The 71,474-nt window shown below is 42.6% G+C and overlaps 1 protein-coding gene across 1 annotated transcript; it reads right to left on the bottom strand.

Moving 5' to 3' along the window:
• Positions 1 to 10,846: 10,846 nt before the first annotated feature.
• Positions 10,847 to 62,751, bottom strand: RNF144B (ring finger protein 144B). The gene is made up of 8 exons (XM_009273724.2): positions 62,455 to 62,751; positions 45,677 to 45,865; positions 32,364 to 32,468; positions 23,953 to 24,013; positions 17,635 to 17,839; positions 16,316 to 16,460; positions 14,503 to 14,592; positions 10,847 to 14,306 (listed from the first exon to the last, which is right to left on the bottom strand). Exons 2-8 carry the CDS (start codon positions 45,839 to 45,841, stop codon positions 14,166 to 14,168), a joined length of 912 nt encoding a protein of 303 aa, XP_009271999.1. The 5' UTR covers positions 45,842 to 45,865; positions 62,455 to 62,751; the 3' UTR covers positions 10,847 to 14,165.
• Positions 62,752 to 71,474: the final 8,723 nt, after the last annotated feature.

Raw genomic sequence — 71,474 nt, 5'->3', positions numbered from 1 at the left:
GGGAAGGGGGGGCAGCGCTGGGATGGAAAACATGACTTGCAAAAAGAAAAGTAACTTCATCTTCCCCCAGCAAAGCAACATCTTTCATAGTCCTTCATAGATAGCACCTTACTGTCCCCGGGCTTCTCCAGGCCTTGGACGGTTGCCATATATTTTAGCCTCACATATGCTGAAGTGCAATCATTTCTGGGAAGAAACCAGTCACCTCAGGTGTTCTGAGATCACCACATGCATATAAATAAATAGCTAATGACAATTATATAAAATGATACTCTGTGATTGTATAATGATAGCTTGTGAATAATGGTGTTTATAACCATTATAACCACCAACACCACCTCCATTGCTGAGGCCATAAGTAGTCCTGGTTGCCACTGGTGCTAATCCTTCCCCTGTGACCTAATAACAGTTACAGACGCAGACTGACACAAAACCCTGGGTCTGAGAGGGACTTGCCTTCCCAGAGGGGTAGAAGGGGAGGGGGTGGGTCACAGAATACTTCTCTGCTACCATGCAAATCAGTCCAGGGGGGGATTGGGGGGCTGGGAAGAGGTGAGCCATGGACATACCTCCCTACTGGGGGATGTACCCTGGTGCCTGTGCCGGGAGTGGGGACACACACCTCCCTATGGGGCACCCTCACAGCCTGTGCTGGGGAAGCCACTGGGGACACTTACTGCTGTACCACCCCCCCAAGCCTGCACAGCCTCCAGGGTCTGCTGGAGTTACTCAGGGGTGAAGCAAAACAGTCCTTCCTTATTTATTGTTTATGTAGCAAAGCCACCGTTAGCCTTTCCCTGATTTTTAACTGGAAGGCTGGGTCTGGCCATGCATCAGTAGCATCCAAAATGCATCAGCGCAGGACCAGAAGGAGACACAAGGTGCTTGGGAAGGGAGGAGAGCACCACGTCCTACCCCCTCAGGTGGCATCAGCAACAGACAAGGGTGCTGGAGGGAGGCAGGCATGCAACCCCGGCAGGCTCCGTGCCACCACCATCCAGGGCTCTTCTCCTGCAGAGTGCTGTCCCACAAAGGTTTACACACAGGCACAAACTTGGCACAGACCAGACTGGCTGCAGTGGGACACACACAAACACATAACACTGAGCACAACCGCAGACCCAGGCCTGAGGCTGTCCAAACCCAAGCTGCAGCTGGGAAGAGTGACCAAAATGCTCGGAGGGATTATGAGCCAGCAGAAGCTTAGAATTAGGATTTTGCTTTTAATTAACTAACACATGCTCGAGTCTTGCTAAGTTACCCCTGTTGTTTACATACATGCTCTCTTCTTTGATTTATTTTTATTGATCCCATATGCTTCAGCTCTGGCAGCTGAACTGAGTCATCTTATCAAAATTAACATTAAAAAAAAATGTAGTCTTACACATTGCTCCATGAATTTTTTTCTTACACATGCATTTGCCTTTCCCTACTTTGAATGCGTTTTTCTTTCTTCCCCTCTCTGCAGATATGTTTGTGTTTTCTCTGTAATATTAATCTCTCTGAGGTTTCCAGGGGGCTTTGGAGGGGCTCAGAGAAAGGGCCTTGCCCCACCAGGAGCTGCTGGGAAGCAGTTCTCAACAGACCCCTGGGAGGCAGGAGAGATGCCGGGGCAGCAGCAGCCAGGCCTCCCCCTCAGCCCCCAGACCTCCCTCCTCTTCCAGCCCCCATTTCCCAAGGGGTGTGTCCATGTATCTTCCACACGCCCTGTTCAGGTCCCCAGCATTGGGGGACATTGGGAAAACCTGCCACAACCATGCTCATGCCCCTTGTGCTCAAGCATCTTCCCAAGCACCTCTGCAGCCTCAGACCCTTCCCTCCCCCTCTGCCTTCAGCAGGGTCACCTCTCCCAGCTATCCCCAGCCCAATGTGCCCAAGGGAACAAGATGTGTCCCAGGAACGATGCAGCTGGTGCCAACAGTGCCACATCAAAGGAAGGCAGGTGCCAGCAGCAAGGAGCTGGCTGTCCAGTAATTGCTCCTTGCAGATGCCATGGCACCTTGGAGGCTGGGCACAGCACCCCATCAGTGCAGGAGCATTGGCACGTGCATCCAACACGAGTGTCAGGGGCTGGGTCACCTGCTAAGCCTCCACCCTGGTGGGTAGGGAGCCAGTCCTCAGAGTTTCTCTCTAAACTGGTCTCATTTTAAGCACACTGCTAGTTTTACTGGCTCATCTAGATGGGATTAGGTCTTTGCTGAAAGAAACTGCTCTTACATGGAAGGGAGAAGTGAAAGGACCAAATTCGTAACAAAATTCTCCTGTTATCTCACCATAGGAGGCCCCTGTCCGAGCTCTGTACAAGTGATGAGTGGGTCCCAGCCGAGCTCCCATGCAGCAGCACAGCCCTGCTAAGGCGGCACGTTTACTACCTCTCACAGTGCTCAGGCAGAGCAGTCCTCTGGAGCAGCTGTACCAGCTGGGCCGGGTGCCAAATTCAAATAATCCTGCAGTGCTGCAAACGTGTATCTCTTCCCCCAGCTGGCGCTTTGCCAGTCCCCATTGTGCCAGAGCTCAGTGCTCCCCTGCCCTTGACCAGCCTCCCCACTATGTCGGAGGACACAGCCACGCACACACAGCTCAGGGACGGCTTGGGAGGCGGGTAGAGGGGCTCACTTCTCTATCTCCAGAGGATTAACATGCTGAACTGCAACATCAAACTTCATTTTTGTAGTGGCACAAGTGTTCCTGATCTGCAAACTGAGCAGGTTGTTCCTGGCAGGCACAAACAAAAGCACCCCAGCCACTCCTGCCAGGGGTGCACAACAGAAAACCTGCTCCCCAAAGCAGAGATTAGGTTTTAAAGCCGACATGGAAGCACAGAAAAAAACAGACAATGTGAAATGGTAGGAGGAAAGCCTAGATAAGAATAAGTGCCGGGGTCACTAGAGCTTGGATGCCAGTTAGACACCCTGTACTTTGAAGCATCTTGGACTGGTGTCCCTGGCACCTCAGCTGTCCCCACCAGGGCAGCTCAGCACTGCTGCTGAGTTTTTCTACAGCCACCCCAAGCCTCCACCCTGTCTACCAGAGTCCTCCTGCGGCCGAGCACCCCAGAGCACATACTGGGGAGACACAGGGTGATGTGAAGACAACACAGCTCAGAGGCAGGAGAGAGCGGTGTAAAACCCAGCCAACCCACCATTCCCACAAGCACTCTGCTGGTTTCTGGGCCACCACAGCTGTATTAGCCCCAGCTGCACTTCCTTGCCCAGCTGAGAGGGACTCAGGTCTGCCTGCGGCCCAGAGCATCCCTATTACCACTTTTAAACCATTGCCCCTGAGGAGCCACAAACTGCTGCCTCCCTGGTGGTACCAAAACTTGCGGTTGGAGGCCTCAAGGCCTCTCACATTTTAGTTGTTTGTATTCATAGCCTGAGCAAAGCTAGAAGTTTCCTTTCCATTCTGATTATGTTTTAAAAATGGCACTATCCCACTGTAGTGCCACTGGCACTATAACGCTACATACTTCAGCACACTTTGGTAGCAAAACACACTGCAAGGCTTCTCCAGCTGAAAGACCATCAGGAACAACATCCCTTCCAGGCAACAGCTAAACATGCAAAGTATTAGGTCAGCAAAACTGAACACAATATACCAGAAAAGAGATTAATTCCCCTCTCCCTGCAGTGCTGAGAGCAGAGTGAGAGAGTTTAGTCAAACCTCAGCCCCACCAAGGGAGCAGATATCAATACAAGTCTTCCCTTGATCTTTCCCATCTGCCTGGGGCTCCCAGGGAGAAAAAAACTCCAAATGGGAATAGATACAGTTAGACCCCCATCTCAAACCCAACCAAGCAATGGGATGCTCAGACACACTCACATGGGGAAATCCAACAGTTCCCAAGGCAGCATCCCCACTAGCTGTGGTGTCCACAATGAGTGGCTGCTGGAGGTAGCAGGAATCTCTTGCCTCTCACAACAGGCAGCAGCACAGACTACCACAGGCACATACACTCACCTAGGCTTAAATTCAATTAATCAGCCAAGACCCAGGAAAACTCAGTTACTCACTAAGTGGCCAGCCCTCCAGGCTTTCTCAAAGTCTAACATTTTGACACTGGCATGGATCTCAAGAAGGCAAGGCTGCCAAATTACCAACTGTGCCTGCTAATGGATTGTGCTAATCAAAGGACAGCATCAGGAAGGATTTTTCATTTCTTTACTACATGGTACTACTAAGGAAAAAGACCAGGGGGTCTCGTGCTCAGAGGCCTCACTCTAACCCTTCTGGGGACACTTTCTGCAGCCTCAGTTTGAGAAGTCAGAGAACCTGCAGTTTTCCCTTTTTGGATAAAACACGGGCACATCTTCTGGCAGGTGTGGACACTGGGCTGTTGCTCACAAGCTCTGCCACTGAGCAGCTATTCCAGCATCCTCACTGAATTTTAAAGTGCACCTATTGCTAGGTGCACCACTTGCCAGCCCTGCTAAGGCTCAGGTTAGGGAAAGGAACGACAAGGCTGGAGACGTCGCTCACTGCATACGTGTTAAGAAGCTGGGTTCTGGGCTGAGAAGGTCAGCCTGAGCGGTCCTGTGCAAGAAGTAACCCATGGTACCAAATGGAAAGTGTTTGCTCTGAAAAGTATGATTTTGTGTGTGGTTTGGGGTTTTTTTTGGTATGTTTTTTTAAATTCTGGGATATCCCTGGAAGGCTCTGTAGAAACACAAGGCTTTGTGCTATCATTTTCAGTGACTTCTGGTTTCCAAAAACTAAAGTGTTTTCAGACTGGAAGGGCTGTAGAGCTTGAAAGAGAAAGGAGCCACCCCGCAGGCACCAGGCTCAAAGGCCACTGGAAAATGTACTTGCAAGGGCAATCCTTCTCAGAGTCCATCGATGCCTAGAGAGGGGGAAACATCCCCAGGAGGAGTCACAGGCCCTGCGAAGAAGCGTGACAGAATGATTATAAGGTGGGCAGCATAACCCATAGGGTCATCCCGGAACAAAAATGTTGACCTGCTTGCTGGGAGACCAAAGGAGGTGTTTTATGAGGGTGATGTGGGTGGTGTTTGTCAAACTGGAAGGATGGATTAGGCCGAGGGTAGTGTTCAAGGCAGCACTCGCCCCCATGCAGAAGGGGGTGTGGGCATGGGTGGGCGGATGGCTGTTATACACACACAGGTTAAGAAGGTAAACGACATCTTTTGTAACCCCAAAAAACATGAGGAGTTTAAAATCCAGGGATTTGGTTGCAAATAACCCTGAACTAAAAGGCTATTGAAGAAAGCTACTCTTCATGACAAGTACAGGAGCTAGGGGAAAAATTGCATGTTGAAGCTGGGATCAAATGAAATTTGAAGCCATTGACATTTTTTTTTTCCAAAACTGGTCAGAAGATGGGTTAGCAGGAGTAGTGGCAAGTGCCAGTTCTCCACACACATTAAGAGAGTGAACTGAATGTGGTAACTAGTTCCCGTTTCTGCTGAACAACAAGCGTGCGTGGAAGATGATGTGACCGTACAGGAGTCGCAGGGCCTCTGGACTTTCCGCTCTGCTGAAAATTGCTCAGACTCGACTGATCTGGAATTTTAAAAATTGGCGAGAAATTCAGAAATGTCAAATTTTTCTTGGAAAAGATTTGTTGGGGTTTTTTTTCAAAGTTGCCAGGTGAGGAGCTGGCAGTTCATTCGTCTACCAGGTGGGGAGCCAGGCAGTTTGCCCACCACTGGCAGTTGGTAGGCTAGCAGGGCACCAGGCACGTTGGCTACCAGCAGCTGGTGTCCATCACGAGTTTGACAGAATTGACACATTCCCACCGCAAAGCTGCTTCCTCGGTAATCAGCAAGATCCTCTGAAGGAAAAGTGCTGTGCTGGAAACATTCGGTCTGCTGCAATATGTCACCTATGTTACCATGTGGGCAGATGTGTTGCCACTGCTTTGTTGCACATTCACCAAACAAGACCAGAGCCTCAGCCGCAAAAAAGTAAATAAATAAAATTACTGTGTTTAAGTGGAATAACATCAGCGCTGAATTTACTCTGAGCAAACTGGTGGGGAAAAAAAAATGTACAGGCGTGACCAAAATTTTGAGCTGTAGGTGACAACGATGACGTTCTTGCAAAGGCAACGTTGAGGTGAAAACAGCCTTCTAGCTGTTCTCCTCAACCCTCAAAATGTGTCCTCAGAGGCAAAACTCTCAAGACCTTTCAGATAATCTATTGAGGTGAAAAGCCCCGCAGATGACACACTGGGTTTTCAAGGATATGATTTTCCCAGGTGGAAAATCCTACCTTCGGAAGCCAAGTACTTGTAGCTAAGCTGGAAATATTTAATAGTAAAGATCACCTTAATATGTGATGTTCAAAAACACAGCTGTGATTGTCTCTTGTAAGCACTGCAGGATGTGGGTATGTGAGAAAACTAAGGAGCGTGTATATCTGAAATTGCACAACAGGGTGTAGTGTTGTATCATGTCCTTTGGAAAAGCGGAGCAGGAGGCCTAATTCTGCTGCAAGGAGAGGCAGGGTTGAGGGAGCAAGGGAAAAGAAAGGGGGCTCTGAAGCAGCAGACTTCTCTTTGTGCAGCCTCCCGCGCATCCCCCACCCACAGCCTGGGGTAGCTCTGGCTCCTCCGGGTTGCTCCTGGTACGCCCCAGGTCACGGTCTCCACCAGACTTTGCGAGGGGGTAGATTTATGGTAACCCTGCCCCCCACCTACAGAGAGCAAACACCAGCACTGCCGTCGCATCTGCACGCCACCGCAGCAGCGCGCAGGAGCTGACCCAAAGCCTGCCCCGCTCTCTTTAAAGGGATTTTAATGTCACTTATTTTTGAGAAAGTAGGTAAGAGTCAAGATTCTGATCCCATCTCTTCTATCCTCTTTTATCCTCAAAATTCCCATTAAGCACCCCAGATGTGTTCAAATTCTTCCCATAAATTTTCTACGTTCATCTTTTTAAAGGCAGTTAAGAATTACAACAAAATGAGACAATGTCTTTACACTAATTTTTTAATGTTGCACATACTGCATTTTATAACATTAGAAGGAAAAAAACCCCAAAGTAAATCTTAAAGACAGAAAATAAATATATTTTTTATGAATATATGCAGAGAGAGTGCAAAAAATTGCATCTGTAAAATGTTTAAATGCTGAATCATACAACAAAAAATTTACAAAAGCACTTACTTCTTTATACATGTCAGCTTTCCTCTTATAAACACAAAAATATTTTAACAAATCTTACAAAGATCAAACTCTTTTGCCCTTCACCAGGAGGAAAGTGGTGAAGAAAGTGTATTACCTGGAGGAAAAGAAAAAAACCCAGATAAACAAAACGTTAGCCTAAACAGGTACCGGGGAAACAACATCTAGACGCTGAGGAGTAATTTACCCCTGTAAATTACTGCAGCGCAGGAGACGAGCCCCCCGAAGAAGAAGGGCTGTCGCCGTGGAGAGGAACGCGATTCCTCCTGCCGAGACGAAACTGCTCCTTGCCGTGCCACTCGCCCCACACAGCAATGAAGTGCCCTCTCTCCTGCTCCTCTCAAGCCAAGGCTTTATTTCAAACGAATGCATCCAAAAGCAGCATCAGTCCAGCCTGGAGACCTTAAACTGAGAAGAGCTGGGAGCGCTGCAAATAGCCCGGCTAAACCCAGTGCCTCCATCTGCAACGCACAGAGCCGAGTACCTGCCTCAGACCGGGCAGGACAGGGGTCCACGACTGCTGCCGGTCCACATCAGCGCTCAGAAACGCACCCTGCTGTCAGACTCGGACGCTTTGAATCACACTTGTATTTCAAATACACACTTTTTTCAGAAAAAAGCAATGCTGGGGCGGTTAGAGTTCTCACAGGGTGACCCTTGGCACCTGCGATGCTAACGTCAGCGTGGTATATAACAGTTCTGCTTTTCTTCATTCACAAGACTTGCTCATTAGGCTTAGACCAGCCGAGCTCCAAATACCTCACCTGAACTGAGGTTTCTTTGAAACTGAAACAGGCCAGTAGCAGAGACTGGAAAACGAAAGGAACAGAGATTTGCTGTGGAATTTGGGGAGTTTTGGAGGTGGGCGGGTAGCTATGAGATAGGGCCCCTGATGAAACTCTGGGATACGCTTGCGCATGGTGAGATGGTCCGGCATCACGGCTGCGGTGCAGCACCGTCCCAGCACTACACGTGCCATACAGCTGGCGGCACTCACGAAGCTGCCTGGATGAGTCCCTTGTGCACCACATCCACTGCATGGGCCCCAGCAAGCCGTGAAGCTCAGGCACCTTCCTGAAATTTAAGGAACTCACTGCACATGTGCTGCAGCATCGCACATTCAACCTGTCTGGGATCTCCCAGCACATGGCCACCAGAAGCTGCTGCTTCTGTTTGGACATCCAGAAGGCACAAGCAAATGACTGAAGTCCTTAATTTTCAGCCAAGAAAAGAGAAAGCCTCTTGGGCAGAAGGGGAAACAATGAGGTCGTGTCCTCTAAAAAGCTGGTGGACCTTGTCAACCAGTATCATCTTGTATAGCCCAAACTGTGATCGTCAATAAAATTCATTTCTAGGAAACTACCTTTCCTAACAATAGAAATCTGCTTGATTCAAAGAACTAATTTGAGGGATCATAACAAAACCTGATATAACTAAAAAATAGCAGTAAACATTTACTGTGGACTGCACCAAATCATAGGAATTTACCTTGCCAGGAACACCATGACCTTCTCCACAGGAAGCAGAAGAGGAAAGGCTTCCAGTATGAATGCAACGAAAATAAATCTATCATATGATAAAAGGCAATGATACTTAACATTAATATTTTATAATTACTAATTATAAATTATATATGAATTGTATAAATTGTAATTATAAATTATAAGAACACATCAGTTCTGAGTAACTCGAGTGTTGTGACACAAAACAGACCTTTGGGCTTCCTGTTCAGCAAAACCGTTCAGCTCTCACTTCATTACTTTACTAACTAGAGGACAAATAAAAATTAGACTGAACTTTTCCAGAATCTTAGCAGGAAGTTCACCTTCCAGCAGACCACAGAAGAATCAACTCTCGCTGTTCCGAGAGAGGTAAATTTTCACATCTCTATCGCCAGCCACATAAATTAGGGTCTGATCCTACCCACTCATGTGTGAGAGATGTCTTACAACTGTTTTAAAACTAGCACACTCGGTTCAACTGTTTTAGTGTATTTTTTAAATTATCTTACCTATAAGTATACCCTAGAAAGCCTCCAGGGCATTTGAATCCCTAAAATATGAAGCCATACAAGAGAAGCTTTTTTGATTTCTATAATAAGAATATGTATATAGGATGTAGATTTTTTGTTCCCAGCACATTTCCAAAAAAGTCTGCTCAACAATAGAAGCATCTCTCCTGTGAAGCTCAAAAGCTGTAGGGCTCCTTTACCTACGAGCTCTAACAAAGCAGTCCTTATTTAGGTCTTTCAAGACAACTTCTTAAGTCTGAAGGAGTTTTTCTAAACAAGGCAAGTCTGGAATTTCTATCTTTGGTCATTTATCTCAGCATCAAATTTCTTATTAAAACCTGGGAGAAAATTGTTGGAAGGTTTTTATCCTCATACAAAGAAATCTACTAATTTCACTCTAAGAATCTTTGGCCTGAGATAGAGGATGAAAAATAGGATCATAAAAGGAATTTGTTTGAGAAAGATGAGAGTGACTGGGAGAAGGAGGCTACAGTGCAAAACAGATTTCAAATTTTTAAAGCGGCAGGCACTACAGCACAACCACCCACTGTGGTACCAGAGAACAGAGCAGCCAAAAGTTGATTTCATTGTCCCATTGTGGAAATGCAGTTGATTTCTGTCCACTTGTATTTCTTCAAGCAAATATCCAGTTTCTCTTAGTTCATTCAAGTAAAAATTATGTACATTTTAAACTTATCTTTGGACTTTATGCTATGTTACTGGACAGACAACAGTATGTAGCATGTAGCATCATTAAAGCACTGTAGAAACATAAATTACTGTTACCCCTCATGCCCTTCTTTGGGGTAAGTAACCCCACGCACCATTAATAAATCATCAGTTACTGAACGGCAGCATTGACCATCTCCCATAGTTCTAGAATAAATACTGCAGGGAAGTACTTACGCTATAGCATGACAAATTATTTTCTTTTTATTAACAGGTGGTTTTAGGAGCAGGTATCATCATCCTCATTTTAACACAAGGACATGAGATGCTGAGTGGGATCCTCAGCTGTATTTGACACAGCTCCAGTGACTGGCATGAAATTACAATGAGATACGTGGCCATGGAGGTGTGTGGCCAGTTGCAGTAAAAATCCAGATTTCTAGCACTGGTCTCTAATTTTAGGATCTAATCTTTAAACATCTAGAGCCCAATCTTCAGAAGTACTGAATGCCCCTGGTTCAGAGGGAATAGAGTAGTTGTCACTTTTGTTCTTCAAGGGAGATGTCTGTGGACGCTATCAATGTAACGTTACCAGCCTAAAATCCCCAAGGTCTCTCTCAGTGGTTAAAGGCCCCAGGGCAAACTGGCGATGGAGCCAGGGTGGGTGGTGTGCTGTAGACCCCAGCTCCTGCGCAGTACCCTGCCCTGCCGCAGCCCTGAGCTCTCCCCTGGGTGCTATCTGCATACCAGCCACCTGCCACAGGGGAAAGAAGAGAGATGGTAAGAGCAGTGAAGCCTGGTACTAACATGCACCACATCACACGGGTGGAGTTCAAGAGGGTGGATTTACAGATACATTGATTTAGCAGAGTCACAAGTCGTCGGAATCCTGTTTTTGTTTCTTTCTCCCTAATTTCTGGTAGTATTATTTGTCATGCTTGCAATAAATCTCTTATAAAGTGACTTTAATTTCTGTTATAAAGTTAAAAACAAAAACAAAAACAAACACTAAAAAAAAAACAAACAAACAAAAAACAAACACTGTAAAAAGGTTCTCACTAAAATGGTTCTCTGGGAACTCTGTGAACATGATCAGTTGGTGCAAAATAGCTGCCTTCTGGAAAACAAGGCAACAGGGCCCTACTGCTCCCAGCACTTCAGCACAGGTACAGCTCTTACTCGGCAGAATTAGTGCGTCCTCATGTGCTGGCCAGGTCAGGGTCTACCTAATGCACGTGCTCAAGTATCCCCATGCAATGAAAAGCCAGGATACATGGTGCACTGGACACTGCTTTTTAAACAAAATAATCTTTGGAAGACTTCTATTTTAAGCTCTAAAGTATTTCTAGAGCTTCTTTCTTGGTCAATTTGTTGCATCTACACGGCCAAAGGAAGGTGTTCCTGTAGCTCATGCTCTCCTTATCCAGCTTTTATGTAAAGACCCCCAGCTAAAGCCTGGGCCACTGCTACCAATCTGCATACAGGCTCCTTAGATGCCTGGACTGGCATTCTGGCTGTCAGGTTGTGCTAACACCTGCATGCTGAATTTCTACCACTGTTGGTACCCCCACCAGGCACCTAAACTAGCACCGGCAATAAAATGTGCACACGGAAAAGGCACACCTCCCTTCTGTTCTGTAGGTATTAGCCTCTGAAAGAAGTTACCCTGCACTCAGACTGAGGAGTTAAAAATAAACTGAATAGTGTTGTTTTCCCAGACTTTACAGCTATGCACGTGTGCAATGCTTTTATAAAACATTATCCTTCAAACCATTTAAGCAAATTCCCACTCCATGGAGAGATCTGCATTAACTTTAGACAACATTTAAAGAACCGAAAAAGGTCAAATCTGTATTACAATACAAATGGTGACCTTGTGTCCATTAGTTTATTCTGGGCAAGACAACTGCCTTCAGTTGTATTTCTTTAACAGAGGGAAGAACTTGGCAGTTTCATTAACACAGCAGTATTAATGAAAAAAACTGAGACACCTTCATTCCATTAGGCATTTTAGCAAAAACAGGCCAAGGGAAAGAGGGAGAGGACAAGGAAAGAAACCGGACTAGCAGAGGGTGCACTGGACATAGGTAAGGCCACAAAACATGAAAAAAACACAAATTTTAACATGCAAAGGATATTGGTACATTGCAATGCTGGTTATGGTTAAAAAGACTGTACAGCTCCTGTATCTTTGTCCTTGAGGCTTTGTTAAATAAGACTCTCAATTGCAAGTTCATAAATAAAATGGAAATGACAGTAGTGCCATAAAAACGTAGGTAGAAAAATAGTGAAAAGCCAAGGGCTGGACACTTTAAAATGTCACAAGTACCCCCAAGCACTACCATTACCGCTCTTAAAGAAAACACATAAAGAAAACATTCTCTATTTATTATAAATGGCAGTTGCCTGCATTGCACTCTGTATTTAGAATGTACTGACTACCTTTCTGCTTCCCTTCGAAGCTGTGGATGGAGAATAAATATAGCTTTTCACATTGGCGAGCACACTGCCTGCCCTCCAGTCACAACTGGTAGCAAAGGCAGACAGTATTTATAAAAGAAATCAATTAGAAAGTAAAACAGACAATATCATTTAAGGCTTTTGTCCCTGCTAGTCTGCTCAACAGACTACACTTTCTTAAAATAAGAACATCTACCAGTTCTGTTATAGTAACCAGAGCGTGAACAAAGAAAAAGGTCACATTTATGGCTGCCAAGAAGGCAAAGTTCCTGAGGCTCGGCCAAATGCAACAGCAAAGACGCTCTTCACAGCACTCTTCGGGTGCCTCACACTGTGTGCATGGCGGAGGGCAGACCGGCAGAGGGTGAGCTCGACACAACGCTCAGGCTGAGCATCTCATTTAAACCTTGCAGCCCTTACCGAAAGGGGTTTGGAATTACAACAGATTATATAGTGCAAACTCGTATCAATTCCCACAGATATAAAATGCACAGATGGGAGTCCAGAACAAAAGCCACCACCGGCCAGGGTTGTGAGGAGCACCAGCCATCAAGGAAATAAATTCCAGGAAGCAGGGTCTGATCTCAGCTACTCCTGAGTGAGCCTGGAGTAACTCCAGCTCTTCAGTGAGGTTTCAGCGAACTTATACAGGTGTAACTGATACCAGGGTCTGAATTAGTTTGGTGGTGAGGCACCAAATTAAAATGAAGGGTTCATTAAATGACAGCCTTTCAGATTTAGAGTAACTAAAAATTATCGGTAACAGAGTTTGTTAACCTTGGGCGGGACAGAAGAAATACCCGCCAATGGATGGAGCTTACATTTACACAGCATTTCTCAAGTATTCACTTCAGCAGGTCTGTAAGGTTTTAAAGGAGGGTTTGGCTTAGCCTGATCTGAGTAACTTTTTAACAGGGTTCTTGCTGCCACCCCATGTAAACTGTTGAAAAAATATACTGACTGCCTAGAAAATAAATTGTGCATATGTGCTCGGTATATCCACACCCATACGGCCACTCTATATATGCACAACCAAGATCCCAATACTGCACAGAAAATAGGGACTGTATCATGGCCTTTCTTAAAATATTAGCTTCATGGTGAGTTTGCTACACCCATGTTACTGACAACAGGCATGCCCAATGGCAGGGAAATATGCATACTCCTGATATTTCAAGGTAGATATGTCATGTTTGATCTGAAAAAATAATAGCTTTCTCAAGGTAGTCCTGTCTCTCAGAAGAGAGAATCTTAGTTAGAAATAGTTTTGTTGGTTTTACTTCTATAATTGAGATCAATAGTATAAATCAAATAGATTTCAATGCTGAAAGAAATGCCATGGCAGCCAGTTGACAGGAAACTGTCAAATATATTTTCTTAACAGTTTGTTACCTTTAACGGGAGACAAGCTAGCAGGCAGAAGAACTTCATCAGGCTTTTCCCTCTCCCCCTTTTACAGAATACCCAAAACTTTCTAAGAAATCTGAGTGTCACCGAGAACCAACAGAAAGCATGACAGTAACGACTGGGTCTGCGAAGGCAGAGTAATACTGCAGGATCAAGTCACGTGCAGCTGATGGAAGATGGTAAAGTTCTAGCAGTCTCAAAAGGTGGCTCATATTTAAGGATATGAACTACTGAACGGTGTCCTGTTTTCCTTTTAGAAAGCAAAAACCTATATCATATGTACTGCACAATCATCTAGACTTTTCCCATGCTGGGACTTGTTAGTGATAGAGTAGCCTGTAAAGAATAGGCACTTATCCCAAGAATTGGCAAGAAAAGGGAGTATTATTTGGTAGGTATGGCACCAAAATACAACCATTGTGCTTTCTCACATACATATGCTGTACAGATGGAGGCTCAAAGAGACACGAAGTTTTAGGTTGTTGGCGGGCTGTGTTTTTTCTTTTTGCTTCGGCAAGATTTGCAAATGCAGCAGATGATGCATGGAGATGCCACAAGCAGCAAGGGAGAGGTCACCAATGCTATGATACCTAGTCCAACAAGGATCCCCACAACCTGAAAGACATGGTGGGGAAAAATATGTATTTAGCCAATGCGGAAAATAAAATACACGTGTGCATGCATAAGCACAGCATAGGTCACAAAAAATAGATGAAAACATGAAAATAATCATCTTGGTCCTTCACTGAAGGGTAAAAGCTCTTTGCTTCATGCATGCATGAGAGCTTTGCTCAGCTGACTAGGAACGCACCTGCGTTCTGTTCCACATCACAGAAGCCCGCGAGTGGCCCAACTTGTTTCTGCAAGGGCCTCTGTCATAATGTCTTAAGAAGATATCGTTCTGAAAAACAAAAGGAGAAGCTGTAAGAGCAAGTTACAGTACTGCGGGGAGAGGTTCAAGACTGGACTGGAAATACAACTTTCCTGACACTGCTTTAAAATTACCAGCTGCCGGCACACAAGTTCACCTGTCTTCCAAATAATTATCTAGAGAAACTTCTTGCAGTTTCAAGAAGTGTGGTGTGTTTGGAACCTGAGCTATTGTATAGCGTCTTTCCTCCCCCACTTTTAAAAAGCATAAGCATATGCATTGCACCTATTGCACAAGTACCTAGTCTATAATTTGGTGAAGATAAAGGGGCCTGTAAACAACAGATATTTCTGAAAGCTAGCAATCTGAGGGATCATCTTCCTAAGGTACTTCTACTTTCTGTTCTCCTGCTGTCCCTGCACTTTAGAGTCATTTTGTTCCTAGGCTTAACAGGAAAATTTAAAAAGTAGGAAATCCCTGTTTACTTTCTCTTTTCCCACCAATACTTATTAAATTATCCATTTTTTTTCTTCAGAAGGTGACTAATGCCCTGCATTACCCTCCCCTAGCTGGCTGTGCTGTAACCTGATGCTGCTTCCTCTTTCATTTTTCAGCCCTACTCTTTGGCTCTGCAGGTGTTACCTTCATCTACACCTGGAGCTCCTGTAAACCTGCACACATTTAGAAAAACTACCTTTGAATCATACAACTACAGTTTCTTTTTTTTCTCCTTTGAACTGACAAAAATTTGGTAAGGGCATGTCTGCAGAATCTGTGAGAATCTGACAGTCTTCCAGTTCAGCCTGGTGTTAAGCAATCATTGTGTACTGTATATACTCTGAGGCAAGCCATAAGACTCATGTTGAAAAAGCACGCTCACACACACAGAAATGGGACATAATGTTAAGCGAAACCTGTTTAGCATGCTGAGAAAAGGAAGGATGAAGAATGAGGAAGTCTCATTGTTTGCTGGCTGTGGAGTACAAAAAAGAAGAAAAGAAAAGCCATGCAGCATCTAACATTTTATTTCAAGTGCTGGTAAAGTCCTTTTCACACTCCCACAGTTACTGATGACTGTGCCAAAAAGGGAAACTGTCATATACACAAGCACATTACTTCCTGTACTCTTAATCCTGCTAGGAGGTTTGAAGTCCATACAAGTTGAGACTAGTTGGTATCACTTGAGAAATAACTAGCAACCTGTGCTTCATAACCCATGTTCATAATCCAACATTCTTATCCTCAAGCCTACTAACCAACCATTCTCTTCAGCAAACACGGCACTAGAGATGGACTAGTAAAGGAGACCTAGTCCATATGAGCTATTAACACACCCGCCCATGGAACAACCTCCTTCACCCAGTACCATACCATTTTTTGGACAGGCTGTGACCCTTGCAGTTGGAGCAGGTAGAAGACACTTATTTCCTGGCTCTCAACCACACTATTTTTACTGAACTGGAAGAGGGAATCAGAGAAAGGTAGTGCTGGAATGGACCTCCAGAAAGCAACCAGTCTGTCCCATTTACCTCAGAGAACTAGCATGGTACCCACAGACATGGCTATAACCCTTTATAGAAAAAGAATAAATAAAAGTACTGGATGAATGAGAAGAAAGAAGTGAAGTTAGAAGCTGAATTGAGCCAAGACGTACACTAGGATATCAATGAGTTGGTGGAGAGCTTGTACAGGGCCTCAGACTAACCCAAATCCCATTACCCTTTATCTAGCTGTTTTTTTCTGCAGCACTTACATCCAAGTTCTGTAGACAGTACCAGCAAAATGTGTGCTTGCAGTTCTTGCACATCATCTGAGCACAGCCCTCGTTCCGTTCAATATAGATCCGACAAACTGGGCACTGCTTAATTGGTGCCTCTGTCTCCGTTCCAATAAGTGAACTAGAAAAGAAGGGAAATATTAAAGTGAAATGTGAATGTAATTACTGTTGATATTCAGCTCCACTGCCTAATGTGTACTGTGCTTATCTTCCAGAGCATCTAATGTAGTTGTCTTAATGCACTCAACGTCTGAACCTTATATTCAGTACAATACACTGAAGCATACTCACTACTAGGTGTAAGATTATTTATATCATGTAAAAGTGAAACTCCATTCCCTTGGTCTTTTATGCTACATAAAACCAACACTCACTACGCCCACAGACGTATCACCTACAGCATTAAAAATTAGCACTTTCTAAAATAGCTTGCATAATTCATTTAACATGACTGGATTATGCAACTTACAGCACTTGTCCCTGCCTGAGCAAAACAGCCTTAAACTCCACTAAAGCCAAAGATCAAACCTGGAGAAGAAAAATTATGGCGAGACCTCTTTGGTGACTCCTATTCGATGAAATCTCTAGCAAGCAGGATGCTTAGATTTTAAGTAAGTCTTTCATTTCTTGCAAAAAAAATTATAAAAAACTTTGAACACACATGACTGAACATAATCTGATTCTGAAAACAAAGATGGATGGCCACAGACATTATATAATTTAAACACAGAAGTGTCTTCTTTTTGTAGATTGCCTTATGTAACCTTATCTGTAGGTCGTTCACACATATGCAAAATGAGCATAAATCAGATTTCTCGCACCAAATGGGACATTTTACACCCGCTTTGCGTAAGAGTTAAGATTTGTGTATGCAGAGATTCTATAAATATCAAGCAGGGGTGATTTCTTCATCACAGTATAAGAAAAGTTTGGATCCTGGAATATTAGTGTATTGGATTTTTTGTATGGGCACAAGTCATAATTTTAGTATGCAAACAAAGCCTTCAGGCAGATTCAAAGCCCTGGAGGGCTTCGCCTTTCATAAATGTCAGTGGCAACCCAAACTTTGTAAGCACACAAATAATATGAAGTATTAAAAAGTAAAATGTATAATTTAAAATAATGATTAGACTGGAATTATATTTAGGAAACACCAGGAGAGATGGACAGTCTCAGACATGCACCTACGGAGCTAGAAGGAGGCCGTTCCATGAAACTGATGTGAGGCACAGAGCTGGCACCCCATGCCAAAAAGAATCAAAAAACCCTATGGCCTCCATGGGTTCCCCTCTTACCCCTGCTCAGTTGGTACTGGAGTAGTTTGGTTTTCCTGGCACAGGCGCTGCGGGTGCCATGCCTCCTTGCAAGAGGAGCAGAACTTCAGGCGGCAAGCCGGGCACTCCACCGGCACCAGCGCTCCCGACTCGCTCAGTGCAATATGGCACACCGTTTGGCAGTCGGCTGCAGGGCACCATGTCCTCTGGGGGTCCAAGTGGACTTCTGAAATGTAACAGAGAAATAAAACTGTTTATACAGTCCCCTTCTCATTTCAGTGGCATGTGTCCAGGTATGCAAGACCCAGTTCTGCGTGTGGGTGGGGAAGTTGAAGCCCTCCACGCCCATGCCCATGGGCATCGAGCCTACTCCTCTTCTTTAGGCAGGTCTGCAGTTACGCTCTGCTAAGGCAGCTGCAGTAGCAGCATCACAAGACTGACAATACACAACATGGGACGTATTCTTTGCCTTTATAGGGAGGTACAAAAGATGAACGTAACTGCTGCTTGCTGAGAAGCACGTGTCTTTTGTGACATTAGGCCATTCCATGTCTTCCATGTGTCCAAGCCATGCAGTATCTTTCATGAAAATAGCAGGACTGTCACTAAATTAACATCAAGTCACTTTCCGTGCCTTATTTTCTCCCCTCTATCTACAAACTCCAATTAATATTCACTTTATTATATGATCACTATTTGTAAAGTATCAGATTACAACAATAGTCAAGGCAAGATTTGGGGTGCAGACATTGAGTCACAGACATCACCACATGGCAGTGAATGATAAATGTTGATTCTTCCTCTCACTCCCCAACCTTTATTCAATTAATTTGGGCTTGCACCAGAAACCCAGCTGAAACACGTTCACTGTTAGGGGTGCCCACTGTGTGTGCACTTTATACTGCTCAAGTCCATGAGGTGCAGCCAAATACTCCCACCCTGCAGAGACACTGTGCCTGCAGGAGCTACCTGCATCTCCTCCTTCCCTGGAAGCTCTCTGGTACCACCACTGAAAATAAACAGATGGAGGGGATGTCTCAGGAACAGGTGGAAATACCTGACTGTGAGGTGTCAAAAGCCATTACAAAGTTCTTCTGTACCTCCAGCAGATAAAATATTGTCCCACTTGAAACAAAGGGCTGCACAAGGGCCCAGACATATGTTCTCTGGCAAATTTTGCTGAAACAGTTGAAGGCACTTCCTCCTATGCATACCCTGCTGCCTGCACTGCTCCTCTGCAGGAGGTTGCTGGTAGCCCACACTGAAGGGGGCTGGTGGATGGATATCTAGCAGATGCTCCAGTCAGCATGAAAAACAGTGGTATCAGTTCAGTGTCCAGATATCTAGAAACTAGAAACTGTACAACTAGAAACGTGTTCAAAGAAGTAAAACTTTCCCCCAAGCTCTCAAGCATTTAGATACACATGCATGAACACCTGGGGAGAAGGACACCCCACAAACTTCATAACCTAACATGCACTAGAAACTCCGTTCTTTTCCAGTATGCCAAACCTCTCTGTTCACCTTGAAAACTTCCAGTTTCTTTAAAGCCATCCCTCCCTCCCATTTGTCCAGGACACTTATAGTGAGGAACCATGTAAGGATGATCATCCTCTCTGCTGGCTGCACGACACACAGGTACACAATGCTCTGACTACAGGTAATTTTTAAGTCTGTGTCAGAGTGCTCTGACAGCTGTGGAGAATTTCTACATCCAAGACAAAGACTGTCATCTATAATTTAGGCAGTGCCAGCAAAACACCTATACCTCTATCTCCAGCCACTTCATGAATCTAGTTGCCTTCTTTCCTCTTATTCTCTTACATGTGCTTCCTTTGGCCCCCAAAACAAACAAACATTTTGCTTTCTACTGAATGAAAGCTGGAACAAAATAGTTTGCAGCTTTATTCATGGGGAGAAGAGAGAGACATGGATGGGCAGTACAAGCCATTTTACATTTTTATATACTTTTTAAAAGTAGTGTCCTGACTGAGAAATTGTTTTTTTTGTAGCTTCCCTCAGTGTCTCTGAAAAGAAACTCTGAACTGGGTAAGACCATGGCCTAGTACTGGCTATTGCATTTAAGCCTTCACACGGTAGGTTCTGTATGCTTTCTGTTGATAAACAGCAATTAAAATGAGATAAAATGGAGTTCCTGCAGATAGCTGCTTAATATACTCAACTTTGGAAACCTAAATTCTCCTATCCTGTTTTTGGATGAAAGACAGGATGTCTGGTTTTGACATCATTGGGAGGAGGGGAGTTGGGTTGTAAATCTTACTGATTTTTACAGATTTGTTGCAGCAAGATGTAATGCATGAGATGAAACTCATTCCTCTCCCACTTCCTCCATTTTACAAAGAACCTACATATGGTGTTTTGCAATCCATGCTGTCTCATACTGTTTGGTTTACCATGGAGTACAAGTGAAACCAGAACAAACTAAAAAGGAGCAGCCAAAAAAAGGAAAGAGGCTATCATATTGCTCTGACTAGCTGCTTCATCTTTTGGTTAGGGCCATTTCTCTCCTGAGCCTTTCTCCTGCTACCCTACAGACAGTTCAGCCACACTCGCTCCACTCTCAGGAGGAAAGCCTTCCCAAACAGTGCCAGTACTGGGCAGGGATCTGGCCAGTTTTCACAAAATGCGTGAGCAAGCAGGTGAGGTGCGGGAGACAGACAGGGGAAATGCAGCACCCTGAAAAAAGGAGAATTTCTAGCTCAGGAGAGGTACTCACTGAAAGGATGAGACTATGCCTTTCGCAGAATATTAGGAACACCTCCTTTTAAAATGGATTACTTTTCGGTCAGGCATAAAATGGAGGTTCTCATCATCTACCACTCAGCCTATTGGGCAATTGTCACAGAAATTGAAATATAATTCATATGTCCTAACCACATCCTATTCCTCTCTTTCGTTACTTCTGATGACCACATCAGCCGCATCCTAAACAGATACAGAGCAATTCCTGTTTCTTCTATTAAAATATGCCGCATGGAAGCTCTGTGGCTAGGTCCTGACTGATTGTAGAGAAGTTACAGATATGTTAGAAAGCTTGCTTTTAAGTCTGAAAACATCTGCATTCTAAGAACACAAAAAACACAAGAGGATAGAATATTTTCAGTGCATTCCTTATTAAACTATGCAAGTGTCTACAGACACACAATTGTATGACAATTACTTCTCACTACTTTTTCACCCAGTATTATTTGTCCATTTTTTTAAAAAACAAGGAAATGGAAAGGAAATCTATTTTATTAAAATAGTTAGCACAGATGGGGGATGGGGAAAATAGCTTTTGGGTGTATAAGTCCTTCTTCAGGTCTTCAAAATTTTCCTCAAAATTCATCTCACGATGGAAAATGTCCGGAAGGGTAAGAAGCATTGACTTTACCAATCACTTGAAGACTGGTAAGCAAAGACTACAGAGCAAGAGGAAGTCTTTTGACTTACTCAAGAAGCTGGTTATTTATTTCTAGCATCTTTAGTAAAGCAAAGGGGGTGCTGAAGCAAAGAGCCCATATGTCAACAGAATAAAGCTGAGACAAGAAGGGTCTAAATATAGGAAGCTAAAGGGTTTGAGTAAAGGGCTTTGTTGATCAGAGCAAAAATCATGAAGGACACCTTAGTACCTGCCTATTTTAAGAATCAGAATTTGGCCTATTGCATTTGCAAGCACGGAAAAGAAGATGGTACAACAAGGTCTGGAAAACTCATTGCTCTCTATTTATTCCCCTTACCACACTGCCTCCTTCTCCTCAGCAACAAAAAACCCTAGCGAGCCCAAGTTAGCTCTTCCCCAGCACCTGGTCTGAAGAAAAAACCTGAAAACTAAGAAAAAAAGGCAACTCAAAATATTTAACATATAAAGGTTTTCTTCATTTTTAAATGAACCCTGAAAGGCTGATAGGAGCAATGCTGCTATTATGCTGTATTTCAGTTCTTCAAAATGTTCTCTGTCATTAAGTAAATCAATGGCCCTCAGAAGGTGTACTTGGCTCAGCTTCTGGCTGATACCAGCCCTGCCCACTGGGCTGCATCCTGACTGGAGCTCACGTGTTTTTAGGGAAAGGCCCATGGTTCAACACAAAGATCGATGAACTGCTTTTGCTGCTAGGTCAAGGAGCCACGGCCGAGTTTGGCTTAGGGCTGGTATGAGAATGGATCGTGAGGCGCACAGTGTTTGTGGCTGGCAAGAGCCCGTGGGAGAGGGCAGAGTTAGGCAGTAGCGGCCTGGGCTTTGCTTAGCGCTAGGTTTGAAAAGGGCTAGGTTGCACTATGGCTGACACAGACACACGGCACACATCCGATCTCAGCTGCCGGGAGATCCTGGGCAGATTCGAGGTCAGAATTCGGCCCCAGCAGGTGCCATCAGGAAAGTTTATTGCTAGTTTCAGAAAAAGACCATCAGGCCAGCGTTGGCGCTGGTTGGGCAGGCAGGCATTGCCAGGCTAGGATCAGGTCTGAGAACAGAGCTTCAGGCCAGCAGAAGCTAATAAGCCGGGTCCAGCTGATGAGTCCAAAAAGGTCAGCCTTGGGGGCAGTGCTAAACCCAGGATAGGCAAAAGGTCTTGGCCAGGGTTGGGATTAGTGCTGGTGTCCAGGTCAGAACTTGAGTTAGCAGAAAACGTTGTTTCCAGGCATCAGTAAGCTGGATTTATTGCTGGGGCAAATAGGCAAGGCAAAAAGGCTAGGGTTTAAGCCTGCCACTTGCATGCCAGTTTTACTCATCATAAAGGAGGAAGGACAGATCTTAGAAACATCATGAAGAGAGGTAGTGGAGGTGGAGGAGGATTTGTCAGACTTAGGCAAGAAAGAAAAGGGAAGGAGGATTTAAAAAATAGACAAGTTTCAGGCTTCCGTGTGTGGGAGGCAGTAAAAAAAAAAAAGTGTAACAGGGAGTTGGACAAAAGATCATGGAGTTCAGCTTTGGCTAGTTACAGAGGAGGAGATACCAGGAAATCATTAGTTTCACAGTCTTCAGTTAAAAAAAGGTTTTACATAAACCAGATAATGTATTGCAAGAATGTCTCTCTTTCTTAACCTTTTAATATGGTGATTTAACAAGCTCTGATTTCCACTGTCTAGGGCTGTAGACAAGCCACTGCTTGGCTTATGAACTGGTGGGACTTCCTAAGGAATTAAGGGTAAATGAGAAGGTAAATAGGAGAGAGAAATAAGAAATGAAAGCAGGGTTCAGGATTTTCTTTCTTTTTTGGCCTCAGTGCCTGCAAATCATAGCTACAATCTGCATCTGCCCATGAACTCTGGGGCATACTTGGGTATGCTCATTTTGCAGTTTTTGTACTTCATGGTCGTTCACTGTGACTCATGCCAGATGAGATTCTGTAAAAACCCATCTATTCTTCTATCTGACCATCTTTTCAAGTGCATTACTGTGCCTAACTTTTATGAACCTCTGCATTTTCATATACATTCCCAATCCATCTGCATCTAAGCATGCATGCAAAGCAAGAATACAAATACAGTCTTTCAAGGAAAGTCTGAAAACAGGCAGAGTCAGGGCAGATCAGTCCCAGATACACTACCCTGCAAGCTACCATGGAGTGAGTTCTTTGAAAAATGCTGCGACTTCCAGCTGAGACTTTTAAGTTGGTGTCAGTCTTTAAAACCAGCATGGGACCTCATCTTTCTGACTAGCAAGTTTCTTCTTCAGCCTTGGCAAGGAACCATCTCCTGAAGCAGAAGGCTGACCTCTGGCATAGGAAAGCTTGGCCCCAATAAGACCTTCAGTTTCAAACTTCTTTACTAATAGGACTTACTCAGTAATGAGGGGTCCAATTATACCTCAGGAAAAAATAAAATATACTAGATGAACACACGTGAGGCTTCTACATAAGAAAAGCTCTCTTGCAGGGATGTTTGCAAAAATCCCCATCAAACTGCAGGGTCTGTCCCCCTCAGAAGTTCTGATGATCCCTATGGATGTATGAAAGGACCATGTGTGCCCTGCATCAGCTTCTAGTACCTTGTCTAGTTCTACCAGTACAACCACCACCTCAAGGACCCAGAATGAGCATGCTAGGGGAAGAACGATGGAGCCTCAGGCAGGCAATCTGAGAGTTGCCCACAAGCCTGAGTAAAAGTGTGGTATTTCAGTAAGATGCCACTCTCTTGATCGGGCTCCACTGAAATAATTTCAAATTTGTCTGTGGAGCACAGTCAGACCTAGTGATGCTCTTAAACTATTTCAAAACAAAGACATCTTCTCTCTTTCTTCCTTAACTCGCCCAACAGGCTTTGTCTTTGCAGTATGTAATACTGCTGCCTCCACTAACACTTTAAAAAGGAAGGTAATAGAAACCAAAAGGTTCGCACCTCGTTCAAACTTCAGCCTCTTGTATAACTGAAACTGGTCAACAGGCACCAAACAGGCAATCTGAAATGAGAAACAAACACACAGAAAAAGCATTAGAAACATAGACTTGAAAAAAATTAATAAGCACCCTGTTCTACACGCCTGCTCTCCTGAGCTGGCTCTCAAATCAACCTTCTTTTCCTACTTGCTTTCACCACCACATTCCTCCGTACCTTGACTTCCTTCTCCAAAACGTAAAGTAGTTCTTGACCTCTCCTATTTCAGCCACACAGCCCAGAAGTTCAGCCCACACCTTTCTTACCATGCACAGGAAAGCCTTCTCTGTGGATTCTGTATTTACTTCAGGCTTCTCAGTTTTATTTCATGCTGGTTTAATGTAACGAAGGGTGACAGCTTGCCAGCCTTGAACACTGCAGCATGTTGTTCATGCACAAGAATACAGCTCAAATGAATGATTCCTCATTCATGTCTCCCAGTCTTAATGGCAGGGGTCACTTAGCTCTCAGGAACTTAAAAGCTATTCTGGTTTCCATTTTTTATTCACTTCACGGGTTTTGGGCTGAGACAGTTAATGCCATCGCTGTTGGAATTTGCCTTAGACACGCACCAGCCGACTAGGAACTGGACAGAAGTTAACAAAGTTAGTTGGCATAGACAAACAGGCTTTGCTGATACTTTTTACACATTACCATAATTAAACTAGCAGCCTAAAAGGCTAACTGCTCTAATCTCCAATTAACAGTCTACGTAAGAAAACCAAGTACCCTATGTAAAACTAATAAGCAAACCTGCATACAGGGTAAGGACGGGTTGAAAAGAAACTTCACAGACACTTCAGGAGCCACATGTTTGTTGAACTCAGAATCTGAGATCATTCTCTTTATTTGATCCATTCGTAACACGGTACCAGCACTGAAAATGTCTTTCTCTTTTACTGAAAATAAACCTAGACTAATACTAATACAAGACCTAATCATTTGAAGCACTGTGAGACAGTGTAGAAATGACAGCTTCCAAGTGAAGGGCTCTCAACCCTCACATCCAGTATCCCACCACAGTCCTTCAGATTACTGTAAAAGGCAAAATTTTGCCCTCAGTGAAGTGGACACTCGCCCTTGCTATCCTTCTGGGTTGTGTGACATGGCACTCATGAGAAGAAATACAAAGACAAAAAAATTCAATATACATTCAGTATCATGCTGTGAATACATTTGCTTTCATAGATGGAAAAACGAAAAAAAATATATCCATTTGTGTATTATAAAATACAAAATTGCTTTATTGAGATCTCAAATCAATTGGAATTAAAATTGCATTTTGAAGCAGATGTTTGGATTATTTATTTGACCTAAACCAATGTCATACAAAAAATAATCCAACTGATATAAAGATTTAAGTGTTCAAAGATGCTTAAAAGACTTATAGTTGAAGAAATCAAAGGATTTAATATCAAAATGGGAAACACCAACAAATCTTTACAAAGCATATTCTTAGCCTAGTAAGTCAGCACTGGGTCAAAGTACTGTCCTCATTCAGTTTCTGAATTCAGGGTGTAAACTATTTTTAATATGAAAGTATTTGCATGGTTAAGCAATAGTACATTAATATGACTGTAAGACACAGAGAGCTTCCTGGAAAACTCTTCACCTGTTCATCACAAGTCAGCTGAAATACTCTTGAAAACAAATAGTAACTTAATCAAACGGGGAAAAAAGCGTGATGTTCAGCAGCTTCAGCAAAGAATGAAGCCAACCAACAAAGCTATGTAAAACCCACAAGACACATCATTTCAGTATTGCCCACTCCTCCCCAGGGCAGCTGCGAATCTAAATAGAGTTTGGAAAACAAAAAGAGTCATCTGCTTTTCTCTAGCTGGGTGAGCATTGACAACTAGTTTAAATTTTCCCTTCATTACGACTAAATTAAAACAGCGAGTCTCAATGCTGTAAGAGCCACTTGAGTGAATTGTTTAGTTGTCTGGGGTCTTTCTGTGCTTGCTCTTGCTTTTAACAAACAGTTTTTCAAGAGCAGAATTTCCCATGTATTAAAAATCGGCCTTTTTGATTACAGTGGGAGCAGAGTTAGGAGTTTTACTGCAGATTTCAATAGGAAGCAGAGTCAGTGCTGAAAGCTTCCCTTTCTCCTCTTGAAAACCTAAACTTACCATGCCAGCCTTCCCCACCGGTTTCACCCAGCCTCACTCTTCTTCCTATGTAGCCTCTTCACAGCTCAGCTCCCCCCTCCCTGCACGCAGCTCCAGGCACCGACACATGCAGCCCATCACCTCTGCCACTGACTCCCGCAGGCTTTGAAAGACCAGCCTCTGATAGTACCCACATGGAGGTAAACCTGTGAGGTGCGACCAGCCTCTGATAGTACCCACATGGAGGGTGGTGAGCCAAAGCCCCTCACAGATTTAGTATCTTTAGGCATGAGGAAAGGAATGCACAATACGCTGCTGCCTGGATTCAGTGCCACATCAAAGCTGTACGTGCAAACTCAATTGAAAAAAAAACGAAACGTGACTATCGGGTCCCCCAAAAAATCAGCAAATCCTATATCCTCAGTGAACTTTTAATCTCATTTACGCTTAATCAAGAAGGACAGCCATAAGCACAGTTAAGGGGATTAGGTGTTTATCTCCTCCTACTTGGCATCAGAGTCTAAATGTTCATCTTCATACAACTTCTTCAGCCCCACACGGGAGTCCATCCCAAACACCTCCTCTCCTGCACAACCACACATACTCCTGGGCTGGACAGAGGATGGACATCTGGGGAGGAAGCAAACCAGCAACCTGGCAGATGGCAAAGGGCCAAAAGAGAAAGACCATGAGCACTTCAGAAAGCAGACGTTTCTTATTGTAGGCTATGAAATTATTCAGTGCAGCAAGAAATGCTACAGGACAAGTTTTGGGGCTTTTTTTTTTAAATACTGGGTTAAGCTTACAATAAAAACCTATGAAGAAAATGAGAGGCAAGGACTCTCCTCTCCTGAAAAGATGCTGATTTGAGACTTATCAGATTGTTGGGAGTTGAAATAACTTTTCTGGTTTTCTATACTTTGTAAGCAATGTCTGCAGTTAAAATACTCTTGTTATAGAGCACAAGAACACCTAAGAGCTCTCGCTAAGAACAGCAGCTTTCACCTGAAGTAAAACTATCCATGGATATTTCAAAAAGCAAAATTTTGAAGGCTTACTACCACAAAAGGCTCCAGCTGGACCCTTGCCAAGTGTCCAAAGAGATTGCCCAACATGGTATGGTAACCGGGGATGCTATTACTAGGCGAGACAAAAGAGCAAAGGAAGTTAAATGAAAGGATATGAAATAATTGGGTTCAGTTTACACAGGGGCAGACTGTTCCTTGTAACTCGGGCAGTGCAGTAACCAGGAGCCAAGGAAGAACAACTCCCCTGTTTTTAAACACCGGCTACCACAGGGGAAAGGGAAAATCACTACTCCACCTATTCTCAGGCTTTCAAGGGAGATGCAAGGAGGCGATCAAGAAAACTGAATAGATCTCACTTCCTTTCACACTCGTATGAATCAAACCTTGACAATGCCAAGGGAGGAATGTTCACCAGGACAAGTGCTTCTCCCTTTCTCGCTTTAGCAGACAGGCAGCAAGGGCAGATCCTGCACTGGCAGCAGCAACTGCTACTTGCAAAGGGTTGCATTGCCCACCTCTGCGAAAGTCCCACTCACAGAGGCACTGTCTAGTTTTCCAAGCAGTGCAAAATAGTTTTAACTTGGGCTGTGGTTTGCTTTTGAAAGGGGTATGGGAGTTCAAATCTCTTCATTGTTAGAAATTACATCCACACCTTTCTTCATCAGCTAACATGCTCACTAGAGTCATCATGAAATATTGAATTATTCATTTTCTCCATTAAGGAGCTCTTCTCTTATTTAGTGACAAATAAAAACAAAATTAAGACTCTCTCATTTGCTCCCCTTGGATTTCTTTAAAAACGAGTAAATAAGAAGAACAAACATTTTAATTTTGACCCTGTAAAAGATAGGTTGGCCTGCAACGTTTTCTCACCTTCCTCCTCATTTTACCATTTCAATCGCCCCCAGCAAAATGTAAACCAATTTTCAAATTAAAAATAAAACTGGTATTTTAAACTGACTCCCAATGGGATTTTTGTTCAGCTATGTACAGAATATAACGCAATTAAGAATTTTAAGATCTGGGTCACCGTCCCATTTCAGCATCACTTTACAAATCGCTGACAACCCTCTGTCGGGTTAGCACTGCTGTAGATCATGGATTTACACAGACGGAGGGACAATAAGCAGAATCTGCACTGCATGCAAAGGGGAAATTCTCCTTGTCTAACTTAAGAGGCAAAAGGAGAGCCCAAATCAGTATCTCCTTTACTGCCTGCTGCATGGTTTTAATCCAAATCAGATTATGTATAAATGGATCATTGGCATCAACATTACAAGCTTCAAAACAATACAGGAATCAGAAATAGCAAAGCACAATCCCCTAGACATTATCCAAGTGAGTACTGCATTAGAAATCCCTGTATGCAGTTGAGACTCACCCTGATTCATAGCTTACACTGGTGATTGGATTTGCACCAAGTAAAACCATTTCAAACCATAATAAATTATCCCTTATTTAGATTAGGGATATTAACTGGTCCAATTAAATCAACGGAACAAATTCCCAAGACAGACAGGAATATTCTAGACTGAAGTCTGCATGGTTAAAGAGAACTGCATTAACATAAGATGTTCCTTCTACCTTCTGCTTCCCGGAATGAATCCAAATCATCTTTGTTTATTGTACTATTAGAGCTCGAAAGGACAAACATCTTGTTTAATGAGACTGCTTTTAAACTTTCCCTTTTTTTGTGTGTAACCAGCTATTTGAAACAGAGTCTGTAGCCAAAACCATTGCCTTCCCACCACCAACACCCATTTATTTCTAGTTAAAACCAGCTATACTACAAGCAGTGGCTATCTTGATGTAACAGGTCAAGATATGACCTAGGACTGCCCTTGATTTCAAGCACTTCAGGGGAACAATTCCTTCTGTTTGAATGCACTATTTGTCAAAACAAAAAAACTGCTGGGGAACGTACCAGTTTCAACTAGATTTTGTTAAAGCAAAAATAAAAAACAACCAAACACAGGGGTTTCAGAAAACATATTTTCAAAGTACTGAAAAGTACAATTTTCTAGTTCAAATGACTTTTCATTTTAAGTTTTTTAAGAATAAGAACCTGGAACATTTTCTTCTGAGGTCCAATGAGACACAATGTTCTAGCTCACCAAAAGTAAAGCCTTAACTCCCAACATCTCCTATACTCTGAATAAGCAGTTTACTCCCCAAACACTGATGAAATATTCAACTGTTTGAGAGAGACACATTCCTATTATTCACACTTCCTCGTTTCTTCATAAGACATACAAAAAGAAATTCTATTCCCTGTTTAAAATGTTAACTAGAGTTTTTGACCCCCTCCACCCCCCGAAACCAACACAAGAAGCACGTGTCTCAGAATCAAGGCAAGAGCTGTGAAAAGGCTCTCATAATTTAGTACCAAACAAGATAAACTCTGAAGAATTTTACCGAGAAGATGAAACAGACTTAATTCACAATGAAGACAAATAGATCACAGGAAAGCACTGAAGAAATGTTACACACCTTGAATAAGAGGGAAGTAGAGGAACTTTCATAGCTATAATGTGTTATAAATTGCTTATAAGCTTTGTTATTAATTGTTCAGTTTCCTTATTGAAGTGAGCTCAATCCAAAATGCACTGAAGTCAATGAAAAGGCTTTCCTTCACTTCAAATTATGTCTAAGTTCACCTTATCTCCCTTGTGCAGGCTGGGGCAAAAGGCATTTAAAAAGCAAACAAAACAACCATGTTAGCTGACATAATTACACATAATTTAGCCCAAAGTATAGGAACCAATTTAACACCATGTCCACGACAAAGACAGTTTGAACTGCTATTTTTTTCTCCAAACTGTAACAGTACCTGGTAAACGTCAGTCACAGCAGAGTCTGGAATGGACATGACATGAAAAATACACTTTTTCAAAACCTTGATGCTAACACAAAGGAGATAAAAAGACCAGTTGGGTTTTTTTTCTCCCGGTACAGGCAACATGTCATTCCTCATGGCACTGTTCTGGTGAGGAACCTTTTCCTGCCAGAAGCCAGAGACCAAACATCCAGACCCTCCAGAGCCAAGAAGGCTCATACTTTTACACCAGGAGTTTCGGAGTGTGTAATGAATAAAATGTAATTCTAAATAGTACTTCCATACCAAACAATAGCCATATTTAAGCACATTCTCTACCATCTGAATAAGGTTCTGTTTTTTAAATAATAGCTTTTAAAGGCTACATTTTCACATGGAACAGCCTTTAGAGACAAGAAAAAAGAATACAGAGTGCTCATATATAATCTGTCATTTACATACTAATCTTTCAGATTATTAACGGAGACAATCTGTTCTTTCTATTGTTCCTGGGTTTTTGGGGTTTTTTTTTCCTTAAAGAAATAGATATTTGGTAAAATACGTAAGCAGTTCATTTTAACCAGGTTGGGAGGCTGTTTGCTTTTCAAGCAGAAGGTCTGTGTTTCAAGTGCATCACCAAAAGGGAGCGTCAGAACATTCATTTATCCACAGGACACTAATGCACATTTGGGCTGTTTAGTCATTCTGCCTTCAGCCCAAAAAGCACCCAAGGATTAAGCTAATGGTCCATTAATACATGCCCTGGAGTGTATTCCTGCTTTAGTAAGGGGAAACATATCTCTATAATTCCTATAGCATCATAACCCTAGCTTAACAGAGCAGAATTCTTCCTACCATTTGTTAATTTTCTTTTAAAAACGCATTTTCAATAAAGGCTAGTTGTCTCCAATCTGGTGCAATGGGTGGGAGGGGCACTGCTATGCCTTCTCCGTATCTATGCAGAAGAAAGGAGGAAGGGAAACACCTGGCTACTTTCCACAATAGCTGGATTCAGCCAAAGAAAAGCTCCACCATATGCCTGCACGCCATAACAAACATAGCTGCGACTCCCAGGCCTTGATTCAGCTAAGCACGGCGTTTCAAATGCATGCTGGAGAGGAGATCCTGAATTTTTCTGGAGAAAAAGGCATTTTTGATATTGGGAATTGCATTGCCACTGATTGCATTTGAAGAGGATTATATACTTCTACCACAGTTATGTCATCTGTATACATAGGGCTCAAGGGAACCCAGAAGATAAACTGCTTTTCTTTAATTCAGGGATGGAGATCTGATTTTCCTTGATTTTGTCCCTGCAAATAAATGCAGAGAGAATGCACAAAACCAGCCAAAATCCCTTAACCACCTTTTTTTCCTGGTTTGTTTTTTTTCCTGCTTGTGTTCCCAGGCCCAGCAGGGGCCCACCTGGCTCACAAGGCAAGCAAGCAAGGATGGCTGCAGGGCAACATCAGATTTGCCCACAGTTTTCCATGGCCTTCTAGATGCACAGAACACCTGGCATGTATGAGGGTTCCAGCCACGCTGCCAACAGCTCCTCCCCATGTCATGGGTTTGGCGCTAAGCCCAATTCAGAAACTTTACACCAGCCCTAAGTCAGGCAGGAGGCTGCTTAAGCATTGCTGGGAGACCATCAAGCAGCCTGGTAGCAGCCTGGTAGGGGCCATCTACAGCCCCCTTGAGCCCCGTTGTCCCAAGCGGTGCAAGAAGGTCTGAGGAGCACACTTCCCCTCCAGTTTCTCCACCTTCAACTTCCAAACTGAACCTTCCAGTTATTTGTGCACATGCCAGACGTGCAAGCAGCTCTGCCTAAACCTCATATAGCTTCTGAGCTTTCAACCTCTCCCATCTCTGCCTTGGGAATGAAGACACTTCTCATATCTCTTAAGACGTACTTCTACCCATGCTGTGCAGATACCTTTCTTTCCATATAACTATACAGAGTCTTGCATGCTTATATTGGGCAGCAAATTGTTTGTTTGAAGAATGCATGAAGAAATTCTGGCCTTGTGTACCATCAGTTTGAGTTCCTCCTCTTGCGTTAAGAGAGGCACAAGAATTTCAGTGTTTGCAGTCAAATCAAATCTGATTTAACTGAGAGTACTGATGGAGGCTTAGCAATTCTGGGATACAGGGTATTCTGGTTAAGTCAGCTGCATGGGTAATTCGGAGGTTGTTCGGATGCCAAGTAAGCCTTTCCTCAAGGCACAGAGGGAAGGAAAAAGGAGCAAAACTCTTGAAAAACATCTGTTTGTTTCTAGTTCCTCTTGTCAGTCAGGCTTCTTGCCAAAAGCTCATTAAAGGTAATCAAAGGGAGGAAAAAGTGTATGATCATATTTATTATGTAGATAAAGAAGTTTGGGGGGGTTTATGTTAAAAAAAAGAGAAAGAAAAAAGTGTTGATACCTCTGCTTCTTGTAGGGTCCCATGGTTCAAGCATACCATGTCTGGACACGTGATAGGAGAACCACAACCTTCTTGAATTGCCAGCTGCATGTACTGTTTTAGGCACTAGAAACAAATAAAGAAAAAAAAAAGTTAGAGCCCATATGTTGGTAACACACAGATGCTAGAGATGCTGCACAGCTACCACCTCCACTGCCTTAATTGGCTGTCCTGAAGCTCCTGCACACAGAAAACATCAATTATTATAAGCGTGAATGCTACAAGTCATTACATTGGAAAGAATGCAACAAAGAACAATTAATTATGCATGACTTCATCTGCCAAGCATTGCGTTTACCCAAGTCAGCAAGTCAAACCTTTCAGTGCTAACAAGCCCTACGCTCTGCTAAACTGGGATTGGAGGGGGGGTATCTTTCATCCTAATTAAACAGGCTTTGCTCTTTTGTCTTTCCTCCTGTGTTCTTAATTCAGACTCTCAGCCAGCAGTCTCCATTGTAGGAGACCTCATTTACAAGAAAGACACTACTGTTCTCAGCTGCATAAAAAGGGAAGGGGGTGTATAACCTGGTTAGGAGGTTATAATCTGCCCTAGAAGATGAGCAGCTATCAGTTCTTTCCCTCCTCTCCCTCTTCCCCCACAGAGATCAGGTAATTTCCATGGTTTACCATGATTTATCATCAGCCTCTAGTCTATTGAGCAGGAGTTGAAAGTCCATTTCCAGCATGGAGGCTGCCTTATGAATGTTTCCAAATTGTTTCATTACACAAAAATGGCAGGACTCTCCCCTCCAAGGAAAAAAAGCCCTCTGTTCTCCCCACATTTTAATTGGCATGCCAGTTTCAAATATATTCAGCTTCAAATATATTCAGCTTGTCTTTTTAACACGTATTATAGAGTCTTCAATAAAATCATGGCATAAAACTGGTGCAACGGACCAAAGAACAGTGCTCCAATTGTATCTCCAAACTGCACAGGTAAGTAAGTGAGCTTACTTCTAAATAAACAAAACAACCAAGTCTCCTCAAAATAATGACAAAGTATACAGTAAATTGCAAATCACTGAACAAAATAACAAAACATGGATTTCTGGCAGATTTTGGTATCAGCTTGAATAGTTTATTGTAAATGAAAACCAACATACTTTACAAGCAGCAGGACTAATGCAGCTTTATTCCCTACAGATTTGTATTTCATGCCCACGTGATAAACCTCTCCTCCTCCTCCTCCTCAGTACTGCTGGCTTCTTCCCTTATCGCCCCATCAGTTTTCAAGAAATATGTCAAAACGTAAGGTCTTTGAGACGTCTGTCTCTCCGCTAACTTTCGGAACAGGCACTGAGTTCAAAAGCTACTAGGTGGGTTATGGGGAAATCACAGCCTTCCAGAGCATCAGCTCTGGTAAGGACTCTTCACAAACTGTTTTTCCAGTATTTATAGGCATTTAACATTCACGTCTGCGTTAGTTTGGACTGTTCTGAGAAGGCCTTGCATATTGTGCTCTGATTAAAGACCTTTCCTCATTTGTATTTTTACTGGAAAACTGGTAAGTAGAATCAGCTTAACTTAGTGGCATTTTAAATGATTACTTTTGATTTGTAAATATTTGAAGCGTATTCATTTAGAAGAACATAGGGGTATAACCTAAATGGTAAGCTTTAAATATCTAGCTCATTAAGCACTAATGGATTCAGATCCAGCACGCACCCCTATAAGAAAGCAGCAGAGCAGGCTGTAAGGAATTGATGGTGCAAGTATTATGTGGGAGGTGAGGGAGATACTCACAGATGAAGAGCAAAAAAGAAATCACGTCAGTAACTGAAGGCAGAACTCCCTAGGGAATATCAGCCCAGATTTAACCAGGAGCTATTCTTTTATTATTCAAACAGCAGTCTCAGTGCCCTGTCCCATCTCCTCGCCCACCTCTCCCAAAGGTATCTAGGCACAGTGCTTATAAAAAGTCAGTTTATCCATCGGATCAAATCACCCCATTAGCACACACAGCTCCTCCACAGAGCAGTAAGCAGAAGCAGGTACATAACCACGGTGGCGCCTGGGAGCAGGTACCCTAGAGACACCAGAGCTGCTGGGGCCCTGCCCACATCTGCTGCCACCACGGTCTGGGCAGTGGCAGCAGGTGGCACAGGGAAAGCCAAAAACAGTTTCCCCGGAGCCCAGGGTGGCTCCCAGTGCTATTACTGATGCGGATAGAGACTGTGGGTGACCTGCTCCTGCAGCCCCACATTCATTAAGCACCTGACATCGCCCACATGCTTCAGATGTATCACAGGAGAAACGGGGTATCAAGTGCTCACTCCCTGCACAAATTTCGTTCCTGGTTTGTGCCTGTACCCAGCCTCCACTATAAACAACGCAAACAGGAAATTCTGCCCTCCGAGTCCCTTCCCCAAAGCCCACACGCGCTGCAGTGTGTTGGGTGCACTTCTTCGATATGTGGGTGATGCTCCAGCAGAGCCTCCTTAACATCTCACTCCCTCTCCTCATGGGAGACGTGATTACTTTCTGGATCAAGTGTCAGGGCAGCATCTGGGGAAAGGGGAATGTTTCCCTCCCGCCAAAGCATTTAGTTTGCCTTAACTCCTCAGCAAGCATGGAAGAACAACCTTTTACTTTTGCTAAGATCTTGGCTTCTGTCTCCTCTGTGGTGCTGCCTGATATTTAGTAATTTGCTTTGACAGCATGGTACAGTGGATTTGTCTTCTGGGGGCAGCTCAGGTCAGCCGGTTACAGATGGAGGACAAAGTCTGAGAAGTTACTGCAGGCCTAGCAGCAGCCCAGAGGCTTGTTCTTAATTTAGACTTCCAGGACAGAAGCTCAGAGCACTGACAATTACCCTTCTGTGCAAGAACAGGCATGAAGCTCTTAAGGAGCTTCAATCCACAGTATGGATTTTGCAATCAGTTTTGATATGCAGTATCTAAATCATTAGGGGTACCAAGCCAGGAGAACAGAGGTTTCGAAGGATTGCTAATGCATCTGGATTCTCCTTCTCTTCTAGCTCACTGCTTGGTTGTAGGTGAGGATAAGTGAGCAACCGGAGCCTTCTGTGATACTTTTAGAGGGTGCTGTGCTTTCAGGGGGTGACTTGGAGAGATTTTATAATAGGTCTGTGCAGTGCCATGGATCTTCAAATGTTTCACAGAAAACCTCCCTGTTAAATAGTTTTTATAGATATTAAATCTTTTGCCTTGATTTTCTGTGCTTGGAAAAGGTGGTGTGGGTGCAATTCAAGAAGATGATGGAAGTACTTAAAGGCGCTGGGAAACCTGAAGAAGCATTTAACACTTACCACTGAAGGATTAAGCTTTTTACCTAAGTCTGTACATGAATGAAGATGTGAACTTCTTGTTCCCTCTTTCACAAGTTAGCAGCAAAGAAGAGACAGTGGAAAAATCACTAAAATTTTAAAATATGCCTTCACTTTAACAGTAAGACTGTTTTTAGAGGGGTTTTACTATTATTTACAGCTCAGCTACTAATTTAGCTACTTACTTGAAAAGTGGCAAATAAAAGTATCTGAAAAGATGTACAAGCTGCAAATGTGATGAAAAGAGGATTCAATATCTATATAATGAATCATGACTGACCTTCTAAGCAGTATGTCCTCCCACACTATGGAGAATACATTATACAGACATAAAATGGTAAGACTTCTCGTGCATTTTGTCTACGAAAATTAGCGGTATCTCAGTTAGGAAAACTGCATACACTACATATGCTACTTAATTGCTCTACAAAGTTAAGGTAAGATCAAGATAGCCTTCTGTGGTATTAGAGTTCCTTGAAAGGATCTTAACCTTGACATCCAAGAAATCACCAGGTCTCAACACACTTGGGCTACACTTCCCCACCAATTTCCCACAGTGCAGTGACTTACAAGCACAGAGAGCAGCCAGTAGCTGGAGAGGCCGCACCACAGGACCTGTGGCTTACAATGACAGTCATACCATCGTCTTACTCTCCATGGCCAGAGCAAGTCATCAGCAGCGACCTTCCTACCAGCACAGCGAGGTTTCCACGAATGCATCACATAGCCAAGGCAGAACGGTTGAGGCAACAGACTAAAAATCTACTGAGGTCTTGCTGAACAGGTTTGAATCCTGCTGACTACAGACGAAATTGGAGGTTTGGCTCCATTACGTTCACCCCTCAAATAAATGGTAGACACCAACCCAAGGAATTTTAACTTCCATACCTGCAACTGTACCCTCATCAGTTACGTTCGGTTTACTCAGATTTTCCCCACTGAGCAACTATACCATGTATGTATCTGTGTTCTGGGGTACGTCACAAAATCCTGATGTAACAAGCAAGAGAGATCAATTCAAATGTGATAATGTAATTCCACCAGTAAAACTCAGTACACCTAACAGAAGGTTTTGGTGCTGATCTAACTTTGCCAAGCATGTTTTGCTCCTGCTGGACTACTGTCAACTTCAGTGGAAAGCGTTCTACAAGTAATTTTTTCTCTGCCTGAGATTCATAATGTATAATGAGACCTTTTTCAAATAATTTGCTGTCTAAGCATTTTGGGGCAAGAATTTTTTTCCTTTTACGCCATTTTTGTCTTTCAGGCCATCACCACCTTCTATTTAATAAAATAAGGTCAATATCCCTTTACCTACTTCACAAAACGCTACTCATGAGTATCCAGTAAGTTAAGGCCTGTAAAGTATCTGGATCACATTATCATAGTACATGCAACATATATACATTTATTTTTTATCTTGCAGGACTTGTAAGAAAGATTACGATTTAGGCAAATATTTACATATGCCCCAAGTACACATTCCTCTCCTGGAGCTAAGGCTTTGTTGAAAGTGTATGTTGTAACATGAGGGAAGAATCTTAAAGAAGCACTGAAAAGCCCAATCCAGCAATGCACAAACTAATAACATAAAAAAATTCCTTCTTCAGTAACAAACACTTCCTCTAATCTTCAAAAGTGTTTTCTATGGTCAGCTGCGAGCCCCAGGAATAGAAAATTCTATTCAGGCTATTAATGGATTCTTCATTTCAACACTTCTCCTACATGCTGCTCTAACTTCAACTTTTTTTTTCCCAAAGCATATTGTATGGAGGGGATTTTTAAGCTTGTACTGAACAAAAAAAAAAAAAAAAAAAGTCTGTTTGGCAATGTATTTAATCTGCAAAGGGACCATAATGGTTCTGCATTTTAACATAAGAATGAGTTCAAAGTATAATTTCAGTATTATGTTGCTAGGTAATGATGTGACAAAGGCACTATATCCCTCTCACTGTGAAATCTTATGTTTCTATTCAAAACCATTTTCAGATAATCTCTGTACCAGAGACAAAAGATTAATCTCCATCATTCCCAAATATTGCTTTTTCAAGTACCTTGACATGTTCCATTACCTTGCTCATCTCCCATCTGCATGCAGCTCTTCAGCTCACTAAATGCAGCCTCATTGGTTTGGATGCGAAAGCATAAAAGGAAACCACGTATGTGACATGACAAAATTGAACTGGTAGTTTTATTAAGAAAGATGGAGGGATGGCTAGGAAGAAGAAAGAAATGGAAAGGGCTGGCCTGTTTTCCTGTCAAATACTACAGATATTGCTGCTAACCACTGTGCAGCAGTTGATACAGAATAAGGGTATTTGTCTTTATCTGAATTGCGGAAAAGGAAAAAAACCAGATCTACAGTATTTCTTAACCACTACTGGGGCATGATCTACATTAAATACAAAAATACAAGAAGTGACTGAAGGCATCCTGCCAAAAGAAGAAGGTCTTCCCTACTAATGTATAACTTGAAGACAATTTCAGTTTCAGAAAAATTAACGAAACCTCAGGTTTCCATCTTAAAATCCACAAGACTGATGTAAAATGTTAGATCTCTCTTCCAGATTTGTCCTCAAAACTGTATTGGTTTGGGTTTGGGGTTTTTTTAGCCTCAGCCTTTTAACAAGCCCAAAATTTGGGGAGGGTGAAAAAAAAAAAAGACTGTAAATGGGAAGAAAACATAACTTTCCATTTGGCATTCCAGAGTGTCTTTTTATTGAGAACAGATCAACAGATAGGCATTTAGTTTTTGTCTCAGTTCTGGGCAGTGTTTATGTACTTTTTATTCAATAAGACATCGCTTTCATTTCTTTCTTATCATTTACAAGCGTTACCTGTTCTTCAGTGCATACACAAGACAAAGTAGTCTTGTAGTGACGTAGTTTTATATGGAATATGTAGTATTATTGACTTCGGTGAGAGAGTTCATGTCAGAACTCTAAGTTTAACCACCTGACCCACTCAGCATTTAATCAACTGTGTACTCAATTAAACATACCCCCCCCCCAAAACCAAAATACAAAACAGTACTCAAGTGTTTATGACAGATCTACATAACGTTTAGTAATATGTTCATCATTGTCATGACATCTGCACTTCCGCATGTTCAATCTCTAAAATGGGCCAGTTGCTTTCAATGTGTGGTAATCGAACTCCTGGAATCTCTCAAGTATTTCTCAACAGGTCTTAAAACTAGATGAATCAAGTCTATTGGCAATTAGCTTGGGCATCTGCACTGTGTGGTAATCGAACTCCTGGAATCTCTCAAGTATTTCTCAACAGGTCTTAAAACTAGATGAATCAAGTCTATTGGCAATTAGCTTGGAGGCATCTGCACTTCACTTGGAAAAAAATGTGAGGCCTTTCCAATTAAAGAAAGTTTTTAAAAAGTACACCACAGAAATAGCCATTTATGAGTTTGTTAGAGATAAACTTGTGATAGGCACAGTTTAAAGTGAAAAACAAAAGTCCAATGAAACATGCATTTGTATTGCCCAACCTATATTTTAACTGCTAAGGAGCAGATGCAGTGATAAATGAAGTTGCCTTCAAATGGATAGAAGATCAGGCCACATAAGAGCCTTATTGAGAAAGATGCTTGAAAGAAAGTGAAAAAATGCCCCTTTAGCCTCAAATGACATATGGTCATCTCGTAGCTCAGTAGAAGGGGAGGAATCACATGACTGACAAACACTTTATTTTGTCATGACCAAGTGAAAACGCCAAGCAAACATGACAATGGACCAGAATATAATGGCCTCCCACTGCTCCACAAGCCATTTTTTAGGGGATCTTCCAAGTATATCTGAGAAATATATTGTCAAGTATATCTGAGAAATATATTGTCATCAGCTTTGCCTCAAAAGATCTACCACCAATGGTGCTAGATACATCTGCTCAGATACACTCAGATAGACTCAGATACACAGTCTAAAACCAATTTACAAATGGCCCGCCACATCCTGGCAGCCTTTCATAAAAGTCAGCATAGGTTCCTGGTAATAGTTGCCAAGAAGTGGTACCACTAAACAGAAAAGGACCAGAGAACAGGACCAGAGAAACTCACCCTTCCCAAAACTGAACCAGCTGGAATACCATTTCTCTTGCAAACAAAACTGTGTCAGGGCAAACCCGGCCTTACCAACAGCTACAAAACAGACACAATCATGAGGCTTATGTCACAGGCTGGCTCAGTTACTGTGGCACTCTGAGGCATTGACAACTTACTTCACATCTGTTTCTTCATTTGTTAAGTGGAGATAACACCAACCTCACCGATGCAGTGCTGTCATTAAACGTGCTAGTTCCCTCTTCCTCACCTGTCTTCCCTTGGCCACCACCCCGTTGCTGCCACCTCTACTGACTTCAGAAACATGTAGCCCCTCTTCCTGAATAGTAGCATCCATCAAAAGGCAATGGGTACTTTTGTGCTTTTTTGGTACCCCTACTAACTCTGCCTTTGGTGTGACTCTGCACAGAAACGCATGCAAGAGGTTCTTAAACCATCTAAATTACTGTAAAAGTGCTGTGTGTTCAGTGCCAATATTAGCAGGTGTCGGAATTTTCTTTTTTATAACTTTAAAACAAAGCTATTCTGAAACATTTCAAATGTCGAGCTGGTAAAAAAGAATCCAAAACTTGACAGCTTGCTACCTGTGGGTAGAAGCGGAAAACAACCTAAGGGGAGCTTTACATAAAGTAAGTGGGGCATTGCAGCACAAGGTCTATTTAGGAAGAGGAGAAGGTAGTGTTCTGGTGCAGCCGTGAGCACATGCAGATGTCTCCTAGGATGGGGGGAAAAAGAGGAAGAAGAGGGGACCAAATCCCTTCTTGAAAATTAGCACATAGAAACAGAAGAGATACTAAAACCCAGTGTTGGCTAGATGAAGGCAAATCCAAATTTTCCTTTACTCGTAAGTTTTACTAAGTAGCCTTTCACTGGAGTATTCATGTACATTTGCTCCATTTAGCAGGCATCCCATGCCCTTTGTCATCTGCCTCCTCCTTGTCTTTGATCCACTCAGTCTCCTCTACTCTCAGGCTTTTCAACCCCTGCTTTTTGCTGATGATGCTGATCCTTCACATCAGTTTGTCTCCAGTTCTCCAATGCTCCCCGGCACAACTGATCTGAGGCTTCACAGTACTAAAGACAAAATGTCAGTATTTAGCCACCTGAAGGAGGCAGGGCAACGCACAGCTGCTCTTAAAAAAATTAAGGAAGGCAGAGGAGCCTTAGAGTGTCCTGCTGGTGAAATGCAACAGAGAAACTCCTATTTCTGGACGGGTTTCCCCTTCCCCTCTAGCAAAAGTAGCTGGCAGCAGCATGCAAGCCCCTCTCTTGGAGGCTGCAGCTTCCCAAGGCCCTGACTCGTCAGGCAGGCAGCTGCCCAGGGCGCCAGGCTGTCAACAGCAGCAAAAGAGCCTTTTTCGCCCTTGTCTAGCCCTGGCCTTGCTGTCACACATAGCTACAGCAGAAAATCTTGTTCTCCCAAATGCTTTCGGATCACCTTATACTTGTAGAATAGCCAAGACAGCACAGAAGCTACCTGTGCTTCTATTCAACATTGCACACTGACTTCTCCTTTTAAGGTTGCATGAAGTTTAATCTCATTTAGGCCTGCATTGTGTGCATCAAAATAACAAACAGGTGGATCATCATGATATTTGTTTTGCACGTTTTGTAACTCAGTTACCTCACACACTTCTCAGAAGTACAAGACCCAACAAAGAATTTGCTTGGAAAAAAAGAAGGGTGAATCATGCAAGTTCTGCATAAACATGTGCTGACAACACGGAAGCAAATACATGAAAGTATATTCTGTTTTCAGAGTTTGTTACATGTTGTCTCAGGCATCTCGAACCCTGTTCCAGTAAGTAACACACAAGGTGGATATAAGCTGCTGCTTGATGTAAATAGCAGCAATGCCATTTATTGCTCACCTGGCTCTCATCAGGACTCTGAAATGTTTACGAGGAGGCGGGAAAGAAGAAAGACAAAACCAGACAGAATTGGCGTGCAGGGAAGAAGCTGACACCGGCTTTTTTACTGACCCCCAAAACCATGTTTTCCATAACAGCACTGCACTGGTTCCCTTCTGTCATCACTGCCATTAGGGCAATCTTACCACACCTGGTAAAACCTCACCTCCATGACTGCTTACAGGCTACAGACTCACACCGATTCTTTCATAGGGCCCTTAGTATTTCCACTATTACTACTAGTCCTGCACTCCTCACTACTGCTTCCAAAGGGTAATTTATGCTGTGCCAGCTACCAGGGCATTTCTAGCAAGAGGAAGCGAGGAGCATGCAATCACACCACTCATCGTCTCTCCCAGCTGTTTTCCCAGTTTCAGCCAGGTTTTGAAAAGGCAGCAGTCTCCAAGATGTATACTTTCCAGCCAGTCTAATGAGTGCCAAAGCCTGGGCAACAGCCAGTGCTCCCTCCAAAGGCAAAGCAGAGAGGTTGGCCCGTCCATTTCTGGCACTACCCTGACGAGCACTCCTGAGTCCTGCCTGAGTGAGGCACTGCTGGAGCTATCTGGGGGAGGAAGGAGAAGAGCAAAGGATACAAACATGCAGGAAAATTGACTAGAAATAAGTGTAATATTCAAAATATAATTTTGTAAGTGTATCAAGCAGGATGTAATTAATATTAGTTTGCTTTGGACCCAGATATAAGTGCACTAAAATACTGTATTTTGTAACACTGTGATGGTGTAGCCAGACACAGTGTATAATTATTTTATGTACATATGTGAGCGATGTGGCCACTACAGGGGCAAAAACCTGTGTAGTTGCACATGGTTGCATCCAAGGAAGAAAAAGTTGCAAGACAAAGTAAGCACAAGGGACTGCAGATAGGAAGGACATCCCACCAAATATACAAGAAGGATGACTGGCAAGACAGAAAACAAAATAAGCAGTATCAGGAACAGATGAGACGCCCTTCCCTTTCGGGAATGGGGCAAGTAGCATAAAACCATGCAGCTTAAGCAATACATATATCGCTGAATATATGTAAGAGTGTACACCACAGCATGGCACTCTGCAAAGGTTTTATAGGTACAGGAAATGACATGAATAATGTAAAGTGCAGTCCTCTAAAACTTTTGCAGATAAAATATACCTCACATCCCCGCCCAACCCTCTTCAGAGATCAGTCTTTCATTCGAAACTAATACAGTCCAAACACAATGAAACCAAGCCATCAGGTACACTATAGCCATTTCCAAATTCTTGAGATGTGTAAACATGTGCTTTATCTCACATTTCAGTGGAGTCTTATGCCAAGTGCAACAAATGTTGAGAAATACAAGGCTGATGCCTCTTCAGACCTGACTGGGCTACCAAGTAAGATGGCAAGTGTGTTCTGCAAGCCATCTGCTTTTTCTTCTCTGAACAGAGAGAGTAAAAATGTTTATAGCTATTTGAAAAACTCCTGTCTTACTAGCAACATTCCACCAAAATGCAAACATACACTTTCTTAAACACAGTTTACTTACTTTGGCTAGAATATAGCTTTTATGAGGTATAATGTTTATTACAGGAGTTTCTAAGCTGAAAAAATAGCTGTACACAATTCTAACTAATTTAAATTCCTTGGTTTTACAGGCTACAAGTGAAAAGGAGATATAAGCTCGCCCCTGCAGATGCTAAATAGTAACAATTCCCAATTATTTCCACAGCCAAAAATGCTGTAGTGAAAAACAATCATAGTGCAGAATCATCAGTAGTTAGCAAAAAAAAAAAAAACAAACCTCACACATGTAATAGAACAAAAAATTAACAAAACTAACAGTTTCACCTTAGTAGAGCAGAACCTATGATGTCCATGTCAAGCCCTTTTCTATTTCAAATTTAATACTACTCTTGGATCTATATAATTAACCTTAGTGATATAAAATAAGAATAAGCTATACAAGCTGAAAGCATTGCTAGCTGAAAAACTGATACGGACGCAATCCCATAGCTCACAGTTGACATTCTTACCCCAATATGTGTCTGAAGGGCAGTGTGAAGGTATCTCCCTGGCACGGGTGGGAGGAAATTTAGGGCATTGCATACCAGTGCAGCTACTGCAGGCTGTGCCCTGAGCAATTCCCCATGCAAGCCCCGGCACCGAGGCACTCCGTGGCAAGGTGCTTCTGACACTGCTCTTTGGAGGCTGCCCAAAGGTACAACTCATACAGCCTCCCAGAAACTGCTCTGGATTCAAGACAGAAAGCCATATAGCGAGATTAAAAGTTTCCAGAGCCCCCTTTGTTATAGGATGCAAGATCTACGTGTCTCTGTTGCATCAGCCCAGACATGTCCATCGGGAGGATGTTCAGACACAAGCAACAACAGCCAGACAAAGGGTAGACATGGAGCATAAGCACAATCGAGACATATTACGCCCACTGAAATAAATAGAGCATGTCTAAAGGCTTCTCCCAGCTGCATTCAGCACTCACTCATGGCTGGCTCTTGGCTTAGACAAAGTCAGCGAAGTTTGCACAGATGCCAAACAACTGTGACTGTACTTTCCACTTTGCTGTCACGGCACTGGAGAGCCAAGCTCAGAGCGGATGCTCTTCACGCTACCGGCCAGGTGAGGGGTGGCAGCTGTGGCACCAACAGGGGACAGGTGGGGACAGCAACATCCCCAGCCATCACTGACCTCTGCCTTTAGCCAGTGCCCTGGAGGAGTGGAGAGCCCAGCTCTGCCTGGCACAGTCCTCAGCAGTCCTCCCTTCCCCACAGGCAAAAGGTTTACTCTGCCCAGCCAACACTGAGGTTAATGTGCCATTAATGATACTAAATCAGAGTCACTGAATTCTTGGAGAAGAGTGGGACCACTGTAAAGGTATCAACTTCTCCAAATTTTTTTAATTTAAAGCAGTATCTTCATACCTACCTCTTAGGTATGTTCTCTTAAAACTCGTTACAAACTACAATACAGAAATGTTTTGTGGAAGTCGGTATGGAAAACAAACTTCATGAAGTTCAGGCTGAAAACGCATATTAATCAATCTTACCCTACTTTCTTGAAACACACAGCTAGATTCTAATCCCATTTAAGCTATCCTGAATTCAGAGTAAGTGAAGATACTCTCACTCAAGCTGGCTTCACAAATATCAGATTTCTTCCATGAGTTCAAACAATCAAGAGCAAAACTTAAACGTACTTGCTTAATGTTTATCCACAATTCGTTGTTAAAAAATAAAACCAAGTACATTCATTCTGGAGTTAAAAAAACCAACATCCTTCCAGTGACTTCTGACCTGTTTCCAAACTCCATTAGTCAGGTACATCAAAGTCACTATCGCCAGAGAAACTGGGTCCATTTTCCCATGCTGACAGAGACCAGAAGAGTACTAGTATCTGTAGGGCTTTTATCAGCTCACTCAACCTCCGCCTTTATCACTTCCACCAGCTTTATTTGATCTCAATTTGCAGGACAGAAGGTCCTCACTGACAACTATAGGCAATGCATGACCTGGGCAACATCTCTGCAGCATAGACTGCAGATGCAAAGGTTCAATAGGCCAAGGTTCGTTTTTGTTTAGGTTTTCTGATTGCCGTTAAAAATTACATACAAGACTTAAAAGGTCTCTGAGTACTCAGAAAATGATAATGGGGAAACAAAATCTCACAGTTATCCTATGATGTTTCAAGATTTTGCTTCAGAAAAAATACATACTGAGATTGTATATAGACTGTGTATATTCTCTGACAGTCTTAAAATGCATCTTTTTTTTCCATTTACTACTGGGATTTATTATTATTTGTCTGTTAGAGTTATGAGTTATCAAAAGCAAAATGACAGAGAAGTCTTTTAAATAAGGCAAGACAGACTAACACCAAATGCTCTTTAGGAAAGCATCCTCTGTCAGCATGGATAACACACGCTTCTAGTACCGGACAAGCAACCCCATCTCACAGTTCTGTCTATCTCCCATTACCCTGCTCCTGTAACATAAAGGCACTGCTAGGTCTTACCGATGTACAAAAGATGCAGCTGCATTCCTGAAGAGTGGTCATCTTATCCAAGGAGTATTCACAGAGACATAGCTTGCAAGTGAGCAGGGGCTCCAGAGCTAACTCTCCAGCTTCTGACTCGTCAGCTGTCATGGTGTGAGGACAAGCCTTCCCAGCAGAGCCCATCCGCTCACTAATCGTCCACTCAGCCTGAAAAGAGAAATCAACAGCTGAAACATCCCACAAGCCATGTAGTCACTTCTCATTAACCTGAGAATTTACAGCTCAGATCCATAAGAGCACCTGCTCACCCAAATGTACTTCTTTGGCATCCTGGTGCCAGTCTTACACTTCAGGCCATTCAAAATTTACCAAGAAGGTGCCTGAGAGCCCACCTCCCCAAAAGGCCTGAACTTGGTTGGGTTCTCAGAGAATATTCACCTTGCTGCCACAAAGCACCTCAGTCAGGCCACTTATCATTAAATTAAAAAACAAACAAACAAACAAACAAACAAACAAACAAACAAACAAACAAACAAACAAACAAACAAACAAACAAACAAACAAACAAACAAACAAACAAACAAACAAACAAACAAACAAACAAACAAACAAACAAACAAACAAACAAACAAACAAACAAACAAACAAACAAACAAACAAACAAACAAACAAACAAACAAACAAACAAACAAACAAACAAACAAACAAACAAACAAACAAACAAACAAACAACCCCAAAACCAACACTCACACAGATGAGACATTACCTATGTTATATGTACCAGCATAGCGGTCAAAGCCCTCACCAAAGTCCTAGGAGCAGGGATCTGACTTGGGACAATAAATTCTGAATTAAAAAAATAAACTGTGTTCATATGTACATAATATATACATCACTCTGCCCTTTTGAATGGGCACTTTGACATGGAGACACTCAGAATAGCTGTGTTTCCACCACATTATGTCACAGCAGTGCTTAGGGAAGAAATTTCTATCCTTTGAGAAGCAGCAAATGAAAACATCATGCTCACATGTAATGTTTTATGACCTAAACATTTGAAAACACTGCACCATAACCATAAAAAATTCCAAGACCCTCATTCTTACACAGTAACACTGAAAGAAATTAAAGAGAATATCCTCATGCTTAAGCTGAAACAATGGAAAGCAAATTTGCAGATTTTATTCACCAGTGCAGCATTTAAGGTACAGGAAAATCTATTCCTATCTCCAAGAAACTTGGCACGACTTCCACAGACCTGCTTCTAAATACACTTAGCTGATGGCAAGATGACCTTCAAGCACATTTCTTAGAAGCAGAGACCTGGTGGCCGGCTGTGCACAGCTGCTTGCAGCAGTGCCAAGTGAAGAGTGCAGCTCTACTAAATCTAAAAAGCTGCATGAACATGAAAACAACAGAGGACCAAGACCCATCCGTGTGCCTGTCAGATCTGACATCTCACAAGGCAAACAGGAGACTCGAGCCCTTTGGTCCACTTCTGCTTGCCTCCCCCGCAGTCCTGAGCGTCCTCATGGCAGGGCTGTCAGGTCACATTTGGCAGCATGTCACTGCTGCTGTTTTGTGTCTCCCGGAGTGGCCAGGACAGCTGCAGCCAGTCAGTGTGTACGTGACGTGCTGGCTTGCAGTACCTGCTGAATTCCTCCCCAGAGGAAGAAATGATGGTGCTCATGGAGCACGAGGGATCAGCGCACGTGAAACCTCACCCCACAGCTCCCACCTCACAACCTGACGCACAGCTGAGCCCCATCCCCAGGCCTGCCCTGTGAGCCTCATACCCTGTGTTCCCATGGGTCTGCACAGGGAACCCTTTCTCTTCAAAAGCCGTGAAACCACAACAAATCTGGGTGGGAGCACACTTACCCCTTTTAATTTTGACACTTTGCAGGACAGAGAAGCCATCAGATGTGTCCTTTGGGATATCTTTCCTGTAAGCACCCAGTTTTAGAGGCACCAGAGTCATAGCCAAGATACTGGCAACCAAATTCCTGTCAGGAATCCAAAGCAAACTCTGTCTTTAATGGCTTGCTATCACTAGTTCAAAACATATGCCGTGCCCGCGTTATTCTTGGCACGTCCCCACCTGCTACCATGATGCCCCCCACAATTTGCTGCATATGGCTGCAGAGCTGGAGCTCCAGCACGGCCAGAAGCCTGGAAGGAAGCCTCCCTCTGAGTCAGGGACTGCAATACTCTTCTGTAATTACTGCAATGGGGTGGGGGGCGGGAACGGTGAGTCACTGGAAACGCTATGGCAGATCGAGAACTACCTGTTATTTAAAACTACGTGCTAGACGTTATCTCAGTATTTAGGAGAACTGTAACACATTTACTCAGGTATGCTTTTCAACAGCAGCTGCATCTGTACAGGTAAGCTACTCACCCCCACGCTGCACAGATCTGACATTTCTTCATTTACACGGTAAAAAGTAGCAATGTTAAGAGGAGGGATGTACAAAAGAACAGGTAGGAATATTTCAGGATGTGGGAATGGATATAAAATGGATACAGCTGCTTCCAAAGTCAGTGTTCGTTTTAGAACCAAAAGGGTTACGACCCTGCATGCTTTTATTAAGGCAGCAGTAGAAAGATTCGGGTGCATGACTGAGGTTTAGGGCTAGGGGCTAATTTTAGATGGCCTAAATCTGGCAGACCAGAGGATCCAGCCCCAACGCAGCCCAGGCTAGCTCACCTCACCGCAGCCTCATTAACCCCGTTGGGGTTCAGCAAACAAAGCGAACAGGATCGGAGCCACGGAGACAGCTGCGCAGCCTGCCTGCACAGCCCCTGGAGGAGGCACCGTGGCTCGCAACAGCAGCACTCCCTCCATGCTCCCTAAGGGGCCAGGCTTGTCCGTAAGTAGTCCTCCAGGTCAGGCTGGCACAGGCAAAGCTGTTAGTACCTGAAAACCTGCCCGTCAAACAGGGAGCAGATGCATGGCCTACTTGGCCCGCTCCTTTTCCCAGAGCAACCCAACCAGCTGGTGTCTGCTTCTGCCTACTAGAATTGTGACTTCTGCTACTGCTGCCAAGGGAAGCATGCAGGGGGAAGAGTTAATGGTTACGGAGGAGGGTAGCCCCATCCAACAGCAGCTGGGCTCTGAAGAGAAATCAGGCCTGCGGAGGAGGTTCATTCCCATGATCAGATCAGATGGTGGAAATGATGGGGAGAGAAAGACACGCGTCTTCCTCTGGTTCTCACCCTCTACTCCTTCTATTCTTTCCCAACACATCCAGGTGCATTGTCCTCTCCCAAGCTGTCAAACAATCTCCTCAACTTTACTACCCTGGCAGAACTGACTTTTCCATACGCTGCAGTGAAGCCGTGAAGCTCCACCTCAGTTGCTTCGAATTTTTATGGCTTTCACTTTGCTAGGCTTAGTCCCACAGACTGTCATTAGTTAATTATACATTCATTAGTTCTCTTTACAGTGGATTAAAATTCCTACTGTAACTGCAAGTGAGTGGCCAACAGTTTAGGTTGAAAACAAAACACCTTGGATGTATGTGTTGTGCAGAGGAAGAGGGAGTCACTGAAGAATGAGTTGAGGACAAAGAGGAAAAGACCATTCTATATTTGGTTTTATTAATAAAAGTGACCTGAAATAAAAGTAAATGGAAAGTCTCTGAAAAAAAATGGACCCTCATATAAATAAAATACATTTCTAAGCAGTAAGATCTTCCCTTTCGTGCTTACAAACACAAATGACCCATATAGGATAGAATCCCAAATAAAGCAAGAAATGCATCACTGAAACCAGAATACAGCACCTAACTCCTCACAAAAACCTCCACTGAACAGCAACACAGGCTCCATGAGATGCTGTGGAATAAGGATGAACAGATGTCAAGGACACTCTAACCCAGAGGAACATAATAGACTAAATTCTGCACCAGCATAAATTGGTGGCAAGAAAGGGTCAAACTGGCCCCAGCGGGCGTAAACTCTCATGAACTGTAAAGATCCAATTTTTTTTACATAATTCTATCAGCCACGTACATGCACACACAAACACACAGATCATACTCCTTTTACATTGCACAGAATTTCCAGGAAATGGGACGTATTTCCTCAAATTGTAGGCTGCCCACCTTATAAGGAAGAAGGACTGTTGGGAAGACTCATCCTTCCCTGGCTCTGACACTAACGGTGTTGATGCCATAGGTTAAGGCAGGACCAGAAAGTCTGAATGAATGTGAGCGAGCTGTATGGGGTCAGTCCTAGGAGGGCGTAAACTGCACAGTCACCAGGACCACAGTTTGCTGAGCACTCAGACCTGCCAACTTCTCCGTTTCATTCATCTGCTTGCGGACACTTCTGCTTTGTCTCTGGGAGGTGACAAAGCTTTGCGCTTTCACGTAGCACTGAAATGTCTCAACACTATCCATAAGCAAGAAAACATTAGAGCGTGCTCAAAGCGGAAAGAGAAAGGGCTCGGGGGGTGGGAAGGATAAGTACAAGCAGAAACACTAACACGAAAGCAGTGGAGATTTAGAGCAAAATATGAAAAACACAACAAAAGCACTGGAGGAAGGAGTACAGAACTTACCTGCCTTCAGGGCCTCCTGACACCACAGTGTCTGGTGTCTGGCTTTGGAAACAACTTCCTAACAGCAGATATCTGCTGTGCCTGCTTCTAGACAGGTACCCGTTGCAAACCTTGATATTAGTGTCCTGAAGTGTAAACTATGAACTCCCTGAAGTGGGAGTGAGAGAGCAGCTGGGTGGGTGTCTGGCAGCCAGCCAAGGTCAAGCCACCACAGCTCCACAGAACTGTTAAAAATTGATGCAACCTAGGGCTGAAACTTTGCCTGTGAGCATGCATTGTAAGGTAACATCCTTGTTACAATCATACAAAGGCTCACTTGAGTCTGCCCAGGTGCCTCAAACCAAGATTACCAGGCTCAAAGAACAAAAGTTACTCTGTATATGTGATAGAGCAAACAAGCCAGGCAGTCTCCTGAGCTGCAACATCAGAAGGACATTGTCTGTGTGCCTGCAATCAAGTCACTGTACTTAGCTAAAAAAATGTGTCTGAATGTGACTTTCACCACTTAGAAACATCACATAAAATCATGAAAGCCTTCTGCACTGAAGCTGGAGGAGAATGAATGGATTGTATTCAGCACCGTAAGTCATCCTTTCATTTTTCACATGCTGCATCCAATAGCAACAACAGAGTTCTTGGAGAAGGTACTTCAAGCCTTGTGTTTACAAACAATTCTGCTGAAGTTAGTAGAGCTGTATGCTTTTAGCTGAATTCGGAGTTTAAAGGAAGTCAAGAAATGTACAAACATGAGACACATTGCTCCAGGAAACATTAATGGAATAAAAAGGGTCCTTTATGTGTTTTTCCCTGTGGGCTGGTGTGAGCCTGAGCCCATCCTGTGGGGCAGGGTGAGCCCTGGCAGTCCCCTCTAGCCCAGCATCTGCCCAGGCTTGCCATAAACCAGCACCCAGGCATGGACTTTCATACACATGGCGGGATCGTAAAGAGGTTGGGGTTACGTTTAAGATCATGTGTGGGTCTAACATGTAAGATAGCACTTCCCCATTTTACAGAAAACATTTTAGTATCAAAACGAAAGTGCTCACAGCACCTGTGCTAAGCTCCTACTTAGTGTACCAGGTATTCACTGAACTTTCTTGAAGAAACATTTGCAAGCACTGTAATTGTTTCTCATGCCCTAGAGACTTTTTAAGTACTCCACCCATTATGAAATGACTTCAATGCCATATAAAAACCTGTTTTGACATTGTTCAGCTCAGGCTTCTGTTGTTTCCTGTAACTAAGGTTCCCCCCTTAAAAAATAAAATAGAAAAAGAAAACTACCTGAAAAATACAAGTGTTCAAAACCAATGCTAAAAATCAGGCCCTCAGAGAAAAAGAATAATTATAGAAAGATTTTAAAAATATAACAGAGTGGTACTAAGATAACGGGGTCAGATCATAGAAGATATAAACTGAGGTATGAAATTAGGACATGTGAAGACAGCTGTCAGAAACCCACATTTCTATCAACTTCAGCAAAACCCCATCATTACCAGTTTTGGTTACAAGTCCTTAGCTGTCCCAACTCTCTCAAGACAATGTTATTCAAAATTCACTTCTAAGGCTGCTTTTTTAAACTCAACAGCTCTGCACAAAGAATTAGTCTGAATCAAGCATACTAGTACTTCTGTGGTCTAACAGACTGACCACTAAACCACAATGCATTAATTTCTCCTTCTTTTGATATGCACTGGCTACACAGAGCTACCTATCTAGTCCATACAGCATTACTTACCAAGCAGTGATTCAGTAAGACTGTAAAACATATGATTAAAGCTCCAATTCAGGAAAGCCTTCATCTTCAAGAAGGACATTTAATCATATATTTAAGAGCTCCTGTGTATCAAAGCCTGACTATTTTGCTTTATTGCAATGAGATATGAACACATTAAACAAGTACTTAGTTTTTCTGAAATTGTGGTGTCAAAAAAAAGCAACCAGATCCACAAATAGAAGGTCTAATTTTAAATACATTTTTAATATATTCAGAATTACTGTATTACATCTGTGCCTTAACACAGCGAGCAAGCCAATGACTTGATTACATGCATGTACAAGGAAAACCCATTTCTGGATTACCATAATATGCTACCAAGCCGAAGCATTAGAGAGAATAGAAGTATTTCAGTATCTGTTCTCTTTGAGCAGGTCTTAAGAAAAGTCAAATGTCTAGTATTACAGACAGCTTTCTGCACTGTAAAATTTTTATTTTAAGAAAACTTGTTTAAAGAACTAGCAGCCTAAGTAAACGTGCTGTCTGGTACATGAGAACACACCGAAGGCGATTTCTCTCACTTGTTTTCATTGGAATGCGTGGAAAAAAAAAGAGCCCTTGGGCTGCTGATCAAGAAGCACTGGCTGTATGGAGTATTTTCATATCATACAGCAACCAAAAAATAAATATATCAAATACTTTGAAAGGAATGTAGTGAGTGGGAAGCCTCTTGCACAAAAAAAAAAATGTAAGGGACAGACTGCACTAATTAAGAATATCATCTAGCTTCCTGTAAGGCATTTTTATACCAGCACTTTAGGATGCCTAAAACACACATTGAACGGCTTCCCAAATCTCACATGCACCCAATAATTTCCAATCATTCTTATAAATCAAAACATCATTAGGGCACAGGTAAATCAGTCTCCGCAAGTCTTTGAGAGTACACTTGTTGGGTAACATCTCTACTGTACTGTAATACCATGAATAACTTTGAGATTTTAGAACACCAGTTCTTCGCAGTAACTTCTAGCAACCCTACATCACTATGTCCTCAGGGAGATTTTTTGCAAGACGACCATGGATATTAACTGAATATAACAAACAATTTTTTTTTTTTTCCAAAACAGATGTGACTTTTTGCAACTATGCGAATCCTTTATGTGTTTCCTTGCAATACTGCTTTAGAATAAGCGAGGGGAAAAAAAGTGGGCTTTTCCCCCTTCCATTCCTAAAAAGCTGGGGAGTCCAAGAAAAGGGAATCTAATAGCTAATGGTGAAATAAATGCTGCTACTCCCAGCTGACAGTCAGCTAGGAAAAGCACTTTCTGATCACTTAAAGATAAAAACATGAAGACTGAAAAAGAAGTAATGCAGCCTGTTACTAAACTGAAATGCATAATCAAAACATGGTCTTCGTCTCTTTTCAATACTGACAGGAGCCACACAATGGCAATATAACTTGAATCCATGAGGACGGGAGTAAGCCCTTCTGCATGGAATCAGGTCAGACCATCGTGTCGCAGAAGCCACCACCTTCACCCAGTTCTGCTGGAACCGTGCTTGAACTAGGACATATCCAAGTTCAGGATACAGCTCTGTCAACACTGGCAGGCTGGAAAGCCATAGCTCCTTGCACCAGATCTACTGGATGTGAGCCCTGGGCAGGCCTGTGGGCATCAAATTTGGGATGACCCAGATGTATCAAACTTACTATGCCTGCGCAGCGTGACGATGCTGGCCACAGGCAGCAGGCTATGATGATACGTCTGGTCCTGCAGGCAGTCAGTAGCAGGATTCCCCGAAAGTTTTTTGTTCGCCCTGGCAGTCACAGAGCTAAAGAAAGTTGATCAGTACAAAATGCAGTGAAACAGGCAAACTGCGTATTTTGGCATCAAACATTTCCAAATATTTCCAAAACACATTGAAACAACAAAATTATACCAAATGGAATTCCAAGTATTGGTTACCAGGGTAAGATTAGACTCTAACGCTTATCTAAATAACACCCCCCATTCTTGATGACACTATGCAACATCTGTTAATGCTAAGCTACAAGGAATTTCCACCCAAACTAGTTCGATGCACTTTACTTTTAACTTCCTGTTGACAAGAGGTAATATACCACTATTAAATAAAAACACACTCTTCATGACGTTAATGACAAAAGCAAATGATAGGTCTTCCTTTCTGACCACATGAAGGCTTTTGGTAACTGTAGCATCTACTAAGTAAAAAGGAATTGAGCTTTTGGGAGGTCAAATGGGTTGACAACTTGGCTAGCTGTCTCAGCTGAAACAGGAATAGGAAGTCAGATGTAACAATTTGCCTTTGACACAGAAAAAAAATGTTTATTTTTGTTAATCGCATAACAAAACCTTGAGATATGTTAACTCCTTGAGCTGGAATGTTTACAGATAGGGCGTGTTCAGAAGATATTTGTGACATTGGCCTGTTCTAACATCAAGAACTTTTAGAAGATATTTGTAAACACGCATTGTTAAAGTGAAAGCAATGGAATGTTATTTGACAGAGGGACCAACTTTCTCTGTTTGTTCATAGTATGTACTCTTCTGCTAAGAAGAAACTAACTGGGCTGTTGGGCTCCTCTGGCTGGAGATGGCTCCTTTTTCAGAGCAGCCAATGCTGTGTTTGGAGCAAGCAGCGTCCTGACTGCAAGGCAAGCAGGTCAAGGCAAGTGGAGACATGACACAAAGCCAGGCCTCGAAAGTGACAGCAAGAAACTTCTTAGGGCCAAGGGAAGTGTGCAGAGTTTGCCAGAAGCCAAAGAACAACTCAGCTGACCGAAACAATGAAATTGATCCTCCACTGAATTCTGCAAAAACACCATACACTATAAAAATTTACTGAACACCATCTACTGAAAAAAATTAACACATATTAGGTATTTATTTTTAGAAAGGATGATCTCAGAAATGTTTTTTTCAGTGCTTGCAATGATACCTTTAACATCTCTAATTTCATTTTGTCAGGCCAAGAAAACTGCAAACTTGCAAGACTATGGTCCTACAATCTTTGTTCGCTACAAGCATCGAAAAGCACTTTCACACAACTTTAGATTTACATCAACAGGAATCAAAGAATAAGTTCATTTTCCTTTTGTAACAATTTTTCTGTGACTGCTCAGTGAATAAAACTAATAAGTATAATGTTTTAATTTGTCCCTATCTAACCTTACAGTCAAATATGCTGCCCATTATTATAGAAGAAACACGCTGTTCAAGGTAACCAAGATAAAACAGGTAAAACATTGAAAACTGCCCTTGATCCAAATACGTCTCAATGACTTAGAAAGCTGGGGGGACACACTACCCAGTGGTAACTTTCAAGTCTTAGCTACAATGACATTCAGTAAATCAAAGACTGGAAGTCAAATCTGAGGATTAGACCTTGGGGAAGTCACTATCGCTAATATAAGCACTTTCCATTAAGAAAACAACATGAATAGCTACTGACTATACTGGAGTTTGACAAGAAACAATACAGTCATTAAGAAGCAATAGCAGAGGTTTGGACCCAGACATGAGCAGGTTGTTTTGAAACTAAACACATGCATTTACTGAAGTAATTACTACTGCTTCTTGCAACTGGTTATTAAACTAATCACAGTGTATCCCTAAACCACTCCTCTGCCAGCTACTCAACGAGCCCTACCAAAGTCAGCTGCAACTGGAGATGAGGAAAAGACAGAGCACTGAAAGAGTCCCAGCTCTGGCCAGATCTGCAGAGGCGAAAAAGAGAAGTAAACTCCAGTAACAATCCCCTAACTGAGCTTCTCTCCGCTTGTCCTCTCAATATCCACATTTGCTCTCCCTCTTTTCCAGCCCATGCACGCGAAGAGCAATGAGCCCGGCATGCTGGGAGATAGCTCCTGGGAGGAGTTCTGCTGCAGGCGATTCCTTCCACATTGTCTGCTGCCCCAGCGCAAAGGAGCCCCATGGTGCCCGCCCCATCAATCAGGATGCGAATATGGGACACCTCTAACCTCTGATAGGCTTCCCGTACCTGCTACCGAACAGAAGTTGCAAACTATGCTGGAATAACAATAATAGCTTCAACTACAATTAGTCTTATGCTCTTGACTAACTATAACAGCTACATATTTTTAAATCACCTATATACTCCCACTTTTATAAATAAACACTTTTAACAGAGCATGATCTATTTTGCTCTGCATCTTATTAACTATATAAGACAAATATGACATTTTCTTAAATTTGAGTCAAAAAACTTCGCAGCAGCTTGGCTCATAACACTGTCTATCATGCGATGCAATATTGTCTCATTGCTGCCCTGCCCTCTCCCACCTGACTCTCTGCATCCACCTTCTGCCTCTGTGTTTCAGGCTCTAAGTACTCACAAGAAAGTTTTTGCCTGTACAGTGTCAAGCACAGGGAACACAGTTTCTCAGGGGCTCTATGCAACTGCTTAGAAATTCATGCGATGCAATATTGTCTCATTGCTGCCCTGCCCTCTCCCACCTGACTCTCTGCATCCACCTTCTGCCTCTGTGTTTCAGGCTCTAAGTACTCACAAGAAAGTTTTTGCCTGTAAAGTGTCAAGCACAGGGAACACAGTTAGTTTCTCAGGGGCTCTATGCAACTACTTAGAAATCCAAATGGTACTACAAGACATATCATAAAGCAGAAGTGTACATCAAATGCAGTTAGAAGTCTGCATTCATCATTCCCTCACTCCAATTCCAAATTTCAACCTTCATTACAGAAATAATTTCAAAGGAGAACAGCAACCTGTAAACATACAAGATTTCAGCCTCAAGAGCCTTAATATCTATTAACCACCGGCTAGTCTCTACGTGATCTTAGCCATGAAGTCAAAGCCCTGACAGCGGGAGTGCTTCCAATGGCTCCAATGGACCTGCTTATGTGTGCAAAGATAAACAACTAGGAACAGCTGAAAGAAGCTGCCCCACTTCCCAAACACTCAGAAAAATTAGTATCTAGAACACAGCACTAAAGGAACTCATAGACTTACTATACTATAGGGTGACAATGTTACAGTAACCTTTCTAAAGATATCCTTCTGCTAGCTGGTCTTTTAATTATGACCATGACAACTAATGCTCCTCAAATAGGCATTTTGTCCTCATTGTTAAGTAATTAGGAAAAGAAGCTATGGCAAGAATTCTCGACTCCTTCTCTGCTCCTCTCCCTGCAACTGCATGTTTCCCTCATTTGTTGTCCCATTCTCCCAAAATGGGGGAAGCTAAGTCAACAAGGGGCTTGAAACTGGTCAAGCCATGTACACTGCTTGGGTATTTGCAATAAAAGCATTGACCAATCGAAAAAACACATGTCCTTAAAGTAGTATCGGCTAAATTACACACACACATATGTGTGTGTGTGTGTGTGTCTGTCTGTCTGTCTGTCTGTCTTTTACTCCACTCCAGGCAAAGGGCATGATTGCCTTTCCCACAAATCCTCCCCGGAGACTGTGATGGAGATTCCCCACCACGGAACCCATCAGTGCAACTGTGAAGAGGTCAGGAGGGTGCAAGATTGCATCCTCTCCATTGCGCAAAACTTCAGCAAGCAAGTTATTGCTGGCCCCACGGATGTTATCTTAGCCCTACCATGGGGAAAGCCCATTGGGAAGGGTTCCAGGATCAGTGGTCAGCTGAGGGTCCACTGCTGTGAAAAAGCTTCAAGTGAGTGCAATGCTAAACCGCCCACAGGACCAGCTAGTTTTCTCCACTGACTACATCTTTGTAACCTTCTTTTTTTGGAGGGGGGAAGACCAGCTTGTTTTCCTTCATCATCTCCCCACCTCCACCCACCAGAACGCTTCCAAAATTAAGCACAGGCACAAAATTAAGCACATGAACTTTCCCATCTACTGCTCAGACATAAGGAGGGTCAGCCTGCACGTCACAGCTTCTACTTAATCCTGGAATTTTCTTTGCATGCAAATGATTAGCCTATATACTAGCTGTCATGAAATGTGTTTTTCCTTCTATGTACATAGGAGTTTAGAGCACGCAATTTTGAATGATTTGCAGCTATATGTACACGAGCAAGGAATTCACCCCTAAGCCACAGCAACATATAATACATACAAGCACAAGTAGAGGTAGCCTTGAAGGACCCGTTTCAGTCCCTGAACACAGAGAAACAGCTCTTCTGTTGCAATGGTTTTTCCTTTTTGCAAACATATAGAGCACATAAACGTTTTCAGATCTGCACATTTACTCCCTGGCAGTCTGAAAATACAATAGTTTGTATAACCAAACATGAATATCAAAGCTTCTGTCAGACACCCAGACAGCGTCCACTCTTTGGGTAATGACTCACGTCTTATACTTTCCCTCCTCTCCTCATTATTACAACAAAGTGAAAGGCAGAGAAGCTTGTAACAGACACAAATACTGACATTCTCAATTAAAGGGGAGAAACATGAGCATGAAGGAAAATGGTATTTTTTTCCTTCTAGCAAAAAGTAATTCTGTACTCTGTTTGTCTCCTAATCAGCATCTCTCATCTCTCCTTCAGACAAAAAGCATGTAGAACAACTCCCCATGATGGTTGTGTCTACAACAAGCTCTAGCGCACAGGAAGAAGCTCCATGCAGGGGATGTGTTCTAGCATGCATGAACTCACGCTCACAACCTGGACTTTTCCACAGCAACATGCTGGCTATAGCTTTCATGAACAGCACGTCTTGACTTCACCATCTTCACTGATAACAGCTCCAGACCAATACCAAAAAATACACCTTATCAAGTCCCAATTCTGGTAGCCCCACTCTGACTCACCCAATTGCCCTTATTTATGGTCTTTGAAGTCTGTCAGACAGGTACAGAATTTCTCATTAGGTTTTATATAAACAATTTAAACAAACAGTCCCTTGACTTCAGAGGGGAAGGGGTCCTTCAGAGGACTGCCTTACTTAGAGAGGTTAACCATTCTGTAGCAGGAGCCAGATACACATGTCCCAAATCGCTGTGCCTGGTGCTGGCTGCCTTTGGGACTCCAGAGACACTGACTCACTTGGAAACATGAGGCACAAGGATGCTCGTAGGTCCTGTAGTCGAATAGCCCAAACTCCACCGAAGTCAAAACTGTACTTGCAGGCACCAAGGACATTCAAAGAATCAGGTAAGCTGATTTTCCCTTGGAGGCTGAGCAGATTCCCCTAGAAATACAGTAAAAAACCACCCAGGTCTTGGGCAACCCACAACATTTTTTCTTTATTATAATAGAATAAGAGGAACCAGAAATGGGGAACACTTATGTCATTGTGCGCAAGTATCAACACATAAAAGAGATCTAGGAAGCTGCATCAACAAAATGGTTTTTATATAGCTACATTTTTTTATTTGAAAGTGTGTTTGCAATGCAGTTAACCTAGTCATGCTCTCAAGCCTAGAAATTTCTACTCAGCACCTCTGCTCCTCCCTGGAAGACTAGGAGTTGGAAAAGTCCCACTTCAGCAGGAAATGAAGGATGAGGTCCTTTGTAATTTGAGATACTATCTTTTTTTTTTTTTATGAGTGTTTTAGTATCTGCTAGCAATGATCTACTTTATGAATGTAATGCCCACTCAGTTCCCACTGAGCTGAAACCATTTACAAGAGACACAGAGAAAGACTGCTGAACACTATTTTCTTACTGATCAGCACAAAGTTATTTGGCACAAGCATCTCCGTAAATATTTGTCCAAGACTGGGTAAATTTGCAGTGTACGATGGCCCTCAGACCTGTACTTCTCTCTATCAAGTGAGAAGGCTCATAGTCTAGCGCTGGAGCTCAGCTGTGCTTCAGCAGAAATACAAAATGCTAGAGGCTGAGCTTAATATCATTGCTGTCTTTCCCTTTGGATCTGTTCTTTTTCAGTTTGTTCAACGTTCCCCTTCATAAGCAAAAAGAAGATTAATTTTGAGATGGAATGAATGTAGGGTTATTCCTGGCTGTTGGGTAACAAAGAGAATTTCTGAAGTGTATTACACAGGACTGGGCTTTGGCATGGGAAGCCAGAGGGAGAGGAGGGAACCGTACCCACCTCCCGGCAAATATGCAGAGAAAGAGGACAGATCCAGAATCGTTTTCAGCCTCATGAAGCTGAAGGCAATGTCTGCTTTGGTACATGCAAGGAGGTCCGATGGACCCAGTTCACAGTGACACTGGCAGCCTGCCCCAGTATTTTGTTCACGTGTGCTTGTGACATCCATGGGCCCGGAGCTGTAATTATGGTCTCAGATGTCACAGTACTACTAGCCCAGGAGATATTTATGGATCTGATACGTACACTCTATAGGCATTGTGTAGTTTCAGACACATTCAAGAAAACTCCCCACTCAAGAAGAGGGACAGCAAGTCTACAGCGGTTTTTTGAGCTACACATCAAAGCAATACACTCCACTGGGCCTCACCACCAAAAGTCACTGAACTGTCTGGACAGGGTGGATTGCAGGCACAGGGCTCAGACTTATACCACAGATACCATCAGAGGAATACTAATGAACTGGGAACCGGGTTAAGTATTAGAGCAGCTTGTTTTCCTGTAAAGTGACTTGCTGCTTTTCACAGTTGCATTTTAAACTTAAGATGATAATATGGGCAAGTACATACTTTCCTCCTCCAACAGAAGGGAAAGGCCAGATAACCACTTCCACACTGTTTATTTATTTCTGCAAAGCTTATGAAGCATTTAGAGAATATAGTGTAATCCATGAACCTAGCTAGAGAGAAACAACTCCATACTGTTTGCTGTTTATATTATTAACTTTTGCTCCAAAGGATACCACCACACAAACAAAATCACCAAAATGTCACCATCTGTGGGAAAGAAGACCGTGACTATCAGCGAGGAACACACAGGATATAGCTCAGCACGGGGAACAGAAACTATACCAGGTTGCCAAATGCTATTCCTACGTGCAGTGTAGGGAGGTTTCTGTGTCCTTGTATGAGCAGACAGCACTTCGTGTTAAATACACCCATCGGACAGCAAGACGCATGGGAGAAAAGGAGTCTGATTCTCATCATGCTGGCTTGGCTCCGGAATAGCTCCAGTTTATTTTGAAGGAATACCTCCCACTTTACCACAGCTTTAGACACTCTGCAAACACACTCCTCTCAATCCATAATCTAAAGCATTACTTTGGGGAGCATAATTGCAGCCATCCCCTTTTCAATGTGCTGTATTTTTTCCAACATAGCTTATGTTCACTGAGGGAAGGATTTCAGCCACTTTCATGCTATGACAACAACCCATACACCCACTCACATTCAGGCACAGACAAGTCCTAAACAGGACAAGAATTGGGTCAATATATTTGTTTTGGAAAATATTTAAGGACAAGATTTTGAAACTTCTGTTTCCAGAAATGCTGGTATCCCAAACCCAGCGCTTGCCCTTAACTGAGACCACTTGCCCTCCAGGCTGAGTGTAGCCCATGTCATGTTGCTGTGCCTGCTCGCAGTCAGTTATAAAGCTGCATGGGGGTATTTCAGTCACAGCCTGTATCTCTGCTAAAATTTACTTCTTAAAAGCATTCAGTGTCTATTTACCAAGAGGATGGGAAGTCACCCTGTAATGCTTCTTTAACTATAGTCATCCTAAATATTTTACTACTTACAGTGCTCTCTGAAGGAGCATATTTGATACTGCCGTATACAGTAAGGAAGCAGAGTGCCTTTGTATTACAGAAAAAAAAGAGCTTTATAATAAGCCAGACTGAAACATCTTCATTACCTAAGCAGCTTTGTACTGAGAAAGCCTTATGCTGAGAAAGAGAAAGCAGTGCAAACATACCAGTAAATGCAATTTTCTGTTCTTAGTGTAAAAAAATTTAAAAAATGCAAACTAGAAAACAAATGTATTGTATATTTAGTATGTGCTTATGTAAACCACATAACCCTAAACCCTGAACAGATTAGAAGTGTACATTAACACTTATAATACAGATCAGCATATTTTTCCTTCACAATACCAGCTGTACGAGACTGTGGCAGAAGAAATGCCTTTAAACCAGGAGAAAATCTCTGTATTTTAAATTCCGGCTCCCTCCAGCTTAATCAGATGTGTTTTCAGTATGAAGGGAGTTCTTGTATATAAACTAAGATATATGACTGACAGTATGCCATCTTAGCAACTGCTTTCCACACAGATATGTCCCAATACTGCAGCACTTTCAAACACTTCACACAGATATTTCTTTAAAAGTTACACTGACAAAAGTAATTTCACCCTTTTCAGAAGTACTTGATGTCTATTTTATTTTCTGTGCCTTTAATAGTCGGGACTCCAAGACTTCCTTTTTGCCTCAGCTCTAAGCGCCACACAGTTTGATTTTAGCCAAACCACAAATAACATTTATTTTAGCTCTTTAATCATTCTAGTTCTTACCTTTTTTTAACTAAGCCTTTTCTGCTTTCTTCCATTAGAAGCAAATGCTGGCTTTCTCTTGTTTTCAGGGTATCCTTTGCTTTTAAGGAAAAAAATAGGCAGAAAGCTGTATTCCAACATACCTTGAAAGGAGAGTAGCATTCACTGCCAGCTGTGTGACTTTTCAGTAGCTGCACTCAGATTCCAGCGTTCCCAAGAACCACGATGTCACAAACCCCTGAAGCTCGCAACCAGGAACGGTTGCTCTCGCACACCCTTCCTCTTCTCTGGGTATCTGACAGCTGTACACTTTTTAGGACTGCAGCAGGACTTGCCTCCCAGCCCCTTTGCCACTCTGATAAGTCATCCCCTCCCTGCTATTAAGAGCATGCTGCCATTATATCTTAAAAGCACGTCACAGCTTGTATGCAGTAGCTGTGGGAAAGCTGCATTTATTTATACAGGAAGCTTGAGTACAGCACTTCCTACTTCCCATCCGAGTCTCAATTCAACTGCAGGTGATTACTTAAACCCTGTCAGCTTCCAGCCAATGCATACCCTACGTTCTTATTTGGATATCTGTGCTGCTTTTAATTATAACTCCCATCTGAGCCCTGACAAGATAAAACTGAGAGGGGCAAGGCATTAGATGCGACACCCATAAAAAAACCTCCCAATTGCCATTTAACCTGTTTTAGGGTAGCAGTTGTATAGCAGCTGCTCTACCAGCAGATGATGTTTGAAACATTGCTGGCTTATGCTTATCTCCACATGTAAAAAATGTCATCTAAAAGCAAAGTGATTTCTTCATGTTGGAGGGGAAGGGAGCAAAAATCTAAACTCACAAGTAAAGTAACAGTGTAATTTCAAATCTGAATGCTTAATGATGATTGTGCTCAGCTTATTCTGTCAATGCTAAATTTTGATTCTTTAAGCTGGGCTTGTGTGCAAGAGGGGCTGGTAATTCTACAGTTCTGTACTGCAAAGGTACGGCTGTGATTCACACCAGCCAAGCAGGAGGAGAAGGTATTGTTGTGCCACATGACACCAAACCCTCAAGAACTTTTCCTGCTGTAGGAAAGGTACCACACCCACAGATAAAAAGTACAGAAACATCGGAGTGCAGGGGGTGCAGAAAAACAGAGGGAGAAACAAGTATAGATGCTAATCTATAATTTTCTTTTTATGATGAAATAAGTTGGGTTTTTTTTTTCCCAACCTCAATGATTCTAAGTTTACTTTGTACTTCATGCAATTATTGCTGGCATTTTGCCTTCAGGACTGTGCTGTTAAGACTGATGTATAGGCATTTCTTCTGGGGTGTACAGAAACTCACAGCTGACTCTTTAGTTCTATTCAGACAATTATACTGCATCAGACTAATTTAAGGAAAAGGCAGAAAGCTCGTGCAACTTTAATTCAGCCTCCTTGCACCTATGCATTACAGCTTTGCTTGAATTATCGTGACATACTCTTTTCCCCTCGGAATAAGTACAAACTTTATCAATCTATTTGACATTGGGTGTTACCTACAATTTTATATCTGGGGAGGGAAGGAATAGTCACCAGAAAAAATACAGCCGTTCCAACATGTGGAATCATGTTGATCCCTACGGTATCCATCAATAGGATTACAGTAGGATTAAGCAACCTAGAGCCATGTCACAGATATTGCCACTTGAGCTAGTAGAGCATTTCCTAGCAGTAGCAGACTTTTATCCTCAACAGCGACCAATCCTAGGCAGTACTCAAGAAACACCTGGAGCTCAGAGCTATTTTTTAGGCTGCAGAGCAGTAGTGGAAATGTGGACTTCTGTGTCAAACTTCACAATTAGAAAAGGAGTCTCCTTCAGTGGTTAGATTTTTATCCATCTTCTGTTCCAGTATGAAATAGCTTAAGCCTCTATCACTGCCTTTTCACTACCTCCTCTCTCTTCTCTCTCCCTCTGTTCCAGCTCCTGTATTTTCTTCCCGCAGCTGCTACCTTTGCTACTCTGCCTCCATCACATGAGTACTTGTTAGGCCACAGATGAAGCGCAGCAAGAAAAATCTTCCTGCTCTCAGCTCCTGTGCTCAGCACCACAGCACTTGAACAGCAAAAGGACAATTATCTCAAGGAGGAGAGTGGTGAGAGAGGGAGGATGAAGGAAGTCAAGTCACTCATGTAGGTGTAGGGAAAATGGCAGGGCAGTATGTCCAGAAGTAGAGCAGGGGAGCAGCCAGTAGCAAAGGCAGTAACAGCATCTCGCTTGGTACTTACTCCTTGCATGCACAGTGAAACAAACACAAGCTTCACTGCAGTAGCCTCCACTAGTCAAGAGAAAAAACTGTGAATAAAGGCTAATCATCTTTCCTTCAGATAAATGATGAGGCCAGCTTGTTGGTTTTGGTTTTTTTGTCGTGGTGGGGGGGGGGGGCTGTTCTTTTAAATTAAGAAAACTAGATTAGTCCATTAAAATGCAGATAAATTCTGGAAACTTCAGCTGTAAACACCACGTGATATTTTTATCTGGTTTCTACTATGTATCTCTATGCATAAAAGTTATAATGCGACTGCACAAACACGCAAAACTGCTTGCAGCAAAATTAATTCCCTTAAACATCACAGAATTGTTGAGAAACATCATGAATGCTCTTCCAGACATTTAATTTTCTGGAAAACGTTAAGACATGCTTGTTCCAAGCACTCCACTTCTAGAGTATCAAATCCTAAACTATGGTCCCTGGATTTACATGCAGGACAATCACTCACCGATGCTCTGTGGACAGACAGCTGGCTATTCCCCTGCTTCCATCTTTGCTTCTGCGTCCGCCCCTATTTCTGTGCTTATCCAGGATCTCCGCAGCAAAGAGGAGCTGAAGGTGACGTGGCACTGTGCAAAAGCTCAGGCTATAAGGACTTGAGATGATTAATACTGATGATTCTTTCCATTGCCATCACCAAAAGGCATGAGCTAGACTGTTATGAGCTCTTCTGTCAAAATTATTTCTCTTCCAGCTATACCTCAAGCCCAGGTACTTCAGAGTTTCACAGAAGCACATCTTCTTGGCAAGCTAATTTTGTGAAGTGTTATGAGTCATGCTAAAATTGCTACCCAGCTCACATCCCTGAATCTCTTGACCCAGATTGATTGATTTCCTTTTTGAGCCAACAAAAAAATAAAAAATACAAGTTCGGAATGTCATACAATGCCAGTCAAGGCACAAGCAAAGCCCTCCCCATTTGTTTTCTTCTTCAGTAACAGTGATATAAAGCACAAAACTGAGAGGGTCCAATTAATCTTTTGGACACTTAACTGACGCTTTTATAACTCCAGGACTGGGGCAATGGCTGAGCCTCTGAGGTGATACATGCCAAAATGCAACATCACAGTGAATTTTTAGTTGAGTTACTAGCCAGAATAAGAACAAAGGTTGGCATAGTTAATTACTAACATTGCTGTGTCATCCTTGCAGCTACTCAAAATACTTACAAAATGACTAAGCCACTCTGGCATTAACTAAAATTACTAATTAATTTATGAGGTAGGTGGGTAAAAAAGTAATAGCATGACCACTGAAAAGATGTCTCACATCCCACAAACAGAATACCATTAACAGCAAGTGAAAACACTGAGTTAGTGTATAACTAACAAACAGTTTCATTCTAATTCTACATAAAGAACTAGGATTAGCCTGTGAGGGAAAAAAAGAAATTTTCACTACTCTGATTCACAGTTCTCAAGTAATAAAAAACAAATATCCTGAAAAATAATTGCTATCCATAGGTGTAAAATAAAAACAGGTTTTGTAACAAGTTTTCTAAAACCAGAGCCTAACTAAGAAAAATGTGTCTTTATCCAATTCACTAATTGTACATGCAAATTACCCATTTTCCTATGAAAAAAAAAAAAACAACGTATTTATGTTTGCAAGAGAGAGAGTTTCACAAGAAAAATAGATACTAATGTGTAACATAATGAATGCTGAAAACAAAACAGAAAAGGTTTTTGCACAGCAAGTATACAAATATTATCTGAAGTTGCAAGTATGACACCCCTGATGTAATGCGCTAAGAATAGTTTTCTTCAATGGAAACTATTTTGAGGGGGGATTCTACCATCAAAAGTCTTTTGTGCTACCTTCATAAACCTAATGATTTAAAAAAAGAATCTCTATTCAATAAATGTATTTATATAATCACACAACAATGCTAGAAATCAGATGTCAGTGCAAAATATACAGAGCTATGTAATATTTTGCCTACAGACAAGCTTTACTCAGGATAGGTACAAGAAAATCAGGATCACATCTTTTCCTGTTTAAATAACCCTATTGTTCTACAATTCTGACTTGGTATGCAAGTCACTTGCTGACAAACCAGGCTTGAAATCTTCATTATTCCCTTTAGCTAAGACATACTAAAACTTTATTATAAGGTGTTTTGTATTGGAGTGACATAAATCAAGTTAAATTATTCTGAAAGAATATTATGTACAAATCTAAAGAGCTTTTTATTTTACAGTAAAAAAGTGAGTGGGATGGCACACTGTCTACTGAACATTTATAATCATTATGATCTCAAAACGCGTGCATTTGTCTCAGACACAAAGAAAAGTGGTAGGTGACTTACACTCATCCTGCTCTATGAATAAGACAAAATGCCATTAAAACTGTTGGCACAGCAGACCATTCCAAACAAAACATGATCATATGGCTTCCATGAAACTCTGTATTTCTTCTGTATTTTTTCCTGTGTTTATACTTTGAAGTACTTCCCGACATACTGGAAACTCGCTTTTGGTACTTGATCCATACAGAACAGCACTAGAGGAAAGAAACGTACAGCCTCACCAGAAAACAGTGAGAAGACAGCCTGCTACCCCAGTGGGACAGCTGTGCTTGGGGTGCTTAGAAATCTCCGCTTAAAGACCAAGGCCAATGGCTTTGATAGTACATTACTGGAGTTCCAGTGCCATTTGTCTTCTTGGGACTTGCAGGCACTAAAAGAAAGTGTATTTGCCCCCACAGGAAATCCTGCTGGTGGCAGAGCTCTATTGGTATTGCCGCCAGGAGCGGGCATTTTGCCACCAGCAACTGAACAGCTCTACATAAATTTTTAACTGCTGCTAACTCCTGTCTGTTCACTAAGTACGTGAAGAACCAGCTTGTGAAAAGAAAACAAGCTGAGTTGTTATGAGTCTGCCATAAATTAAATGCTGATGAATTGCCACTGAACAGCAAACATCCAGCCGAGGGGGAGCCAGCACAACACCCTCAGCCTAGGGCCCATCCTCGGCCACCTCTTTGCACTCAGATGCAGGGAAGAGACAGCTTACTGTCACCCTTCCCCTTGACCTTCTCCTATGACATGAGCTGTGCCAGTCATCGGTTCACAAAGCAGTCACGTCCCTCCCTGCACACGCAGTGAGCACAGACACAAACCCTCTGGATGGCAAGAAGAGCTGGCATGTCAGTGACGTGACGGCACTACTTCTAATCACATGGCAGCAGAGGACGCCAGACACCTCTCAGGCTCAGAGGCCACCCTGTGCAAGCGGGTCCAGTTCCCCAGCTGGACAGCACAGGTAGCTTCCCCCAAACCAGCACCACCTCGTGAACTGCTGGAAAGAAGTAAAATAAAACCAAACAGCTTGCTTTGTTCTCACGTTCATGTAACACATGCAGATGTGCAGTTGCTCAGTTCATCTGAGGATCAGGTAACAGGTGAGAATTTCTAGCTGTGAAAAGAGTAATTTATCAAGTAGCATCGAGGGGACCATATTACATACACATGAAGGAGGAGACACTGAAGTTGTCCTCTTCTCCTGCTCTCTCTTAAAGTAAGCAGACATTTTTAACAAGAGTATATAAAGATTGCATGGGAAAAACTTAAGGCTTCGTTAAATTAATTTATTTTCTATTAACTGTGCTCACAGCTAGCTTCAGAGTATGGCACAGACTTTCAATTATGCACAGATTTTTTTTTTCCTTTTGACTGTGTGCCCAAAGTAACACAATCTGTTGACTTTTAACCAAGTGTTTTGGTAACGTACCTAGAATTGCAGTGATTCCAGACGTCAGAATCACCATCAGTTTAAAAACTGAGAGGGCAAAACCATCCTGGCACCCAACACAGGAACTTCCTCTGTAACATCAGAGGTCACTAACCTGTCCTTGTCATGAGAAAAAAATGTGCACGCTGTTTTCACTTCTCCATTTCTACTGCTCCTTCTGTCCTGCCTCAAGCTCTTAACTGCCCTTTTTTCGAAATATTAAGAGACAGCTTTATTCCTTCCAACCCAAGCCAGTCTCCTAGGTGATGGCTTTGCCTTAGCCTTGTCAGACTCTATCTACAGGCTTAAAAGACAGCTAGAATGGGGGGCTTAATAATACATTTCAGCCCAGACCTTGTTGTTTTAACTATACCTTCTGGAGTCAGGGATGGGCAGGTCAGAGATGAGATAGAGCTGAGGCACCTAATTTTATGGTTATAAAAGCCAACGACAGGACTTCCACAGACATCTGACAGGCAGGACCAAGGTGTGGAGCTAAAGCATACCTTTGATTCATACCTTTTCTTTAGTATTTAGGTATGACACGGACTTACCCTTTGATTAATTCAGGATGAGAAATAGTTTCCATGTCGAGAGGGGTTACTCCAATGGACTGGTTATGCAGGGAAATGCTGGAACTGAAACACACACATAGAGGAAAACCAAGAACTTGTCCCTCTCTCCCAGCATCCCTCTCCTTAACTCAACTTCCAGGGAGGGTTCCCCACGCTGTTCCCCTCATCTTTATAGTCTCCTTTCTCTATCCTAGTTTACATCTCACCCATTTATGGTGAGACCAGATGTGAAAACGTTTGTCCCGATCCACTTTTCTCCCTATAGAACTTAATCATGTGGTTAGACAATCTCAACTAACAGAGTTTTTAAGGATTTCAGCTTCTCGGTGTGCCACAGCAGGCCTGTTTGAGCGAACCTATCTTCTCCCTGCTGTTTTAGGCTGGCCACCTTTGCAATGGCAGCATCCAACAAGGACACAATACCATTTCCCCGATGAGAAGCAGCAACATCTTAAAATGCATGCAACTGTTTGCTGGCAGTCATCTTATCATATCACAGCTGTAGTAACAAAATCCAGGATTGTTCCACATTTGGGTCCCTTGTTAGGATAATGATAAAATTTTTTTCCCCTCCTCTGCTCAGAGCAGAGAAGACAGCAACTACAATAATCTCCCTGGAAGGACATCTTTAACATGTAGCACCTAGCAAGTGGTTGTTAAATTCAACAATCCCAAAATTAGCATAGTGGGAACTCAAAAACAAGCAGATTGCTTGCTTGCTGCAAGTGACGTTAAGGATTTATGCAGTTGCACTGAAATAATTTGGGGCGTTTTAACTTCATGTTGGTTTATTTTTGTCTCTGTTACATTCAAGTGCCAGGTAAGTTTATTAAAAATAAGTGCTTTTTACCCAATAATTTTTTAAAAGTCTCTTAGAAAACTAGGTATACCCATTTGGGCAGAGAGAATCTCTAGCAAAAGAAACTTATTAAGTTTTATGAGACTGAGCAGGGGCAGAAGGGCAAGAGGCATACCAAAACCTTTGCTTTTCCAAACACTGCTAAAATCCAGGCAAATAGTGTTTTCTGCTTCACTGCTATCTGCGGTCATTGAAGAAATGACAAGTGAACTCATCTTTTTGTTAAGCATGACTTCATCTGTGAAAATCCACTGGCTCCACTTAACTCCCCTATACTTGTCAGAAAGAAATTTAAACAGATTTAGACATATCCTCCAACTTTTTATTTTATACATACTTATGTATTTCCTGGGATATGACAAAACAAACTATCGGGGCAAAATTTATCAATAAATTTGTTCCCACAGAGAATCACTTTGCACTGTATGATATAAACAAAGCTTTGAAGTGTGAACTCTGAATCTGTATAGATTCCATGAGTTTTATCTTTCTGTGACCAGGGTACATGAATTCAAAGCGAAGAAAACGTGCTCAGTGAACTCCGCCTACAAGTAAATAACTAAATTTCTCCTTACATTATCCTTAGGATAACTGTCTACATGATTGCAATTTACAAATCTGGGGAAAAGGCAATTTCCCAAGTCACAGGGAGTGGAAATGCTGCATTGTGGAAAAAGAAAAAGAGGCTTTAGACAAGAGTAGAAACAACTGGCCTACTTGCATGGAAAAAGTCCTGACATCTCTCTCACTTCCCATATGACCAAAGTTAGGTCAGCTCCCACCTGCAAGAGGCAGATAGGAAGAAACTTCCAGGATCTTCAAGTCTGCCAGGGAGGTATGAGAGAACATGAAGTTTAAGGAGGAACAAGGGCCAAAGGCAGGGAAACCATTTGACTCTCTTGAATATGAAATGAACAGCATGAAGAGACTGAGCATAACACTCTCCTGTTTCTCTCCCTGCTTTTGGTTGATGCATAGAGTACATTTGCTATACTGAAAAAAAAGCAAGTGATAGGGCAGAAAAATCATACACACAGAATATTTCTAACATTGCATTAAAAACATACAAAAAAAAGGAAAAGCTATTTCAATTTTGCTAATTGATTTTTTTCCTTTCTAAGACCAGCTCTTAAAATAACCTTTTAGCTTTGTACAACTTCACGGCTTATTGAGCAACATAACCAAAAAGATGACAAACAGCATTTCCCAGTAGCCTCACAGAGAGAAAACTCAGTGGCGGAATCCAGACATGTAGCATCTCCAGAATCCCTCTTGGTGATCACAAACGTCTTGCCAGTCTCTGGGTGTCCCAGGGAACAAGCTGCTGCAGGCTTCAGCTGTGAAAGCAGCAGGAAGCACCTCTCTGGGCTGACGAAACTGGAACAAATACACTGCTTCCTACTGAGCAAACCTCAGAGAAATTATCCAGCACAACTTGGTAAGAACCAAGAAGTTCCACCCGAGATCCTTTTGAAATATGGTGATCATCAGAATACGCCACAGAAACAGGGTTTACAATAATGGCTTCTTGTCTTTGGGTTAAAAAAATTATCAGATCATGATGTGATATGTAGCACCCAAGCTTTGTACATGGAAACAGAACTTGGAGAGCAGGAGAAGGTAACTTATTTCCACTATGGTTTTATTCCTGATCGTATTGGTTTAAGGATTTGAAGAGTTTCTGGCAGTTCTGT

Source organism: Aptenodytes forsteri, unplaced genomic scaffold (genome assembly GCF_000699145.1).
Source record: "Aptenodytes forsteri isolate BGI_AS27 unplaced genomic scaffold, ASM69914v1 Scaffold63, whole genome shotgun sequence".
NCBI classification, from domain to species: domain Eukaryota; kingdom Metazoa; phylum Chordata; class Aves; order Sphenisciformes; family Spheniscidae; genus Aptenodytes; species Aptenodytes forsteri.
Note: the sequence above shows the minus strand (reverse complement) of the source record. Positions and strands in the feature narration are given on the sequence as shown.

Coding starts and splice junctions, on each gene's coding strand:
- RNF144B (XM_009273724.2), bottom strand. CDS start 45,841: ATGGGCTCTGCTGGGAAGGCTTGTCCTCACACCATGACAGCTGACGAG. Junction 17,840..23,952: donor GAGGCTGAAGTTTGAACGAG/GTGCGAACCTTT, acceptor GTTACATTTCAG/AAGTCCACTTGGACCCCCAG. Junction 14,593..16,315: donor ACTGTCTACAGAACTTGGAT/GTAAGTGCTGCA, acceptor TTTGTTTTTCAG/AACGATATCTTCTTAAGACA.